Genomic DNA, 69751 nt, shown 5'->3' on the forward strand with positions numbered 1-69751 from the left:
GGTGGCGCTTGGTTGGGTGTCAGTATATGTGTTTTTCTAAAAGGGGTCGGGAGCATCGATTGGCCCGAGTTGACGCCGCACAGTTCGTGTTTGTGTGTGTTTGTGTGCGCTGTTTATATAATAATACATGCTGCGAAGATTGGCGTGGCATGACAGCAGCTGTCGTTCTCGCTTTTTTTTGCTGAACATACATATCGGCCGGTTTCGTAGAGTCCAATGCTTCGCTCAATTCGTATATCTGTACAATTTGTTTCCTTCCAAACAGCCCCTCAGGTATTTTGACAGTAGCTTGGGGGGGTTTGGACGAGGTGCCGTCTGCCGTACATGTTTAATATAGAATGTTCACCAATTGCCACGTCATACATACATACATACATATATGTCAGCATCATGGACGCGTACCTGGACACGCCTCACACTACACACTACCTTCCCCACGCACATACACACACACCGCAGGGGTTCGTCCAGTGTCTATCTACCTCTCCCTCCTGCACACATGCAAACGTATAGAGATGTTCATAGGGCTTTACAGCATCATAGACACTGACTACTTCCGGACCGCCGCCGGCCCCCGCCGAAGAAGAAGAGGGAGAAGAAGAGGGAGAAAAACCGGGAAGAGAAGAGGGGGAAGAAGAGGGAGAAAAAGAGGGAGAAGAAGAGGGAGAAGAAGAGGGGGAAAAGCGGGAGAAGAAGAGGGAGAAAAAGCGGGAGAAGAAGAGGGGGAAGAAGAGGGGGAAGAAGAGGGAGAAAAAGAGGGGGAAGAAGAGGGGGAAAAGCGGGAGAAGAAGAGGGAGAAAAAGAGGGGGAAAAGCGGGAGAAGAAGAGGGGGAAGAAGACGGAGAAAAAGCGGGAAAAGAAGAGGGGGAAGAAGAGGGGGAAAAGCGGGAGAAAAGCGGGAGAAGAAGACGGAGAAAAAGCGGGAGAAGAAGACGGAGAAAAAGAGGGGGAAAAGCAAGAGAAGAAGAGGGGGAAGAAGAGGGAGAAAAAGAGGGAGAAGGGCCGACACGGTGTGTGTGGTCATCGTGGTCCTCATCTCATTACATCGTACGGCATGAAACACGGGGTCGGGGGTTGGCGGCCTCCCTTGGTTGAGAGGGGGAAGTTAATGCGGGGGTGGGAGGGCTTTCAAGTACGGAGGTGTGTGTGCGGGGGGGGGAGGGGCCTGGCGGATAGAGCGGTGAGAGCACGGGCCGATGACCATGGAGTATGATGATGTACCGGGTCCCGCACTTCTTGGGGTCAGCTGAAACGGACAGACAGACAGATAGACAGACGGATGGATGGATGGATGGATGGATGCGACAACACAGGTATCACCGTCATCACCACCTTCACGCCGCTTTTGGGGCGAAAGACTATCGGGCAAGGAGAAGTGTGTATGTGTGTGGGGGGTTGGGAGGGCGGGAAAGAAATTGCTGCAAGTCATAAACTGCCCAAATGCCTATGATATGGGAGTGCGTGTACATTCAAATAACGTCCGGCGCAAGGTCTGGCTAATCTGGTCCGAAAAAATCCATGCGTTTCGCCCGACCATGCCCGTACAGCGGCTTCTGGATTTTCACATCTGTCGTACCGCCGTAGGGAGGAAAGCACTGTGTGGGAGCACTGCAGTCTTATCACGCACGCATTGACTGGTGGATTGGAAAAGCAGGCAAGCTTTGCGGTACGCAGATGTGGCAGGAAGGTGGGTTCATTCCTTTTGCGGCGGTCAGCCAGGTACGGCCAGCCTTGGTGGTAAAGTCAGGTCGGACGTAGGTTCTTAGGAAGCCCGAAAGGAAACATTGGCAATGGGATGAAATCTACAGTGAAAGGCCGTTAAGTTGCCGATGGGTTAAGACCATCCGGTTACGTGAGGGTCTGGCCAGCTTGACTTACGTCCATGTAGAAGTTACTTCAGATTAACATATGATTCTGTTTAAATTAAGCTTATGACAGGAAGGAAAGGTTGCAGTGGACTTGGGACGACATGCGCTTTGATGCACATGAAATTACCGGAAGAAATGGTTACGGGTCGTTGTGATACTTTCACTCCTTCCACAAGTGAGTGAGTACTGCATAAAATAAAGAGATTGTGCCCGGAGACACCTGCCGAGTCTGCCATTTGGCTGCGGCAAATGTGCCGCAATAAATTAACTTGGACGGTGACAAGCATTTCTATCAACGCGTACTAGTGTAATCGGTGAAAATACCTTCTGACATTACGCTGCCAAGAGGCAGGCCAAGGGCAAACATTTCGCTCCGGAATTTTCACTTGACGTCCAACGGACCGAATGTGCCAACATCGGCCATTTTCCAGATTTCTTCCAATACGGTATCATAGTAATTCAGTGGATGCATATCAAGAAGATAACACTCACTAGCAACCTTGCTTAGGTCGATTCGCACATAGCGTAACCATTACGAGTCAAATTCCCGAGATCCCAATTTTACCCAAAATGCTCTCCATCATGCGCCGTTGATGAGCTATTATAACGCGGGTCAAAATGTTTTATCCGAACCAATTATTACTTCGTTCTCGTGTCTAAGCACGATGTATGTCCTCTTGGCAGTACAATTATTACGCAATGAGTCGGCTCAACCTGCCTTCCGGCCACTAATGGGGATGCGCTGACAAATCTTTAACACGCGTTCTAAGCGCCAGAAACTTCTGGCCGTGCGTTGGAGACCTCCCGTAGGGTGAGTCTACACCCCATGACCCGTGAAAGGAACGAACAGAAAAATACCTGGCTGCAAGTTTCTATAGATAGCCCATACACTATACGCTAGCATGGCATTTGCCAGAAGCCCATGTTTCGAGGAGTTGTACGGCTGTACTCACTTCCGGAACCTCCATGCCGGTTACAAAAGCATTGCACGCGCGTGCGTATGAATATTGCATCAAAGGCAATTTGTTTAGAAGAACCCTACACAAAAAAATTCTTTCTTTCAACACCTATTCTTCCAGGACTCGGGTTACATCTTGAAACTGATTGCTTAAGAGATAAATCAAGTCCCAATCTTGACATCTAATTGCATTTGTAAGGACTTCCCATAGGTGAGCGGCTGGCGTAAGCACACAGCATGATGGTGGATGTAGAGACCCAGCAAAGCCTTAAGAATGTCCACGGGCTTACATGTGGAGGATTGACACAGCTGCCCGCCAATTATAGAGAAGATCATGTGTCGAACCTTGCCGACACGCACCATGCAACTTCCGACTTCGCCACTTCTTTGATTCCTTCACCTGCAGGATGTCGGCGAACCTTATTTCCTGCAAGCGGGGTGTCGCGCAGGCTATGAAGCCTGTGGTTATCGCCCCCGTGTCGCTGCGGTTGGCGGGTCGCAGAGCTCCGCGCATTGTATGCGAAGCTACCGCTGCCTCACCTGCGCCAGTTGCGCCAAAGGCCGAGACAACTCCCGCTGCTGCCCCGGTAGGTTGCGGGCCTCTGTATATTGCGGCTGACTATAACGCAGCTTCTTTCGTTTTATCCTTATTGGAGTCCAGCTGTACATAGAAAACGTTGCCCAGGAGCTTTCTATCTTTCCCGTTTACATACTAAATTTATTGTATTTGCAGGTGCCAACAAATGGTTCTCCAGTTGCTCCCGTTAAGAAGGAGCGTCCTCCTGTCGCGGATGATCAGCTTGCGCAGCTGAAGGCACAGCTAAAGCGATCTCAAGAAGCTCAGCACAAGTACGCGACCTTTACTCAGGCCCAGGTAATTATAAACCTAGGCAGCTTGATGAAATTTCAAACTCTGGCAGGACATGTTCATTTTCGGTAGTTTGTCGAAACTTCCTACTCGCCCTCAAGCTGTATTGTACATCCTAGCTAATTGGGTTGGTTGCCTTCGACCTAATTCGTATAGGTGGATGAGATTTTCCGGAGCGCTGCTGAGGCCGCCAACGCTGCCCGTATTCCTCTAGCCAAGATGGCCGTGGAGGAGACTCGGATGGGAGTTGTTGAGGACAAGGTCAGTGAATTGTTTGTGTGTTGATTGCCCTTACCATGCCTAATTTGTTGCTTCTTGTTTGCGTAAGTACTGTATAATAGATTGCTTTCCGCTGCATCCGTTGAAATTAACCACCCCGTTGTACCTGGATATGTCAGGTTGTAAAGAATCACTTCGCGTCGGAGTTCATCTATAACAAGTACAAGAACACGAAGACTTGCGGCGTGATTGAGGAGGATGAGGCTGGTGGCATTCAGAAGGTGGCTGAGCCCGTTGGCGTCATTGCCGGTGAGCAAGGGGCCCTGATGTCCGGTGATGGCCCTGAGGCCGTTGTCTCCTACTGCTTGCCCTAGCCCCAGCGAATGAGGGCACATTCCTTGCCCTCATAATGGTACGTCCCGCTCACAATTTCCCAGTCATATCTCTGGAAATCGAGATAACCGTAGAGCGCACCATTCTACCTGCGGCCCGGTACTCCTTGCTGGCACCTCCTCTTGCTGCTGCAGGTATCGTGCCAACCACCAATCCCACCTCGACCGCCATCTTCAAGGCGCTGTTGTCGCTCAAGACACGCAACGCGCTCGTGCTGTGCCCGCACCCGCGCGCTGCAAGGTGCACCATTGCCGCCGCTAGGATTGTGCGCGATGCCGCCGTTGCTGCTGGTGGGTCGTAACGGAACTGTCACAATCCGTGCAACGTGTTCCATGTGCCTTCAGATTTGTTTGAGCTGTGTTAATCACAGACAAATAGCCGACTTTGAAGGATACAGTGATTGCATCGAACATTCTCATACTGAAGTACCTACATTTAAAATCTTTGGCTTCAATAACTGTTCCTTTCTCCCCTAACCCGCTTTCCTCCCCCCTTCTCTCCTAATCCACCAGGTGCCCCTTCGGACATCATCAGCTGGGTGGAGAGCCCCTCGCTGCCGGTGTCGCAGGCGCTGATGCAGGCTCCGGAGATCAGCCTCATTCTCGCTACTGGCGGACCGGCCATGGTGCGGGCCGCCTACTCCTCCGGACACCCCTCCCTGGGTGTGGGCGCGGGCAACACACCCGCGCTGATCGACGAGACGGCCGACGTCAAGATGGCCGTCAGCTCTATCATGCTGTCCAAGACATTCGACAACGGTGTCATTTGCGCTTCGGAGCAGTCAGTGGTGGTGGTGGGCAAGGTGTACGACGAGGTACGCGCGGAGTTCATCCGGCGCGGCGCCTACTTCCTCAACGAGGAGGAGAAGGCCAAGGTACGCGTTTGTATGACACCGCTCGTTTAGGAACGGGCGGTGGTCATGTCCCAGGTGATAATCAGCGGCGTTTCAGTGGACTACTTCGCTTGGACTAATAAAAGTAAATGAAGTGGGCCTATGTTTCGAATCTCGGGCAGCCCAGCTAGTCCCTGAACAGCCACGGTCACACGCCTGTGCGAACGTGCGAAGTCTACAGGAGCAATGTGTAAGCATGGAGTAGTGTGAAAGGTTAATTCTGACCACGTCTTGCGACCATCCGCCCCATTGAGACTATCCGTGTCTTTGCTGGCCTATACTGAGGCGTTGCACCAAACATGAGGCGTTGCGACGGGTATGAATCTAGGAGGGGGTGTGCAATTCCAAAAACTGGAAAGAGATTGCGGAATACGTAACATCCTGTCCTAATTATTGACTGTTTCCCCACTCACTAAACCCACCCGCACCATGCAGGTCCGTTCTGGCGTCTTGATTGACGGCAAGCTCAATCCCAACATTGTGGGTCAGTCCATTCCCAAGCTTGCTGAGCTGTTTGGCATCAAGGTGCCGGAGGGCACCCGCGTGCTGATCGGCGAGGTGGAGGCTTGGGGCGATACCGAGCCGCTGTCGCAGGTGCGGGTACCGCGGGGAGCCTCTGCATCATTGCAAGTAGATCAGTTGTATGACCACCAGGATTATAACAACAGTGCCTTCGTCGACATGCGGCAAGTAGTAGCAAGTTGGCAGTGAAACATGCGCTGAGCTACGGAGTCCTGGCTGCGGTTCGTAATGTAGTGGAAATGTGCTTTGTTTTGTGCTCCAAATGCTTAGCTCAAGTACTCTCTCCCTGGTTCGATCCACGTTTCGCAGGAGAAGCTGTGCCCCATCCTTGCCATGTACAAGGCGCCATCCTTCGAGCAGGCCGTTCAGCTTTCGCACAGCCTGATCATGTACGGCGGCGCCGGTCACACCAGCGTGCTATACACCAACCCGCTGAATAAGGCTCACATCGAGCTGTTCGAGTCCACGGTCAAGACCGTTCGTATCTTGATCAACACGCCGGCGTCTCAGGGCGCCATCGGCGACCTGTACAACTTCCACCTGGATCCCTCGCTGACCCTGGGATGCGGCACCTGGGGCTCCACCTCGGTCTCCAACAACGTGGGGCCGCAGCACCTGATCAACATCAAGACCGTCACTTCGCGCCGCGAGAACATGCTCTGGTTCCGAGTGCCGCCCAAGGTAGGGCTTGCAATTTGTAGACGCGGTGGCGTCAGCTGGGCGGAGTTGACACCGACAGGACTTATGCCGGAGACTTCGAATTTGCAAGCGTTTCAAACCATCATGCGACAGCTTGCTCCTTGGTCGTCTTCAATAGTGCCCTTTCCTTGCAATGCGTGCAGTAGACTGCCAATAGTTGTGTAAGCAGTTGTATGAGTTACTAATGGTTCCTCCCGTTTGCACACAGATTTACTTCAAGGGCGGTTGTCTGGAGGTCGCCCTGCGCGACCTGGTGGGCAAGAAGCGTGCCTTTGTCGTCACCGACAAGCCGCTGTTCGATTTGGGCTTTGCGGACAAGGTGACTCGAATTCTGGACACGATCAACGTTCACCACCAGGTCTTCTACCACGTGACCCCAGATCCAACGCTGGCCTGCATCAACGCCGGCTTGAGCGAGATCCTGGAGTTCAAGCCCGACGTGATTATCGCTCTGGGTGGTGGCTCGCCCATGGACGCGGCAAAGGTACGCAATGTGGGGATTGACGGCAAATGAAAAAGTGCATTTTGTCTTGGTTAATGAATCCCCACACATTGTGGACTTCCTGCATTATGCAAACAGCTGCTATGACGGATAAAGATCCTCATCCAGTGAGATTCCTGACAGGTTTTGTGTTTCAGACGGTGTTGTGACGGTGTTGTGACGGTGGGTTGTTATGACGGTGATCACCCTTGGATGCGCACGACTAATCTGCTTGTAGATCATGTGGTTGATGTACGAGTGCCCGGAGACCCGGTTCGATGGCCTGGCGATGCGCTTCATGGATATCCGCAAGCGCGTTTACGAGGTTCCGGAGCTGGGCAAGAAGGCCACCATGGTGTGCATCCCCACCACCAGCGGCACCGGCTCCGAGGTGACGCCCTTCTCCGTGGTTACGGATGAGCGATTGGGAGCCAAGTACCCTCTGGCCGGTGAGGAAAAGACTTGCGAGGCCGTTTCCTGCGTAGGAGAGTGTTTATTTGGTTGGATTTTGCGCTCCCTGCATTTTTCGACAAGGGGCCCCGTACGCAACAGCATTAGGTGTATTATTGGCTACTTTCGTTGGCGCGTGCAGAAACAAATCATTCTGTTCTGCCCGGCCGTAATCCCTCGCTTTCCAGATTACGCTCTGACGCCCAACATGGCGATCGTGGACCCTCAGCTGGTTCTCAACATCCCCAAGAAGCTCACCGCCTGGGGCGGCGTTGACGCGCTCACCCACGCCTTGGAGAGCTACGTGTCCATCTGCGCGACAGGTGGGTGACGGTGGTGGTTGTGAGTTGTGGGTGGTTTTGATGGTGATGATGGTCACCGGCCGGTGTGTGTTCAGGAATGTGCAGAGCATGTGCTCCGCCGCGGGGTTTCCGTCTGACGTTGGTGTCCGGTATTGTTGTGTGAGTTTGGCATGTGTCATGTTTCGGATGATGGCCCTACAGCTGGCCAACCAACATTCCTTGGGTTCTTTGCCCCATACACATACAGAGTACACTCGCGGCCTGTCCCGCGAGGCCATCTCGCTGCTGTTCAAGTACCTGCCGCGGGCCTATGCCAACGGTGCGAACGACTACGAGGCGCGTGAGAAGGTGCACTACGCGGCCACCATCGCCGGCATGGCCTTCGCAAACGCGTTCCTGGGCATTTGCCACTCCATGGCGCACAAACTGGGTGAGCCTCCGCTGCTAAGGATTACACTCCTGCTTTTCCTTCGTTGTGTCGTGTCTTAGTCCTCGGGACATAGAAATAGCGGTGCTGTCGTTGTGCATAAGTGTTTTGCCTGGGGGGGGAGGGGCCCGTAGCACAGGAAACCATGTTGAATGCCGGCTTCGGTCCACGCGGTCATTCGCTGCCTAACCCTGCTGTTTCATCATCTTGCTGCTGCAGGCGCCGCCTTCCACGTGCCTCACGGTCTTGCCAACGCGGCCCTCATCAGCCACGTGATTCGCTACAACGCCACCGACATGCCCGCCAAGCAGGCGGCCTTCCCGCAGTACCAGTACCCCAACGCAAAGCACCATTACGCGGAGCTGGCGACCATGCTCAACCTAGGTGGCGAGACGGACGACGAGAAAGTACGTTGCATCAACGTTGCATACTCTATTCCGTAGGCTTTCTCTAGGAATCCCAGGAGAGCTGTTGCCACCGTTCTGATGTGTCTGTTGCATGCTCCTGGCGGCGTGCACCGTATGTACGTGTGATTGTCGAACATGGCATGTCCACATAAATAGTGTATATGAATACATTTTATCCAGACCGCCTTTTGTTTCCATTACACCAGGTAATTAAGTTGATTGAGGCTGTTGAGGATCTCAAGAGGAAAGTTGACATTCCGGCTACCATCAAGGAGATTTTCAACGACCCGGCCAAGGACGATGAGTTCCTGCAGCGGGTGGACATGTAAGTGAACTGTACATCCGTCCGGTGCCCTTTGGTGCCCCGGGGATATCGCTCTTTCCTAGTGACCGATGGCTGGGAAAATATGTATTATACCCGGAAGCGTTGGTTGCTCGTGGCTTCTCTTGATGGAGAAGGGTTTTTTGGCTACGTATGGAAACATGTGCTGCTTTGCGCATCTGTCTGCAGGCTTGCGGAGGACGCTTTCGATGATCAGTGCACGGGCGCGAACCCGCGCTACCCGCTCATTGCCGATCTAAGGCAGATGCTCCTGGACGCTCATCATGCGCCAATTCTGCCCCTGAAGTCTCTGGAGTTCTTCAGCAAGGTTTAATATCATTGAGACACGTGTGAAGCAGCTGTGTGTTCCCGAGTGATGAGGAGAGGAGCGAGAACATGCTCTCGCAGGTTTTACTTGCGGACCTGCATCGGTGTTCTTTGAATGTTAGGAAGAATTTTGTGTGAATTGTAATTGTACCTGTGACTTGGGTTTATGCGTTGTACTGTCGCGTGTCTATCGTTCGGAGTAAAGGTGTCCTATGTCTTAAGCTGCTACTGCAGCAACCGTATCATTACGTGCTGTTCTGTACGTCAGCACGTTAAGCGTTACGAGGTTTGCACTGAATTCTTTAGCGAGCACTTTCGCGTGAGGGAAAATTGGTACATTGCCTCGCCTTCACGCACGTGCGTGTGCTGATAGGGCTCTGCAGTTCACAGGCGATGAGCTATAGCATGTTCAAGGTGACTCAATAACGTGATTGCGGTGTTCACGCACGCTTTGGCTTCCCTAGGCTCCTTGCATTTGCAATTGTAACAAAATCAACAAGCTCACTAATAATAGATGGTCCATATATTCCCTTCAACACCGTCTGCAATTGTAACGAAGCATATGAAGATGTGCAGTCCCTACGGATTGTAATCCCTACGGATGACCATAGGAGGAATGTACCAACACGGTATCACGTGACGCCTTGCCAACAGTTTAACCCCTGGTTGGCTCACATGCGCTGTCGTACATCGGGTGATAGGATGGCAGAATAAACGCTACGGCCACGGCAACGAACACGGTGAGCACGTCGTCACCAGTGAAGAAGAAATTGTGCCGACAGCAACCTTTCTCCTGTACAACACCTTGTACGGTCCTTCTATGTAGAACGACTGCTATCCTTCAACATATAGTAGCTGACCGCTGAAAAGGCCTCCAGAGGTGTTTGGTGAAGCGCGCGCGCTTCTCGACGCGCGTCGCGCGTATTTGTAGATGATATGTGTGCGGTACTGTGTATCAGAGAGTACAGCTCAACATACCGAGGCACGCCGCAGGGTTCCAGCGTGTGCGTTACGGTGAGGTACGGTGCTGCTCATAATCTCCCGCGATTGGTCTTCTATCAACCAGCTAAAGGGCGCCCCGGGAGCCTTACAATATATACTAGACACGCAGAGCAATATACCTCTATATTGCTACTATATATATGCTGCACTTGTACGGCACATGCACGGCAACCGTGCGGCGGCAGCTTGCTACCAAAATACAACATATATCAAACATACTATCACATTACGATGCACATAGCCCTGCTCTGCCCCGGTGCCTCCTAAAAATTCAACGACAACGCCGTTTAGTACCGGATCTTCCGCCGCCCATTATAGCGACGGCAGTGATTGCAGCACGAACACGTCCTGGTCTAGCGACACCTACTGTGGGCGGAGCAGGAGGATAAAGTGATGGAGCTATAGGGAAAACATTCAAGGCTCCTGAAGAGCCTCCCCCCCCGAACCAGCGAACCAGCGAACAAGTCGACAGGAGCACAGGAGCAACTGCAACGTCAACCACCATAGCCACCGCAGCAATCACAACAAACATAACACAGTCCCTAAGGCACTGATTGGGTCAGTAACCCATGGGTTACCCATCTTCAACCCCCGGTAGCCCTTTGGTAACCCCCTTGTAAGTTCCTACCCAGCAGGAGGGGTAACACGGCCCCAGGGTAAACCCCTCCGTTGCCCTGGACTATGGACATATGTATGGGCCTATAGGCTACTCGTCTTATATGCTTCCCACATCGTAAATTCCGCTTAAGGATACTTCTAAAAATGTAAACGTTAGCAACCTACAGTATCGTGGTATCTCGGGAAGCATTTCAACCTTAAGGTCTCTAATGCTAGCATCACACACGCAAGAAATAAGCAATAAGTACCTATGTCTTGGCCTGTTTGGCTTGTAGATGAGTACAGGAGAGGGGCGAATGCTGGCAACACACACGCAAGTCGACGACAGGTCTTCATTAAATGGATGCCTTTGGTTGTCATCCAATGTTATATAATAGTTGTCATTGTGAAACATCAGGCAGTCAGTCCTGAGGTCGGCCGACATATTACCGGCCGGGGGTGGTCGTACGCATATGTGCATGCTGCTTTACCTCCATTGATACTCCTGACAAGCACTTTCAAGCTGAATCACAGCTAATTAGCTTGTAAGCTCATATAGTTTGGTCTTTTAATTAGACGGACATGCTACAATAAGCGATGACCACTATCACGAATTCAGTCAATCATATTCACTGCTGGCATTGTTCCTATTGACCATAGATACAATGCACACATATAATCCACGTTGCAATACTGGTGCGTATGGCGGCAAAAATGGTGGCGTTCTAGCGTTCGCGCGCGCGGACCACCACAACAAGACCGTTGACTGTCTTTCTGCAGCACAGGCCCACACTTATGGTGCACCTCATTTAGCAAGACATCCAGTGACATCCGAGGATTTTTACCTGAGGGTGCCTTACACTTCGCCGGGTGTGACCGTGTTCGGGGTGTCGGATCTCCCGCCCAAGACCTTTGACGCTCTTAGGAGAGCCTGCTCTGAAAATGAGCAGACTCTGGATAGTGTTGCATAGGTCGTGCGTAGAGCTGGAAGTAGCAGGTCGGGACGGGGCACTTAAGCTACTGGCCGACCTTAAGGTAATGTAAGCTTACATTGCCGCCCGTTGGCTGGTCCGCGAGTTTTAGGTCTTGGGTCCGGAGCGGCGGTAAGTGCCTGGACCTTTTGATAGGAATATTTATTGGCTTCACTGGCGGCTTCTCGCTGGCGGCGGTCCCCAATTTGCTCTGCCTACGTACGCCTCTTCGTCCTCCTCCTTGCATCTAGGCTGCAGCTGTGTGCCTTACCCTTAGGTCTAGGTTTCTACACAAGGCATGTTTTGGTGCGTCAATGTTGATAATTGGGCATTCACAAGTGATTGGTGAAGACATGTATGTTTGCGTGTGTAGACAGGCGAGACAGGTGCAGGTGAATGTAAACATGGGTTACCCTGTCTGTTACCCATCAGTAGTGTATTACCCCGACCCCTTTGTTACCCCTCAGTAAGGGGTTACCCCTACCCCGGGGTTAGGTTACCCACCTCCCTTCGTACATAGCCACATGGGTAACCCCTAACCCTACACCCTGGGTTACGCTTAAGGGGGGGTTACCCCCCGTTTTATGCCATAGGGAGTTTGAGACCGCAGATGCAACAGCAGCAAATGCAGCATCAACTGTCGTCGAAGCCATCGCAACAACAGACCACGCAATTGCAGGTAACGAAGCTGCAACAGGGACAGTTGGAGCCAGTGCAGCAATATCCTGCCTCATTACCAGCTGGCCTGCTGGCTCTACTCTTCGTGAGTCTAGAGCCCACTGCAACAACCATACACACATTTTCATCAAAAGCATCGTGGTGCAGAGCAGCGCGTGCGTGCGTGCGTGCGCTGCTATGTAAGCGTCATTAATTGCTGCCATGATGCATGGAGCACACCGGCCTAGTGGCCGCCAGGCCGGTAACGAGCGACCCATAAGGTTCTTTATCGTGCCCGTCTCAAACATTCAACGAACAGAAGAACAGAAAAAAACACATTACCCAAACTTTGCACCTAAATTTCTACCACTTGGTTGGTGCTGCTGGACGCTGTGCCTGGTCGTTCGGCGGCCCCAGGCTGGATCCGCCGCCTTGGACTTACAGTTCGTATGGCGAAGTACAGTGTGGTAGTGGTGGATGGTGCTATAAATCGTAGAACTGACAATGTGATAAAGCGGCCCAGAAGCCTCCCACTCTGTAACATTACAAATACAAATTACATACCTACTAAGCGCGGAAAAGAGCTTATACTTATAACGGCACTTAGCGATAAACGCTACCCCTGCTATCTGTTCCAGACACTTGCAGTTGCCGTACATGCTTTGCGTCGGGTCACCAGCGATACGACCTTCCCTGGCGTATTAGGACAATTCCTTGCTATGGCAAGAACTATAACCCCGCCGCCCGCAAAGTCCATTCAAGAGATGTGTGTCCACGTTCGCAGGACGAGATCTCGGTTTATGATTTCGGTTATAGTTGCGCTTATTCCGCTTACGAGCCTGAGCAGAGCTGACGACCGGCAAACCGAGTCCGACACCAAATAACGAAAAATCGCTCTCCGTCAGGGCTAATTTGCAACCGGAAGACGTTGGGAAGCAAAGCGGCCGTGGATGTTATTAGAACAGTCATAAGGGACGCATCAGCCAATTATAAATCTGTCAAAGTGTAGCACTATAGTCTGAAGTCTAGTCGAACCGTAAAACCGTAAAACTGTAAAACATAAAAACACCTCTGGCTCCACGCGCGCACACACACACATATTTGGCACACGCGCACACCATCTTTTTACCTCATGACAATTTCAATAATAAGCCCGTAAGCCCGTAAAAACCACGATCCTTTATCTTCTTGGGCAGTTGCCGCATCGCGCTGTTTTGGCATGCGTTAATATAAGCATGATGCTCAGGGTCAGATATGTAGGAAATGCTACTGCTGGTACTGCAGCTAATAATACAGTTTTCTGCTGCTGCTGCTGCTGCTGCGGCGGCGGCGGCGGCGGCTGCTGAGTTTTATTGCCGCCTTTTTATTGCTTTTTATTGCAGCGTGCGACTTTATGATGGCAGCAACGCTACCGCTGTCTGGTTCGCGTCACGGGAAAAGGAGGCTTGCGAAATGTATCTGGGCACTTGGGGCAAAAAATAATTTTTTTTGGCCCCCGATTATTCCGCTACCGACGTCTGAAACTGCCGTCTTGAGATGCATCATGCAGTCACAGTCGACAGTCACATCCTTTTCTCTCCCTTACGTAATCGGCGCATGCGCCACCTTATTGTCGCTAAAGATTGAGTTGGCGAGCGGCGCCCATTGCTGCTGCCACCGCTCACGTAAGGAGGCTGAGGACTGCAGTCTCGGCCGGTCCGCACCTCCGTTGCGTGCGCTGCCGCCGCCGCCGCCGCCGCCGCCTTCTTTTCCCCCACCCTCCGACGGCGCCTCAGTCCCCAGCGGCCCCTGCGTCCCTTCCTTCAAATTAGGTTCGCTGCCAGTTGGCCGGTTCTTCAACTGCATCGACCGCCGGAACGACCGTAATGCGGCCGTCAGGCCGCCGGTAGCGGAGCCTATCCTGATCGAGTTGCTTCTCCTGCTCTTAAGGCTGCTACTGCTGGTGCTGCTCCGGGCGACGGCGGCGGAAGCGGCGGCGGCGGAAGCGTCCTCCTGCAGCCCCGCCCGCGTCGGCGACCAAATGTACGGCCACCGCTCCACCTGCCCGTCCGTCGACTTGACCTTCTTCAGCCTCGGGGCGCCGTACGGCACCAGAACCCGCTGGCTGCCGGTTCTCCAGTATTGCTCCATGGCGCTCCGAAGCCGGGCACGCCAGCCCCTTCGTGCGGCGTCAAGCACGAACATGTTACTGCGCCTGCTCCTGTCGCCGTCGGCGGCGGCGGGCGGCGGCGGCTTGGGTGACGGCGGCGCCGGCGCCGGCTTCGGAGGTGGCGGCGGCTTCAGGCCGTCGTTGCTGCTTGCCGACGCATAGTGCATGGCGGCGGCGATGAGGTTTGTCGAGGTACTTGCAGCAGCTCCCGGACTGGGCCGAAACTGTGGATCATCTTCACCGCCGCCGACGCCGCCGACGCCGACGCCGCCCCCGCTGCCGACACTCCTCCTGCGCTGCTCCTCGCCACCTGCCGCCGCTAGCTGGAATGCCTGGATCGGATCCAACGAAACGTCCTTTGAGGTTTGTGATGCCGGTACGTTGCAGGCCGTCGTGCCCCGAAATCCGGCGGTGGCTTCCGCTCCAGCGGCGTCGGCGGCAACACAAGTAACGGTAGCAGCAGCGCCGGCGGCAGCAGTCGAGCGGCCGAGCCGAGGGCCCTTGGACCGGGAAGCCGCCTTCGGCGGCGGCGGCATTATGCCCCTCCCGCTGCTGCCGATATCATCCCCGCTGTACGGCAGGACAGCATTTATGCTGAACCGCGAAGCGGCATTTCGGTTGGCAGGGCCCGGTGTTATTGACGGCGATGGCGGCGACATCGAGCATGCTACTGCGGTGGTGGCGCCGTCACCGGCATCGTTGTGCTGTGGAGTACCCCCGCTGCCGCTGCCGCAACAGTTACCTTCACCTCCTCCTCCTCCTCCTCCTCCTCCTCCGCCGCCGCCGCCGCCGCTGCCGCTGCCACGGCCGCTGTAGCTGCATCTTCCCGCTGCTGACGATACATGGTCCTCAAGGAGTCCGGTTTCGAATCCTTTCCGGTTCACATGATAATTATCTTTTTCCTCAGCTGTGGCTGATGGCCATGGGTGCGGCGGGGGGGCTTCCTGCGCCGGCAACGTCATCGACAGGCTGCACTGGCCTTTGCTGCAACTGCCAACCAAGTGTGGACACCGGTAGTCGGACACCGACCAGCTGCTCAGGTCGTCTGGTCGGAGGTTGTTAGAGGCTATTGGATGTTGGGGTGCCGATGACGATGATCCCGTCCTGCACACTGCTCGATCAGGCACAGCGAAGAGTGAGGAAAAGCCAAGTGAAGGGATCCGAAGGGGTCCGAAGGAGAACGCGGGGTTCCGTCGGGGAGCGAAGAGGATGGCGAAGAGAGCGGTGGGAGATGCGAGGGGGGACGGTGTGTTTTTGACACCAACAGCTATTGTCTACGGATCGCTCGCACGCGTAAGATGTTACAGTACGGCGCCGGACGGCGATGGCAACGCCTTAGCAGGCAGCAACCTCATGACGAGTCCAACCAGCGACACGATATCCCGCCCGTACCCTCCACCCAGCCCAGCCCAGCCCAGCCCAGCCCAGCCCAGCCCAGCCCAGCCCAGCCCAGCCCAGCCCAGCCCAGCCCAGCCCAGCCCAGCCCTATCTTACCAGGGCGCATCTTGTTACTCCGGTGATGTCGCAGCACTGACAGCAACTTGGGCAGTCCCGACGTCGCTGACGTCGCCGCCGCTGCGCCCATGATGGTGGCGGCGGCGGCGTCAGCGGTGCCGGCGGCGTTGCGCCGCGACACCGACGACGACGATGACAACCTCCTTGACTTCGAAGCAGTCAACGAGCGCGCGCGCACGGCAGATTTACGGTTCCTGGGCATGTCGGTATTGCTGCCAGCCGCGTGGCCCTCCGCCGCCAGCGCACTTGGGCCTTTCGGGGGGCCTGGCGGGCGGTGTGCAACTCCGCGAGGCGGGGGCCGGTAGGAGAGGCCATGTATGGTCTGGTACCGCAGACACTACAAAAGCAAAATTAAACGGGTGGGTTGGGCGGGCGTACATACATACCGACATTACTAGGGTTTGGCACCACTGGTAAGGCGCGACCATTGCCCCCGGGAGATCCCGGGATCGATACCCCTTAGGGTCAAAAGTCCTTCCGATGGTGGAAGGCATTGCGCCCCTAGTTGATGGACGGTGGTGACCTGGGATAAAGTTAACCTGCGAGCCGACCAGGAATGGAGTTGCGCCGCTGTCGACCCGGCAGATTCCGTTGGATGCTGGTGGTGGGTGCGGAACCTGAGCGATCCACTGAGAAGTTGACTAGGGTGACTGGATGAGGGTGCCCCGAAATACCGGGGAAGGCAGGGTTTCGCAGGGTAGCTGCCACGGGCGAAGATACACCCCCCTGTTTCACACATCATACCGACCAATTGACTTGGCAATACGGCAGTACGACAGTACAATAGTACGACAATACGGCAGTACGACAGTATGGCAGTACGGGAGCGCATTCATTGAACCCGTAAAAAACGCCGAGCCAGGCGTTTACCTCACCTGTAGGGTTTCCTCCCAGCTTATCGTGCTTTCCTGGCCCCCATTGGGCCGCCGCCGTCTCGGGACGGAATCCGAGGCGGAGGCGGCGACGGCGGCGGCGACGCCAACGCTTCCGTGTTCGCTGTATAAGCTGGTGCTGCTGGCGCTGCTGTGGTTTCCATTGGAGACCGTTACATCACGATGTCGTACGAATGTCGTACGGTACGGCGCGACCATGCCCGTCGCGCCCGGCGCGATACTGTCGGTGCTGGGCCGGTGACCAATGGGACCGTGGAAGGAGCTCTGCACCTTGGGCGGTTCGCGCAGGCGTTTGCGATCCGCGCCGGAGACCGGAACAGATGGCGGCGAAATCCCAAGAACGGCATCGCTACGCCGGTATTCGCGGTCAGCGGCGGCGGCAGCGGCGCCGCCGCCGCCGCCGCCATGAGTAACCACCGTGATGCGGCCTCGGATGCTCATGTCTGGCGTCGGGGCCACAAGCCCGACCCCGGAATGGACGTTTGCCGCCGCCGCCGCCGCCGCCGCAACTGTGGATCGGGGAAGAGGACCTTTAAGGGCAGCGATGGTATCGGAGGTGTTTAAAGGCGACGGCGGTGGCGGCGGCAGCGTGTATGGCACGCCGGCGGGAGCGTAGCCTTGGAGCATCCCCCCGTATTCCCTCAGGTGCGATGCAGCGCCGCCGCCGCCGCCGCTACTGCTCCGCACACCTCGCGACGGCGTCACAGAAGCGCTTGTGCCACCGCCTCGTCGTACACTGCGGTTGGAATCCACCGTCATCGCCTCCGCCGGCCCGCTGGGCCTACCCCTGAGGTGGGTTGATTCACCTTGGCTGTCGTCGGTGACGTCGGCTGCATCAGCCGTGTACGGCGAGCAGGACGAGGAGACAGCCGAAGGGACGGGGTTTCCAGCGGTGACGGCGGCGGCGGCCGCAATGCTAGCGGGCGGGGCTGGCCTCGCCGCCACAAGCGACATCGACATTGGTAAGGGCGCGGCGCCCTTGCGCCGGCGCACCGACGGCGTCGATGCCGCATCTGACTCAGCGCCCGCGCAGGATGCCGTCATGTGGCCGTTACGGCGGTGCAGCGGTGACGCGAGGCGCGCCAGCAACATGGCGTCATGCTTGTCGTACATAGCAGTGTACTTCCAACTGGGGCTGTGCGCCGTCAGCGCGGCGTAACGATCTACGGCTATACTCCCGGATAAGGTATTGCTGGACGTCTTTCCTTCGCCACGATCGCCGCTGCTGTCGCCGACGTCGCTCCCGCCGCCGCCGCTGCCGCCGCTCTGAACCCCTCTGCCCTCTTCATTTCCATCAGTTCCGCTTTCTTCTCGCGCGCCTTCGTCATCGCTTTTCCCCAGCGGACCGGGGCCCTCACCAAAGGGACATTGACGGACGCCAACGCTAATCTCAGCGCTGTCGCCGGACGCCTCCGCCTCCGCCTCCGCCGCCGCCACCGCCGCGATCTCTTCAGTGCCATGGCTTATAACCACATCCAGGCGCGACGGTCGCAGTCGCCAGTACGACGTCCCGAATTCCCCGCCGTCGGAGCCCGCGCTGCGGTGGCTGAAGACGAAGGAGCCGCTGACGCTGCCGCATATGCGGCGGCCGAGGCCCTTGCGGTCCTGGCTGCCAGCCAGGGCGGGAGTCACGGACGGTGTCTCCGGTGCACTGAAACGGGTGCGAGGGGGCGCGATGCCGAAGGAAGGCTCCTCCGCCACCGCGTCGTCCTCCTCCTGGCTTCCACTGGGGTCCCTGGCGCAGAAGGGCGTATGGAGTCCCGTCGTACCGTCGATGCAGCGGCGCCTGGACGCCCACCGCTCCGAAGTTGCCGCCGCCGCTGCTGCCGCTGTGAGTTGTGACGGCGGCGGCGCGGCCGCCGCCGCCGCTGCTGCCGCGGCAATATGCTGTGTCGTGGAAATTCGTGGAGTATTGCTACAGCCGCCGCTGCTGCCGCTGCCGCTGCCGCTGCCGCTGCTGCCGCCGCCAACCGCACCTCCCTGGTTCTTGAAACCTGCATCTGCCTCAACCGCGTCCGAGGTCGCCGCCGCCGCCACCGCCGCCGCCGCTGGGCCCCCGAAGCCAGCATCCTCCTTCTTCGGCGGCGAGCGCAGGCTGCGGTAGGGCGATGATGAGGAGCTGCCGTCTGCTGAGATTGCCTTGGTTTCGGAGCGCAGGCGGTAGTGGCAACTGCTAGTGCCGCTACCGCAGTTAAGGAGGGAAACGCTGCCGCCGCTTGTAATGCCGCCACTGCCGCCACTGCCGCCACTGCCGCCACTGCCGCCACTGCCGCCACTGCCATTACTACTGATACTGCGGCCACTGCCGTAGCCGCGCCCTCGCAACCCCGTCCCCACAGCTCCTTCGTGGACATCCACAGCGCTGCCAGCCGGTGTGGGGGAGGCGGGTACAGCATCGGTAATACAAGCGCTGATGGTACGGGACGGCACGAGGTCGACGGCAACGTCGACGCCGCCGCAGCCTAGCGGTGGCTCATCCCCCCCCAATGCGCCATCGTTTGGTCGCGAGACTCGCGGCTCGCGCCTTGACGGCAAGTCCTCAGGGCGCCAAATATCCACCTGACCCGGCAGGACGGGGTCGCCGTACGCATCGTCGCTGTGGGCGGCAGCGCCTGCTGCTGCTGCTGCTGCGGCGGCGGCGGCGGCGGCGGACTGCCGCGGGCCTCTGCCGCCTCCGCCGCCAGTGTCACTAGCGCGGAGCTGACCCCCAGAGGCTCCGCTGCCTTCGTTACATGTCGTACCTGTCGTAGCGCTGCAACCACCACCTTCCGCGGAATCGTCGCTGTATACCGCGTTGAACCCACCATCATCTGCAACGTTTCGCAATGAGTCAAAGTGCATGCTGCTCTCCTCCCAGATGGTGGAGTGGTGGCTGAACCGGTGCTGGTCACGTGCACAGCCGCCGCCACCGCCGCCATAGGAATCAGCACCACCGCCTCCGCCGCCTCCGCTGGCGGCGACGGTGGCAGCGGCCGCGGGGGACCGTACACGTCCGCAGTGCTGTTCCGGGTCGGCGGCTGATGCCACCGCCTCGCCCGCCAGCCGCCACAACATCTTGGCCGTAATCTGGTCCATGATGCCGCCGGAGAACTCCGCGTCAGGTTCCGCCGTTGCCTCCGCCGTGGCAGCGGTAGCGGGGACGGAGACGGCGGCGGCGGCGCCGCCGCCGCCGCAGCCACCATCGCCGTTAGGCGCGGCGACCCGGCGACATAAGCGAGGAGGCGACGTGTGAGGTGCCGGAATTTCCTTCAGGTCCTCATCAAGCCGCCCTTCGCCCAGCCCAACCGCCGCCAGGCCAAAAACCGTCCCAAAGCGTCCCCCTCCCAAGAAGTCGGTTTGAAAGCCAGTGCCAGCCTGCGGCTCCCCCTCCTCCTCCCCCTCCTCCTCCCCCTCCTTCGCAGCCCCCAACAGGATTAGCTCCTGCTGCTGTAACGCCTGCGCATGGGCCTGCGCTACCGCCAATGCACGTATCAGTGCGTCCTGGCTGCGGTGTCGTTGACGGAACAGAACCGCTTCTTCGACGGCACGCTCCGCCGCTGCGACGGTGTACGGCCCCGGCGGCGTCGCCGCCAGCTGCAGCAGCAGCCGTACAAGTCTACGAACGGCCCCTTCATCCACTGCCTGATCGCCTCCATCAGTGGTAGAAGCGGCGAACATGCAAACGCCGCCAGCGGCACTGCTTCTGCCGCCATAGCTACTGCCGCCAAGGCAAATGCTGCAATCTCCGCCGCCTGCGGCATGGTCGTTGCCATCTTCAACACCCTCGGCGCCGACTGCGACATCATTGCCGCGGGTTTGCTGTACCGGGCACGGAGATGGAGGGGAAGCTGGGAAGGAAGGGGGAGATTGAAGGGGGAAGGGGGATTTGGGGGTTTTGTCTGCGGCTCTGAATGTAACTCTTTCAGTGCTGCGGAGGGCGCCGACTTCCTCGACGGGCCCGGTGCTGGCCACAGCCTCCCTCTGCCCCGCCTGCCCAACCGGGGGTCGGATTACTTCCCCCTCTGATGTGTCCTTATCATCCTCTGCTACAATTACTACTACTGCTGCTGATGCTGCTGATGCAGATGGTGATGATGATCTTGTTGCTACTGCTGCTTCTGGCTCTGTTGCTGCGTCAGCGTACGGTGGTGGCGTTTCATCATCGGCACGTCTTTGGAACGTCAAGCTTGCTGCCACGACGTCTTGCTCCCATGCCAGGAAAGATTGCGGATCACCGGCGGCTGATGATAACAATGATAACTGTAGGACATCGGCATGCAGGTGCCCGGCACCCGTAGCAGCAGTAATCGCAGCGGTGGTATCCACATCCACAGCGGCACCGGCCGTCGCCCCAACAGCATCACCACCAGCATCACTTCTCACCCTCTGCTCGGCGGCACTGCTTTTGTGTGTATCATCGCAGCAGTTGTCGTCAGCGGTAACAACAGTAGCGGTAACAGTAGCAGTAGCCTCTGCTGGTTGTGCAGGAGGAGGTGACGTAAACATCAGCCACTCCGCACCTCCTGGATCTGGAGGGTCCCTTGGGTCACCTTCACCGCTCAGAGCCAACTGGATGGCCACCTCAGCGGGAGGAGCTCCAACGCCGCCGCTGCCCCGTGTCGGCGAGGGAGCCCACGGCGGCGGCGGCTGAGGCGGTGGCGGCACTCCTGCCGGCGGCGACGGTGACGACTGCACCGGCCGCGTCGGCCTCTGATGCTGCGACGCGAGTCCGGCCGCGGCAGCAGCATGCGTCACGACGCTCAGGGGGCCGTTGGCGGCGGCGCTGGGCGCCGCTTGGGCGGCCGCTGCCGCAGGAGCCGCCGCTGCCGCTGCCGCGGTCGGTGGCGAGGCGGGGAAAAAAGCCGGCGGCAGCCCCGCCCTGCAGGAGCTATCACCCTTACACTCCGCTGCGTGCAGCAGGCTGGCCTCCACTCCCACCTCAGCTTCCACTTCCTCGCGCGTCAAGGCAGGGGAAGAAGTTTCCTTGAGTGGCAAGGACGCGGAGCCTGGTGTGCTACGGCCAGAGACGGGGGCCCTCCTGTCCTGGCGCTGGCTCGTCCCCGTTGCCGCCGGCGGCCCCGTCGACCTGGCGGCGCCGGGAGCGGACTGCCTGGGGAAGCAGGCCCTGGATCCAGATCCAATCCATGATGATGATGATGATGATGGCGACGGTTTATCGGCTCCCGGAAGAACCTGGGGCTGATGTGTTGTGGTGTGTGTGTATGTGTATGTGTGTATGTGTGTATGTGTGTATGTGTGTATGTGTGTATGTGTGTATGTGTGTATGTGTGTATGTGTGTACATGGGGACATGGGGACATGGGGACATGGGGACATGGGGACATGGGGACATGGGGACATGGGGACATGGGGACATGGGGACATGGGGACATGGGGACATGGGGACATGGGGACATGGGGACATGGGGACATATGTGCGGAGGGGGCGGTTGTGAGCGGTCCCTTTTCCAACTTCGCACCCAACAACCCCCTTCGCCCCCTCTCAACCGTTTCCCCAGAACAAGCTTTTACGTACGTCCGGTGGTGCTGGCTGGCAGGCCTAGCTTCCTATAATGGCGATTGGCAGTGAGGTTAGGAATCCTAGGGATGCAAAGCCGATTTTTATTTGGAATTCTTAAATAGGTTTACCTTCAGAAAACGTTTTTGGCCCTCTTCCTTGTCACCACTGCCCCCGCCGCCGCCGCCCCCGCCGCCGCCGTCAGCATCGCTGGCTGCTGATGTTGCCGCTACCGTCGCCTGCAGCAGAGCTCGCCGTACATCCAGTTGCAACTTCTCCAACCGCCGCGCTCCATAACCACCCCAAGGCTCCAAAACCTGGATGGGTTCACCGCCGCCGCCGTACTGCAGCAGCAGCTGCTGCTGCTGCTGCTGTCGCTGTGGCGGCGCCGCCACCGTAGATGTCACTGCTGCGCGGTGGGGTTGCAGCTGCACTACCGGCGGCCTCGCCATCGACCCAACAATGTCCTCCTCCTGCTGCTGCTGCTGCTGCCGCTGCTCCACAACGATAAGCTGCCCCTTGCTGCGGAAACCTCCTCCCCGGCTACTTGCCGCTCTTCCTGCTGGTTGTTGTTGTTGTCCCGTAAAGCAGCCCCTCAGCAGCATCCGCACCCTGATGCCCAACGGAGGTAATTCCGCGAGGGAGGAGGACCGCGCGCCGAGAGTTGTATATACATATCTTTAAGGACCGATGTCTCTCTCCTCGAACTAACTGCTTACAATTGCAATGGCCTGGCGGCGGCCCTCCCAGGAGGATGCGCACTAACGCTTGATATTGCGTGGGGAGGTTGAGGGCGAGCGATGCTGCACCGATGTAATATACCAGATAGACCCCCAGCCGTAATGCAGGTGGATGCCGCGATGTGGGATGTTGGGATGGCAGGCTCGTTTAGGCCGGTTGGCAAGTTGTCATCCAGGCTTGCAGCAGGACGGTGATGAACCGGCTGAATCTTGTTTTTATATGTGTGTACATATGATTTAAACGCTTATACTAATGCATGCACGCCAGGGCTCAAGCCCCTGAGTATTTCCTTACGACTTGTATACCTTGGCAATGTACGTAAATAACCCCGGATATAACCTGATGTACGTCCGTAATAGGTATCGATATTTAACCGATATTTAACCGATATTTAACCGATATTTAACCGATATTTAACCGACAAGTAACCCGGCATCTGCAAGCCGGCATATTTCATAAAATAATTGTACACGCGTAAAAAATATATATATGCAGATACATAGGCTAACAGAAGGCCAAACATACAGACAGACAAGGCGAGGCAGCGCTTTGTAACGCCAGCGAGCTGAACAGCTCAAAAGATGTTGAACAGGTCGCGGATCCAAGAAGCCATTACGCATTACTGCTGCTCCTGCTAATTTCGACCCTCTTAATAACAGTTGTTTCCTTATCACCCATCCAACTAACCTGTCACTCAGAGAGACGCGGACAGCATCATCACGAGCAGCAGCAGTGTTAATAGTAGCTGCCGTTGCTGCGGCCGTACTGCCTGTACTGCCTGTACCGCAGCCAGCACCATTAGTACTGCCAGCATCATTAGCATGATGACTAGTACCAGTAACACCAGCACCAAGGAAAGGCGGCTCCAGCAACAACCCCGCCAATCCGTCTTCGATGGCCCCATTGGGTTTCATTCGTCCAGGCGCCCCGGACGAAGGGCTCCAAGCTCCAACAGCTCCACTGCCCGCAGCCAGGACCTTCGCGCCGGCAGCAGCCGCGGCCGTAGGGGCCGCAGCAGCGGCACCAAGCGCGGCAGCCGCTGCAGAAGCAGGATGCAGCACGGGAGGTAGAAGCAGGCGACCTGACATCAGCAGCCCCAGCCACTCACCCTGAACTTCCAGAAGCTTTTTCAATTTAGCTTCTCCTCCATCTCCGTCTTCCTCCTGCTGCTTCTGCCCCTTTTCGTCCTCTTGCTCATCATCATCATCATCATCATCATCATTACCATCATCATTCTCACCATCGTCTTCATCGCCATCGCCACTATCCCCACAATCATGGCCGCCACAGCCGCCACTGCGACCGCTAGCCCGACAGCCACCGCCTTGGCGCGCAGCTGCACACCCGTCACCACCGCCGCCGTCTTCGCCAACAGTATCCGCAGCGTTAGCGACCTCAGCAGTGCTGGCGGTGGCGACAGCGGCGGCGACGGCGCCGCCCCCCCCATTGCCACTTCGCACCGCAAGCGGGGAGCTGGGGGTGCTCTGTCGGCCGCCGCCGCCGCCGCTGGTGTAGGGTCTCCTGGCGGAATTTCCAGCGCTGCACCTGCCATCGCGCCCGCTGACACAACTGCCAAAACCACCGCCGGAATGAAATCCGTTGCGCTGGCGCTGCTGGTGCTGGTACTGATAGCGACCTAGTGTCGTGCAACGTTGAAGGCGCAGGCCGCCCAAGCCACCAGGGCCCTGCGGTGGTGGGGCACCGCCGATGTGTTTTGGTTTCGGAGATGCCACCGGAACAGCCTTTTTGCAGCCCGCGATGGCGACACAGCGCAGGAAGGGCGGCAAGATGCCTCGATGCAGAAGTGGCTGTAGTTCCCGCGAGCAACAACCGCCGTAACGGCTGCCACAACTGCCGCCGATGACGACGTCACAGCTTACGCAGCCGCCGCCGCTGCCGCAACCATTGTCTGACGCAGCTACTGTTCTTGCCGCCGCCGCCGCCGCCGCCGCCGCCTCGTTGCCGCAAGAATCCGGCTGAGGGTGCATTCCAGAGCCGGTACTTTGACGTAGTACGGCCGCCAACGCCGCAGCAGCAGAGGCCCGTCGCCTCGCCTCGCCGCGGAGTGGTGCCACCTGCTCCGCTGCGCAGGGCATCGCAGCCGACGTCGCCGCCGCCGAGGCTTCAGCAGGCGGCAGCGGCAGCGGCTGCGCCGCCGCCGCCAGCCTGATGAGGAGAAGCTGATCCAGGAAGGGAAAGGCAGCGCAACGGTACAACCGGCCCGCGGAGGACGCGAGGGCCGATGATAGCAGCGGCGGCGGCGGCGGCACCGCTGCCGCCGCCGCCGCAAGGGACTGCCCCTTAGCTAGCAGGAGCCCCAGCGGCGACTGTCGTACGGCTCCGTAACCTGAGCCGTCTATGGAGTCGCCTTTAATGGAACGGAAGCTGTTCACGAGCGGGGTGACGGGAAGTCGGAGCAGCAGTGGCGACGACGGTGACGGCGGCGGCAGCGGCGAGGACGGTGACGGCGGCGATTTCGTAAAGCCCGGCGCCACAGCAGCGTGAGCAGACTCTTCATGGGGTTGTGCCGGTGCGCTCTGAAGAGGGGGAGGAGGAGGGGGAGGAGGAGGAGAGGGGGGAGCAAAATTGATGGTAGAACCATGATGGATCAAAACGAAGGAGCTTTTCCAACATGCGGTGGTACGGATGCAGCCGCTTCGTGGACGACCTTCATGCAGGCATCCTTCTTCCCACCCACCCCACGCAACCCCCACCCTACGCATTGGCATGGGACGCGCCACCGTCGCCAGCGGTCAGCCGCTGCCACTGCCACTATCCATCCGTCCGTCCGTCCGTTCGTACGTATGTACGTATGTACGTCCGTTTGTAAGTATGTTCGTATGTACGTACATCCTGCCGCCGCCACCTACCCCACAAAGGCCTGTGCCGCTGTCCGGCAGCAGCCGGCTTTTCTTCGAAGCGCCGCGTGCTGGCGGCTCGCTGTCGTACATGGCCTGCGTTGTCTGCTGCCGCCAGAACCTGACTCTTCCGGGCCTGCTCCCACCGGGCCGCTCTGTCCCAGTCTGGGCCTCCAATCCAGGACCCGACCTAGATGGCGGCGTGCTGCGGCTCATAGGCGGCAACGACAAAAGCACAGCACGGCAAAGCATAGCACGGTCATATCATATCTCAGCACGGCAAGCGCAGCGTATCTCAGAACGGCAAAGCACAGCACGACCAAGCCACATCTCAGCACGGCAAGCACAGCAAGTTACAGCATGGTCACAGCACGGCAATTCACAGCACGGTCACATCATATCTCAGCACGGCAAGGCACAGCACATGAACGTCCTTGTATGCGCGCATACACCCCGAACTGCTCACATCACGGGAACCTCGAGTATGTCGGGGAATGGTGGCAACTGTGATGGCAGCTCCGCTGCTCCAGTGGCCGTCCGCGGAAGGGCCCTATGGACACCTCGTAGACCGCGTTCACCGACCAGCAACTTGAAGGCGCTGGGATCAAGGGAGCAAGAGCGCTGCAGTCGCAGGGGTCTCGCGCCGCCTTTATGCACCTGCGGGTGCACAGACAGTTGTAATGGTGACGCCGCAGCATGCGGCGGCGGTGGCGACTGAGGAGGCGACTGAGGTGGCTGCTGGCCCCATCCGGCGGTGGCGAAAGACCAGCCGCCCCGGGCCGCTGCGCCACCACGCATGACGTTGCTGCTACACTGGGCAGCTGTAGTGGCCTGGCGGCCAAAGAGGCTTGACCTGACGATTTCGGGAGGTCTTTTGAGGTGAAAGTTGAACGGGGAGCCCTGAGCCGATCTTGAAGCCAGTATGCCGGCAGGTGCGGGTTGTAGCTCCTGTGGATGTGATTGACAAATAAGGAAGACGACTTTCCGGAGAAACTACGTACTGGCAGTGCTGAATCATATTGTTTAGTTTAATTTAATAGTTAATGCCATGTTTGTGGCTTAAATCTATGAGTACATGTGGAGATGGGCACCAAGTCCGCGAGTCGGCTTTTCGGCAAGTTGGACACCGCACGCGGTGGGCAATGACCAGCTTTGTAACAACCGTAGTTGCAATCTCACAGCAAAAATATATATTACAGGGATGAAATTTCCAAATAAAACGATGATTATGGTCATCCATTCTCCAACGCTCATCAAGAAAGAGGAAGAGAAGTGGGCGAGACCTGTTTAGTTAGCCCCGAGGTCGGCAGCATAAAGGGCTCCCAGGCCAATTTCATGAGAGCCAGCTGTAGAGCTGCAGATCTGCGATAGATCGGTTTCAGTGGACATGCCCCTCTGGATACCCCCAGATACAAGCTGGGGGTCCCATTTGCCCTAGCAGAAATGTATGGCGAACCCCCGGTGACCCAGCCGCTTATCTTCTTGCACTTCTTCCCACACGCGGCTCTGCACAATACGGTCCTACTCTCACCTGCAGCGTGAATGGCTCGGGGCCGATGTGCAGCAGCACTGCCAGGTCGGCGTGCAGCTGCTGCAGGCCGAAACACTCCCCTTGGAGTGCTTCCAGTCCCAGTGCGCCAGGGCCGGGACGCACCCCCACCGCGATGGTGTTGAAGTGCAGCTGGTCGGCAGCGGCAGGAAGGTACTGGACCTGTCGGGATCGATGCGAATGTTGGAGGGATGTGTGCGTGTGTGAGAGGGTGTGGTGAGAGTTTGAGCGAAGAAGCGAAGATGGGCGTTTTTAGGGATCGACACCGATGTTCCAAAATTTTGAACAGAACAGACCACAAAAGTGGTGTGGCATGTTTGACACTCCGGTCTTCTATAACCAATCTTTTTAGCTGTTTGGACTGTTTGAGGCTTGCGCACAAGTGGCAAAAAAGTGGAATGCATACGCATTGAGGTATCGATATCGCTTTTGCATGTTAAGGGTCGTATAACTGGCTCTGGGAAAGCCATTTCTGATATCTGCCAACGTATCATTCCCCGACGTTTCAGAGCCTGGGCGTTGAGAACCAACCTGGACACCTGCGCGAGGTGCCGCATCTGATATGCGAACCACACGCCCGGCTAGCAGTGTTATACCCGCGAGCAGTTGGCCAGATGAAGCTCCAGTATCGGTTCCTGCGGAGTCTGCTCAGAGTGTCGATGGAAGGCCTCGTCGTTGCAGCGCGTCGTTCGACTTGCCCATGGACATGTGCGAACGAGTGCGCGGTCGATTCTCGTACCTGAAATGACTACACATCGCAGCCCAGGTGCATGTCGCAGAATTGATTGGCCTAATGTGGCGCCGTGCTGTGGGTTCCGGGCAATCACGCAAACCGTCGCTGCCATAGGACGGCCCGTGGACCGGTACTGTAGTACGCTTTACTAGACCGCCAAACAAAGGCTGTGAGGCGTGCTATTTGAGTTTTTCAAGCTCATTCGGAAAGCTTTTCGCGAAAACGTAAGCACGTGTGCGACCTGTCAGTTGATCCTGGCGTACAAACTCTAGCGAAATTCAGCATCCGAGAATGTAAAGGTAGGAAAGCTTACACTTAAATAAATTCATCCGTTGCAATATTATATGTCCTTTGCATATATGGCAAATCTTCGCCCTCTAGGCGAGGAAGACGAGCAGACCCGGATAAAGTACAGCAGTCTGCCTAAAGCGAAGGGCTACACCAAAAATCGGGTTAACGCAATCCTAATATTTCCGAGTTAGCAATATGAAATGTGAGGGCACAATAGGTAAGGCTTCCGTGTTGGCTCACTTGCATCATGTCAACGCGGTAGCGAGCATCTTACCTGACACACCTCGGGTGTCCCATTGCCATCAGTTTAATTGTTCATTCGTTCATTCCACCCTTCTGCCCATGGCATGCCCATATATGCATAACCCGGCCCAATTCACAGTGCCATCCCACGACATCTCTCCAGTCGCCGCAATGGTAAAATCTACCCGATGGAAACCTCGTCCATGGAAAAGAGATCCAAAGTTCCCCAAACCAGGATACTGAAGTGCACAGGCTTGTCCAAGTATGGTGTTCAACACGGGATATGGGACAGCCGCATCCATTCCTGTTGCAGGCCGTCCCCGGCAGTCATAAGAGCCCTATACGTCATCACACATCATACATCATGACAAAAGCCACCGCGGCATTGCATCGGCAACGCACTCACTGCGGCCCTGTGTGTCGCCCACAAGTCAAATGGATAGATAAGGCATGGAGGAGAGGCGCGCGACGAAACGCAGCGCGTACAGAACCTCCTCCTCCACACCTGACCTGTTCTGGCTGTTCTGCAGCCACACCTCAACACACCAGGCCACAATGCCACGGCAGCTCACTGCTCACAGCCATCAGAAGACACCGCCGCGGGGTTTCGAAACTTCACAGACCACACCATCTCCACCCCCCACCCCCCAAGCAATCCGAGCTGTGCATTATACAAACAACAAACTCAATAGCGCAGAATACGAGACACTAGAAGGTCGCCCGCGGCCGCGACACAACAGCTTCGCACCGCCAATTCCACTTCAAAAACGAGGCAAAATGTCAAAAGAAGGGTCTTTCCCTCCTCCTCCATACAAACACCGAGGCTTTCCAAACAAAAGGATTTTTTTCTCTAGGTCAAAAAAACATTCCACTTTTTCCAAAGCGACAGGCCGCCTGGCCGGTCAGGCAAAGCCCTCGTTCCGCCACGATATTATGCATATTCGACGACTCAAAAGACACGTGTTAGTTACCAAACGCCTGGCCCCGGCTGCAGCGTGCGCATCCACCGCAGGCGGAGAGTTGCCTGCTATCGGGACTGTAGACTTCACCCCTTCACATCCCTTCTCCACCCAAAATGCAAGCCTCCTCCCTCCTTCCCCCCGCCCCCGGTCCGAAGTCTGGTCCCGGCCGCACGCTTTTAAGTCGACCAAAAAAGGGCCTTGGTTGGCGGTCGTAAACGATGATATGCTGATGTTGATGCTGATGCTGCCGCCGCCGCCGCCGCAAGAAAAAGGCGACTCAGCCCAAATAGCTTCCGTAACCCTCTTACCTATCCACCTCCACCACGACCTATATGCCCTAATGGCCACTTCCTTCAACACGAAAATGGAAGCGGCTGCCGCGTGCTAGAGCACGGATGCCAGGTGCGCCACCACCGCCACCACCGCAATCATTCGCCACGTTCCCAACTCACCCACAACAGCAAGCAGAAGCACCACACGCACACACACACACACACACACACAACCCCAACACTGTACACATCACAGCACAACTTGCACTGCCGTATTCGTCTTCCTCCGCAAGGGCTCCTCTGCATCACCATTATCATCATGTGCGTGTATTCATCTATTCGTTCGAGCCGTGGCGTGTAGATGCCGTATTGCCACATCGCATGTCATATCCACGTCCCACGCGCCGGCGCACCCACGACACCCCCCTAAACCAACCAAGAGCCCAGCCACCCCGCCCAGCCACCCCGCCCAGCCACCCCGGGATAAACGCCAAAAAGAGTGAAACAGCCCTCACTCACTTCAATGCTCTATGCCGCGGAAGTGTATCTGAATGCATCCGGCACACCTTGGAGCTCCACCCCCCCACACACGCACACACACCACCGGTCGGATTCCGTCAGGTCCGATCCGACCCGGTAGCAAAATGGCGACTAGGGCTGACAGCCCAATGAACCCCCCTACCCCCCCCCAACCCCAAGCACATCAAGAACCGCCAAGAGCGGTGCAGCACAGTCCGCAACCTTTGCCGTGCATTTACCCCCTTCGCTCTCTCTCTCTCTCTCTCTCTCTCTCTCTCTCTCTCTCTCTCTCTCTCTCTCTCTCACTCACACACACACACACACACACACACACTTCTCGCACCCTTAACATATGGAGGAGCAGGAGGGGGAGGGGGAGGAGGAGGAGGAGCAGGAGGAGGAGCAGGGTCGTATCCCCCCCCGGACCCCATTCGCAATTCGGCACCGTCGTTCAACAAGAGTGGGCTTTTCACTTAATTAATCAATCCTCAAATTGCATACAGATGTACATGCAGATGTACATGCAGAGGTCCCAGAGACCCCAGGTCACTCGCTCAAGCGCGCCTTTCGTGAATTGCAAACAGCCGCCACGACAGGAACACGACATGAAACGTTATGTGGTCCTGTACTGAGACACACACGCGTACATACATAATACAGATGTACACTGACATTCACGCACCGCCTCCGCCACTAGCCCGCTCAGCATCGTTCGTCTAGCAGCCCGGCTCCATAAAAAGAAAGGCACACACCGCCGGCGCGCTCGTCCTCGTTCCCATGGATGTATGGATGTATGGATGCATGTATGTATGTATGTCCGAAGCCGTCGCATGCCCGCGTCCGTCTCCGTCGGAGTCAACCTAAGACCCCCTCATTTTCCCCCCTCAAACTCACCACAACGGCAACCCCCTCTCAACACCCTGCCCCCCAACACACCCCACACACCCAACACACGAGATATGTTCACCCTACACCGTCCCCGCTGAGGGCTGAAGCAGCACTTGCCCATGCGGCCCCGAAACCGCTGGCACACTGCCGTACTCCTGCATGCCGCCAGCCAGCTGCGGCTGTAGCGGCTGCAGCACCGGATGCCCCTGCTGTTGCTGTTGTTGTTGCTGCTGCTGCAGTGTTGCTGCTGCTGGACTCGGAACCGCGGACAACGTGCCCTGAGGAGCGGTGGCCGGCGTGACCTGACCCGCGTGAGCTTGGGGCGCCTGCACGTGGGCTTGAGGCGGTGAAGATTTGCTAGGGGCGGAGGCGGGCAAGACCGCTTGCAGCTGAATCTGCAACGGCGGCCGCATCAGTGCCTGTTGTTGCTGTTGGTGCATGATCATCTGGAGCTGCATCATCTGCAACTGCTGCTGCTGCTTAGCGTAAAATTGCTGCTGCAGCAACACCTGTTGTTGCTGTTGGTGCATCGCAGCTGCGGCAGCAGCAGCCGCTGCGGCTTGCTGATATTGCTGGAAGACTTGCTGCTGTTGTGGCTGTTGCTGTTGTTGTTGATGCTGCTGTTGCTGCTGTTGCTGCTGCTGTTGGGGCACCTGCAGAAGCGTATTCATGTGGGTTGGTTGCTGTTGCATTTGCTGCATGTGTTGTAGGATATGTTGTTGCTGCAACGCGTGTTGCTGATGCAGGAGGGCCTGCTGTTGCTGCAACGCTTGCTGCTGCTGCAGTGCTTGCTGCTGCTGCTGTTGTAACGCCTGCTGCTGCTGTTGCTGCTGTTGATGCTGCGGCGGCTGTTGTGAGGGTGATGTCTGTTGTTGTTGTTGTTGTTGCTGCTGTTGTTGTTGCAGCATTTGTTGTTGTTGTTGCTGCTGCTGCTGCAATATTTGCTGTTGGTGATGCAGCGCGTGCTGTTGAAGTTGTTGCTGCTGCATAACATGCTGTTGCAACATCAGCTGCTGCTGCTGTTGTTGCTGCTGTTGAGGTTGCTGTTGAGGTTGCTGTTGAAGCTGCTGCTGCTGCTGCAGCTGCGCCTGAAACGCCAGTTGCTGCTGCTGATGCTGCTGATGTAATTGATGCGCTTGCACATGAGCCTGATGTTGCTGCTGTTGCTGCTGTTGCTGCTGTTGCTGAGGTTGGTGCTGGTATCCAATTAGCGACCTCGCAAGCGCACTCGCCTCCACTTGAGCTGGTGCAGGTCCCGTCCCCGGTCCGGATTGCTGTGGCTGGCCCGCACTGTTCCCCGCCTGGCCCGCAAACCGAGACCCCCCCTCAGCTCCACCCTGCGCGGACAGCCCAGGCTGCCCCTGAGCATCCCCAATGTGTGAACCCGAGGCAGCATTTACCGGGTGCTGCGCCTGTAGCCCCTGCTGCTGCTGCTGTTGGTGATGGTTGTGGTGATGGTGCTGCTGCTGCTGTTGCTGCTGGCCCAGTACAAAACCATGCGTGGTGGTGGCAGCAGCAGCAGCAGCAGCAGCGGTGCTGCCGCCAGCCAACCCCACGCCGCTGGAAGACACCGTCGCTGAGCTGGCCTCCGTGACCGCCTGCTGCAGTGACTCAGGCCTCTGTGAAAGCATCAGCTGCATCGTCGCGGAGGATTGCCTGTCTAGGATCTTCACAGCGTGCTGGGATGGGAGTGGTGGCAGCGGTTGCGGCAGAGATGAAGCGCGACGTGTGCCCGCATCTGCCCCCGTTAACCCCCCTGCGCCGCTACTGTTGCCAGCACCGCCGTAGCTAGCGCTCGCATGACGAGGCGCGACGGCTCCCAGCGGCCCATTCTGAACGGCACTGCCGCTGCCGCCGCCGCCGGCGCCCGTCGCTGTGCCGTGACCCTGCACCCCCTGACCCACCGCCGTTGTTGGTCCATCCACCCCACCCGGTCCTGGCCCTAGCCCGCCGCTGATGCCTAATCCGCTGCTGGCGGCGATGCTATTCCCGGCGCTTTGCATCGTCGTCGTCGTCGCCGCCGCTGCAGCCGCTGCTGGCCCTGACTCCGTACCCGTACCGCCATCTTCTAATACAAGGAAATCGCTGGCGTCGCAACCTGCCGGCGAACTGCCCTTCATGGTGCTGGCCGCCGCCGCCGCAGCTGCCGTCAAGCGGCTGCCCGAGGACGAAGGGCCCTTCCCCGCCGCCGCCGCTGCCGCCGCTGCCTCAGCGCCGACGGTACCGTTAACAGCCCCTAGCCCTACCGCCGACGTCGCCGGCGCAGCGGCGGCGCCGCCTTGCGATGAGCGGTGGTCGCCGTTGGCCATGACTAACCCTCCCCCCCCGCCGCCGCCGCCGCCGCTGCCGTCGCTACCGCCCTTTAATGCAGCCAGCTGCGCACGAGCGCGCTCCAGCTTCTGCCGTAATTCGTTGGCCCGGGTGGCCATAGCCCGGGCGTGTTCAACGTTGCTCTGCCGGGCTCGGAGCGCAGCGCTGAGTCGCTCCGAGTCCTTGACCTTAGTTGACTATTATTAGTGCATATCGTGAAGAGGGGGAAGGGAAAGGAAAGGAAACCACAGGGCCGACGAAGGATTAGAGTAATCCACTAGGCAGGGAACGGTTGCTTTGACGGTGGTAACTGCCGCAACAAGCGGTAACGAGTTGCAGGATTTGGGTTCCCCCTTCCGTCACCCACCCCCTGCACATTTCCTCAAACACCGCCACACACAGAGGCAATCACCCTCGCCCCCACGGCCCTCAAGGGACCTCCACTCGAGAAACATACACACACGCGCAGATGCATGCGCCATAGACATACATACAGACACACACTCTTACCCGCGCCTCCGCTAGCTTCTGCTTGCGCTCCGCGTTCTGCTGCTCCGAAACCACCCAATTTCGATCCATTTCCGCTAACCGTGCTTGCGCAGTCGACAGCGCCGCTTGGGCGGCATGAAGAGCCGCCTGAGCCTGAGCTACCGTCTGAGGCTTTGCTGTCCCCGCCGCCAGCTTGCTGCCGCCGCCGCCGCTGGCAGTTGCCCCGTCACCGTCACTACTACTGCGTCGCTTCGTATGGCCCTGCTGCTGCTGTTGAAGCGGCTGCTGGCCCTGCTGCTGCTGCTGCTGCTGCTGTTGCGGCCCCTGCTGCTGTTGAACTTGCGGGGAAGGCTGCGACGGCTGCAGTGCCGGCGGCTGCAACGACTGGGGCTGTGGCGGCTGTAGCGCCGACGAGAACTCCATGACGTTTGCCCCAAGCAAGGGCCCGTCCAGGATAGCACCCAGGCCTCCAAGGAGGGCGTCGTCAATCATTAAACTACCGGAGCTGCGCCGCCCGCCGCCACCGACAGTACCTGCGGCCGTGGCGGCGGCGGCTGCGCTGTCCCGCGGCGGCGAGTCAAAGATAGCTGCCGCTGCCAGCGCTAGCTCCTCGTCCGGGTCAAGGAAAAGATCCGCCCCCGAATCCATTGGATCCAGAACCAGCGGCTGCTGATGGTGTGCAAGCACGCGATCAGAAGCCGCACCGCCGCCGCCGCTACCGGCTGCAGCAGCGGCGGCGGCAGCGGCGGCTCGCTGCCGGGCCTTGGCTGTGCCGCCGCCGCTGCCGCTGGCACGGCCAACTCCGGCAGCGCCCGCGCCCGCGCCGCTGCCAGCTCTAGGTGTACGGCTACCGCCATGCGAGCCTGCCCGATGCAATGGCGCGCCGCCGTTGGCGGCGGCTGCCGCCTCCCGTGCCGCCGCCGCTCGCGCCCCCGGCTTGGTCCCCGGCCTGCCGCTGTTTGTCCGTACAGGCTTCACGGCGCCGCCGCCGCCAAGCATGGAGCCCAGTACCGTCCCGCCGTCACCGTCTCCCAAGGATGGTGACGAAGACGCCGCCGCCGCCGCCGCCGCGGCGGCCGCGTGTGCAGCAGCCCCGCCGCGGGTGAAGTGCCCGCCGCCTGGGACGCCCGCTGCAGCGCCGCCGGCGGAATGACCCCCGCGGTGGGCCCCGGCCCCGCCGCCGCCGCCACCCGGCCCCGGGTGCGGGTGCGCCGCTGCCGCCGCTTCATCGTCCTCTTCCGAAGAAGCCAAGTAGCCGGGCGGAATGACCCGCTCGCCTGGTGCCATGTTGGAGTGATTGCGCGGGTGTGTATGTATGTATGTATGTATGTATGTATGTATGTATGTATGTATGTATGTATGTATGTATGTATGTATGTATGTATGTATGTATGTATGTATGTATGTATGTATGTATGTATGTATGTATGTGTTGGGGATGGGAGGTGTGGAGCGGGGAGAGTGGCCCCGGGGTTGAGAGGGACCAAGATAACACTGCATACGTACACGCAGTCGGAGAGTAACGCAACTCAAGGTGCAACAACACACACGGCGCCGTGCATTAAGGTTGGTGCAGCAGCAAAGCACGCCGTGCCAAGACACACGCACTCAAGGGACAGGACAGACTTGAAGAATACCAAAGGATGGGGTAGGGTAGGTTAGGATTGGTTTTCCCGCGGCAATTGTCGTATACCGCCCTACCCTTCATGCCTCTGGGGGCCCCTCCCTGCCCAGAGCTTCCGAGCCCCGCTGGCCGCGGCCGCGGTGCGGTCGGCACGTGGTTGGTTGTACGATGGTAAGTGTACGACTCACCCGTGATGGGATCGGCGTACGGCAGGTTGTTAAGGCGGCGGTATTCGCACTTAAGTGAGGAGGTGCTTGTTCCACAGCGTCCCTTCTTCAGCCGCCGACACACGTCACAGCGGCCGCCAGGCATGTGTGTGACGCCGCCACCGCCGCCGCCGCCGGCGCCACCGCCGGCGCCACCCGTGGGTGTGGGCGCCGGCAGGGGCGCCGCCGCTGCGTTGGGCACTGACGAGCAGGAGGAGTGACCCACTGCCGCCACTGGACCCGTAGTGGACTGCAGCAACGTCAACACCCCCGCAAGAAACACAAGCGAGCAACCTCAACGACGCAGCCGCAGAGTACAAGTACAAGGAGGACAGCACTATAAAAGGACAGCAGCAGGGAGGTGGCGGCGGCAGGGAGCAGAGCCATATCCGGGGCTCCCATTCCCACAACCTCATGAGATTGCTATAGCTGCAGAACAAGAAGCTCAAGCTCACGCCTGTGGGGCTGTGGGGCTGGAAAACACGGCGCTTGTGTCGATGGTGATATGTCGATGACGCAGCCGTGAGGCAACATGACTGCCAAGGCCCTTCCGAGCACAGGCTCTTCCGCCCGCCACGATAACTGCCACTCCAACTGCCACTCCAACTGCCACTCCAACTGCCACTCCAACTGCCACTCCAACTGCCACTCCCCCACATGATATCGCCTGCTTAGCTACGATGATCTTTTACTCTTCCCACGGGCCACCGAGCCTCCTCCTTTCCCCCCCTCCTCCAAGCCGCACAGGGGTGGGTGGGGTTTGGGGTCAGTACTTCCCAAAGGTGAGTAAAACACACCCATCTCACACGACACGGCGACAAGGGACACAGACATAGATGCGCGGGTCCACCTCACCGGTCGCAGCAGGCCCCTACAACCTGGAGCAGCCCAGCCCCAGCCGGGCTCTCCAAGCTCCCTTCTTTTCCCAAATGGGAGACATACACACGCTTGCTGCTACCGGCTCCACGTCGTACGTCCGTCGTACGCCGCAATATTATACCCGCGGCCTCCGAAACCGCGGGAACCCCGCCGGCACAGGCCCAAACCAGGCTGCGTGGGGACCGCCGTGACCTTCGCCCCCCCATGACGCGTCAAGCAACCCCCTTGCACTGCTGTCCTGCACTACCCGCAGTCGCCCCCCCCATCTCTCTCTCTCTCCCCCCTGCCTGCCCCTTTACCCCTTATCCCAAACCTTCCCCAGCGCCCTCTCCCCTCTCTACCCTGGCATTGCCCCTGCCCACCCGACCCACTTTGCTGAGGACTCCCCACCCGACAAACCCTCCCCTCGTAACCCCTCGAAACCCCTCATAACCCCTCGTAACCCTCTCACCCGAAATCGCAGTTTCATAACACGCCAGGTCGTTCCTTTGAATGCTTTGCACATGACACAAAGTCCCACCCTCCCCTCTCTTTCCTTCCCCTCTCCCCGCTTTTCACACAAACCGCAGACGGCCACACACATACCCACCGATTGGGTCGTTTCCTCCTTCTTCACAACCCCAAAGGCGCCTCCGGACATGCCACGAGCTCTCTTAGATGGTGAGGGGCCATGCGCGCTGCCCGTCGCGACGTGGGAAGCCGCGTCCCCCCCCCCAGCGGCCCCTCCTCCGCCTCCTGCTGGTCCCACCGCGGCCCGTTTGCGCGTGGGGGTATCAGAAAGGGCGCCAGGTGGCCCTGTACGGAAAGGCATTTGAAATGGCAATTGCAGGAGGCGGGCGGCCACGCAGCACAGCAAAATTCACCAAAGCAGGTGGCCGGTTTGCGGGAGATACAGCGCGTGGGGGAAGGACGAACAGCGCGTGGGGGGACTTAAGACGAGCCACGGACGCGTGAGGGGGGTTGGGTTTCCTAATAAAAGGTGGCATGGGTGAAGGGTGGATTATGCTGCCTTGCGCCCATCTATGCACGTTAATGCGAGCGCCTCCCGTTTCCCCCCTCCCCCCCGTGTCACATAGCTGCCCTCCTGCCCGCCGTGCCTCCCACGACACCACCACCTATTCATGACTCCTACCTGACTCCTAACAGATTTCCAACCAACTCGGTATAGCTCCCTCCTCTTTCACCCCGTTCCCCCCTACCTACCCCATCACCCCTTACCTCCTGGCGGCCCTGCCCCTGCCGCTGCCCCTGCGCCGCAATCGCTTCCACCATTGACAGTCGCTGCAGCCACCGCTGCAGCGCTCCCCTCCGCGCCATCACCACCACCACCATCACCACCTGCTGCTGCTGCTACTGCTTGCTGTCCCCCTCCGCCAGGGGCCTCACTACCTCCTCCACATCCCGGCTGAGAGGAGTGCGGCGGACCGGCTCCCTGCGCTGACCCCGGGCCCGCGCCTGCTCCCGCAACCCCCTGTTGCTGCTGCTGCTGTTGCTGCGGCAGCGAGATCTTCAGCTTGGGACCCCCGGCAGGATGTAAGATGCGCGCTACTGAAGGCTCGCTGGCGGCCTGCAGCGGCCCCGCGTTGCCTGGCACTGCTGCTTGTCCGACCGTTGCCGCTGTTGCTCCTGAATGCCCGGGTGGCCCAGGCGCCGCCGTTGCCGCCGCCGACGGTGTGCTTGCTAGGAGAGGTGTCGGACAGGCCGTGGGCAGTGAGTGCCCGGAAGTGCCTAGCTGCGTCGGCGGTCCGTTGTCCACCGGCACAAACATGAACGTCTGTGGCGGCTGGGGGCAGTGCTGGAAGGGCTGGAGGGGGGAATGGTGGTGGTGGTGGACGACCAAACCTGAATGGTGCTGTTGGTGTTGCTGTTGATGCGGGTGGGCCAACACGTGCTGTTGTTGTTGGTGCTGCTGGTGCTGGAACGCTGGTAGCTGCTGCTGCGGTTGTTGTTGTTGTTGTTGCTGCTGCTGCGGCGGCTGAAAAGTCTGCAGCTGTTGCTGTGGTTGCTGTGGTTGCTGTGGTTGCTGTGGTTGCTGTGGTTGCTGCTCATGCTGGGTTGGGTTTTTTTTGTGGCCAATGGCGGACTGGTACATTTGGGTCCAGGCTCTGGAAAGCGCCTCTGCGGCGATGCGCGCCTCGTGACCTGCAGGGTGGTAGGCCGCGCAGCTATCCCAGACCTGCAACGTGACCCGGGGGACGGAGAGCAGCCGAGCAGCCGAGCAGCATTTAAAAGGAAAAAATCACACCAATTACCACCAAAGCCATAAAAACACCACGACAAGCAGCATTGCCGTCAATCGCAGAAGCGCCATCAACGGTGCCAGTCGACACCGCGGCATTAGCGGCACAGCCGCCGCCACGGCGGGGCTTATAATAAAAATCAAGGAGTGCAAGGCCCCCACAGGCGCCCAGGGAAGACGTCGTGCACACGGCAAGAATTTTTTCGGGATTCAACAAACGCAGCTAAGAAACCGAATACCGATGGACACCCGCGATATGTATCATGAAGGGATATAGACAGGATTGGGCTAAGGGGGGGCCCTCCTGGCTTCCCGCACGCCATCATGGAGCCGATGGCCCACCCACCAGCTGTACATCCTGTAGTACGGCAGCTGCCGAAGTGTACGGCGATTCCCCTGGCGGCAGCTGCAGGTTATGTCGTATAGTCCTCAGGTCCATTGGCCGCTGGCAACACATGACGGACAACATGACGGACAACATGACGGACAACAAGGAGGGCAACGAGACGGAGGGAGAGAAAGGAAGGTGAGGTGAGGGGAAAGACGATGAACCACAGATGAAGGGGGTTGCGGGCAAAAGAAGAGGGGCTGGGTGTTAGGAGGAGGACATCCACAACCCAACTGGTGAGATACATAATCACAGTCTGTGTCATTCCGGTACTACCGGTTCTATGTGCAAGGTGTATGGAAAAGCGTGGGGGGTATCATCTGCAAGCAACCCTAACCATGTAAAGCGGTCGTGGCCATGCGTTACGCGTTATGAGTTAAGGGTTTCGGTTGTCGACTGGAAGGTGTGGGCGGTACGGCTGCGCATTGCAGTTGCAGGTTGTCGCCGTAATTATGGTTACAAGCAGGGATTCGACTACCGGGATGCGTAAGAGAGGGTTAAGAGAGCTGATGGGTCAGCAGCAGCTACGATGGTGGGCCCGTCGGCTGACGGTAGTTCGTTCACAGCATGCGGGAATAGTACCATGTAGCAACAAAAGTATCATATGCATGAAATGTGGACCAGTGCGCTAGCCTGGGTCCAATTGGGCACTTTGCATGTAACGGTGGGGGAGTTCGTGACTGCGGCTGCACCGCGGTTAAGGACAAGGACCCTTGATTGTTTGCACAAGTGAGACAGCGCGGAGCGAGATGCAGCGGAGGATACGGAAAAGGATGGCAGAGGTGCTGAGGGCACCGACAGGCGCAGACCCAAGCCTGGGCCCCTCCTGTCAACAAGAGTCGTCCCTGGCCTGTTGATGCTGGCGGTTGGTGGAGACAGCGCGATCGTACAAATCGTTGAAGGAGCGTTAAAACGTTATGATTGCTTATAATGGCAGTGCCGATCGCTCTGCGCAGCGGAACAAAACGAGGCTAGGCAGAAGGCGTAGGGAAAGCGGCTGCGCAGACAGGAAATCAGCACGCCGTGGAAGATAAGTTTCTCCGGGACGCAGACTCGCCGGAGGACGGGCAACGCGTCGAGCGCTGAGCGAGTCCAACCGCTTGAAGCTTCTAGACTAGAGGCCTAAGCACACGTCATAGCTTGCCCTCAACGGGCATAAACGTGCGGTGGCCGGCTCCTAGCTGTTCTGCAAGCCCCCAAAACCCGCCCAGGGCTCCTTACTAACCTGCACGCATATCGCATAGCCAGGATGTTCTGATGGGTCAACTGGCTTGCAAAAGTATTTCTGTGCTTCCTCCCTCTGCATCAGCGCCGTGATAACCTGAAATTGCAAGGAACGTGTGGCATTGCCCAACATTCCATGGGCATCGCTGCTGGCTATGCCTGAGAATTAAGGTAACTAAAACCAGTCGAATTCTGTACAAGACTTGCCCGTAACAGGGTAGAGCGTGTATCCTCGTCCATTTCCGAGTCCGGTTGGCTAATCGTTCGCAACGCCCAGTCTCATGACCAGTTAAAGCCCTATCAATTTGCTCTAAGGTGGGCGATTTTCCCAAGGGTGCGGCCACATTGAGGGCACATAACTGGCACGAATTCCCAATCTAGAGCTAAAGAATACGCTTGATGGCGTTACCAGATAGAACCAGCTAGTGTTCCCTCGCAATTTCGAGCCCCTTAGTGGGTGGAGCACCAGGACCTTACTGTACGACAGTTGAAATTGGGATGGTTTGATGAACTTCATTCCGGGTGTTCTTTTTGTGAAGAGTACATCATGCAGTTTCACTGTTGTCACATGCATTTTGGTCAAAATGAACTTGAGCTTGTAATTTTTGCCTCGGGACTACCTTTCACATTTACACTTTATTCTATTTATAGTGCTTAAAGATGGCGTCACGGATCAACTGTGGAGGCCCTGCGGGTTATGCCCCATCACGAGGTGGGAAGCGCGTTCAGGAGCAGGTCAAGGTTGAGGTAGCGATGGTCAGCTTTACCGTATATGTCTCACACTTTCTTCAACACATGGTTCTCTTTTAACTCAGGACCAGTGCTTCTTTCTTCGACCAGACGAAGACTTGTCTTGAGGCAGGGGGGCACGCCGGGAGCTCGACGTGTCGAGGCGGCGGCCATCGGTGATGAAGGTGGTCTATTATTCCTCGATAACGGGTACGGAGCAGTCATTTAAACCGTTTGCGCATGCCTTACTGTCTCTGACTTCTCGACTTCTCTTCAGCGAATGCCTGACTTTTCCCAAGAAACGAGCACAGCTGGGACCCTGCTTTGAGTTCTCGTGGGAGGAGGCCTTGCGTGTGCAGCTCGAGGTTAGTTGGAGCGTTGTGGTAACCTGTGTGGTCCACGTCCCAGGGCCGTTTTGAGGCATCAAACATAGGACAAGCCATTCTCCGGCTTAACAGCGTTATAATCCCCATCAGCTATGGTTGCGCAGCACCCTTGTGTCGTCGAAATAACCCGAAACACGCTAGGAGCGGAGTGCATCCTATCAGAATGCCACTTGTTCTGCCGCTCCTCGGCTTGCATCTCTCGGCTGGCCCTTCGGGCCCGAACACTGCCCTTGAGCCCCAGTAACATGCTGCGGGGTCACAGCGGCCGTCGCCGTCATCACGACCGCCCCATTTCTGAACCCTGTCATGCTGTTCATCATCGCAGGCCCTCCGACAAAACAATGTCCCCTACCCGGATCACGGCGTCGAAGTATTGTACCGGTTCGCGAACTTTGACCCCTTCGTTCGGGCCAAGTACTTTGGGTACGTACTATAGTACTATAGCCCTAGGCTTAATCGCTGACTTGCATGAGTAGAAAGGAAAGGTCGAATTTGATCCTTTTTGTCTTGTGTGGCCTGCGCTGCATGTTCCTAACGCTGGAATTCGAACTACCAATCTTAAGTGCGTGCGCATAATTGCATCTTTATCCATCCCCCCCAATCGTGGAAACGTGCGACACCCAAAATCCTAACGACATCAAAGGTTGACCAAAATTGGCTCTCAGAAGTAGCTGTGTCCTTGTACTCACTCTCCATTGCCCACTGCTTCGCGCTACTGCTCCTGCTGCCACCGCGTCTCTCGTTCGCAGGCGCAGCCTGGACCTCGGGTGAGTCACCGAGCAGCCATTAGCCACTTAGGAAAGAGCCACTCGGCTTGCTAGCTGCAGATAGGACAGGGAACCGCAGGTGGTGGAGACCCGCAGGTGGTGGAGACAAACACACGCACGGGGGCATCCACCTTGATGGATTGGAGTAGTTGGCTTTGTCTGAGGACCCCTCCTCGCTTCCTTTGCAACCATCGAGCGTACACACGCATGCATGCCACCTGCGGCATTGCCCATGAAACCGCTCGACAGAGGATGTATATTCTCTTGGTGGCTCGGTGCAGAGGTTGTTGTGCCAAACAAATGTCGTGTTGCGCTTATTTGATTGGGTATGTGTGCGTGTGTGCACTCACGCCCGGTCCTTGACATTTGCTGCTTGTAGGCAGTTTGAGCGTTTTCGCCGCGTAATGCACTCGCCGTATTATGCGACCTTGCTGGACAACTCGGGATGGGAGGTGTTGAGCACACTGCAGGTGCGCACATTGGAGTCGTCCGTGCCATCCGTGCGCGCGGTTCCATGCCTCCATACCGCAAGACCTGTGTGCCGTGTTTCATATCTGCTGATGGGCCGATCCCCTCCGCTTTTCTGTAATGTTGCACTAGCACTTCTTCCTCTGCCTGGAGTGTTGTTTTGGCCATATGGCGCCTGTCACGTTTTGGTTGTCTGACCCCCCCCGTCTGTCTGTTTGAGCTGTTCCCGAGGATATTCTGTCCGAAGGTTTGCTGTCTGTTCTGCTCCCTTAACTGTCTCTGGGCCCGGTGAACAGGTGGAGGAGGGCATGTGGTGCGTCCGGCTGCTGGTCCACGACACGCACCGATTGGAGCAGCGAACTTACTCTATCACCATGCTGCAGGTCCGGGCGGGGGGGGGGTTTAGGGGGGAGCAGCGCCGACTCATAAGACAAGAAGGCATATAGGATTCTGCAGCTGAGGGATGGGAGGAAAGGGACCGGAGCCAAGGCAAACACGAGCCGGGCACAAACTGTTTTGGGGTCCTGTGTGGGCAAACGCTGTACCGTCATCACCCTAAGTTGCCCGGGAGGGTGCCATACATGATTACCGTAATCTGGTCGACAGAAAGGTGACGGGCATATTTGGTTGCCAATTTGAGGAATTCGGTAAACGTTTGAAGGGGCTTTTTGCAGGAGTCGTGATAGGGGAAGACGAACGAAAAAAGGCGTTTTTTCCCTTTTCTCTGAGTGGCAAGCCGACTAGGGAGAGTGTGGGGATCAGTCGTGTCATTTTCGACAACCTATTACAATCGAGGGACAATTACAATATAGCTGTAGCTATGGATGGCTTGCGTTGTCAACAGTCGCAGCAACAGCCACTTGATATCAGAAAGTAATACATGGTGGTATTAACCGTCCCCACCGCGCAGAGGCTTGGCGGCTGCTACGACGGCTACTGGTACACGGATCGTTGGGTGTGCGAGAATCAAGACGTACGGAAGCTGTGGGCTGACTAAGCAGCGCAAGATGTGAGAATTAGGAGTGATGAAGTAACAAGTAAAGCTGTGGTCCATCTAAACAGCTGGAGTTAAGGAACCGCGATGCATATCGACAACAAAAAAACCTGAAGAAGACTTATGCAGCTGGCACGTGAAGCACACTTGAAGCCTATGTATCATTATTTCCTATGCTACCATCCTACGAGATGATGATGTATTTGTTCCCATCCGTAAAGGAATGTATACTAAGTGGCTGTTTGCATGCGTTGAACGTTGTAGTTGAATTCGTATTTTGTGCGCGCATCTGATATAGAGCTAAGTTTTATTTTTTGGCCGGGCGCAACTGTTGTATATTAATTCCTAACCCTTTGGCACCTTTACGCACCGGTTCCGGTATGAATGGTTTATTCACCTCTTGAGCCCGTTCGAATCGTGCAGCGCCCTTTGAACTTTAGCAGCGGCAATGTGGCTGCCTCAAAATAGCTAAGACCGCGTTTGTTGCGCTGTCGCACCTATTGATCAATTGCTATCGATTAGGTAGCTAACAATCGGGTGCTGTCGTAATGGTTTTGGCGGTTAAGCCGTAGATACATTAAATCAGGCGCAGTTTACCTGTTGATGATGCAATGGATTGTGCTCTTCTGTCGTTAGAGTGCTTGAGGGCTGTCTACCGAGCCTCCATAAATCGGATTAGTTGAGTTGGGATTGCGTACGTGTATCCGCGGCTCTGGGTGGCTCGTATGCCAGCGAAACGGTTCCATGCAGGGCCGCACATCGTTTCTGAGACGCCTCATAGAACCTGAAAAACTCAAGATGTATACAGTCCATGGCCTCCCGCCTCCGAGCTTTGACGGACACCCCCGCATTCATATCATGCGGAACGCGTAACTTGTAAGATGCTGATATCCCGAAATGCCCGCAAGTCTGCATGTGCTGATCGGACCTCGAGTCTTGGACAAAGCATTAAAATGAAAATTCTGTAATTGTGGAACTCGAATGCGGATCTTGCGGATGGATTCTCTGCAGCTGGCGGCCCGTTCGCAAAAGAGAGCTGTTTTTTCGTGGACGGGATGCACACGTTCGTGACCATCCATCCGATCAATCTACCGATCAGGCCCACAACTGGATCCGAACAGTTAAGTTACAAGTAATAGCTCGCTCTGAGCAGCTGACAGTCCCATAACAATAATCCATGTTGCTGCTATGCTACGTACGACACGTACCGACAGCATTTGGAGAAACGAATGGACTGGGCTGACTAAAGCCCTAGCTAGGACTTCGGCTGCAATTTAGGCATACAGATACCGGGTGAGCTTACTAATTATCTTACACACACAGACAGGAAAGAAAGGATGTGCATGCTATAGTCCATACCGCCAAAGAACGCGGCCCAGAAGCCTCCCACTCTGTAACATTACAAATACCGCCAAACAATCCGTTTCCTTTGAGGATGTCACAAACTAGTTTGCCAAGGACCCGACAATCAGCAACTACAAGTTCGACATTCTTTTCTTGCTTCAACTGTGTGCTGCTGGGTAGTTGAGGCTATGTCCCCGGGGAAGCTCTTGGCCGATTAAGGCCTACAATGTTGTGCGGTGGGCGCCTGCTTGCACCCGCTGGGCTCGTCAGGGTGTTGCCCACGAGAGCAACTCTGGCTCCTCCAAGTGCAAGCGAGTAGCCCATTGAACTGCTGCCCCCTGCAGCACGTCCCATAGCACCGAGGCGCAGGGCACACGACATGACACACGATACACACTTCGGTGCAGCACGAGTTTCCACGCAAAGCAGCTGTACTTGTATCCGTTAGCGAGAGGGGGTGGGGAGGGGCCGGAGGAAATGAGAACATGAATGAATGGAATGTGCTGAACGGCCACACAACATCGGTCTTCAGTCTCTCCCACAGTGTTTCCTGTTCCTCTTGATAATTACGATGTGCGCACCTGCAGTCAATCGGTCGTCATCGGCATCCTCGCCATCAGTGCCGTACAAGTCTGCTTGGTTGATGTATGTCACCAGTTGCACCACCGGTGATGCTGCTGCTGGTAAGGATGGTGTCGGGGCATTGCACTCTCGTATTGTGCTATTGCGGACGGGCACTGAACCTTTTGCCCAAAAGGTGCATGCAGTCCGCACCCCTATGGCACCTTTCCTACAGCATGGGTGATGATGATGATGGCCCACACGTTTCCCGGGCGAGGCGAGGCGCAGTGGAACGCAGGTTTTAAGTGAGCAGGGCCTACACCTGCAGTTCAAAGATATGCACATGCATCATCTGGTTACCTTGTGCATCTTATGCACTATCAGCACATCCACAGCGGTGACCCACCTGTGCACTGCCCTTGTCGATTGTCGCAAAAATGCTGGCGTCGCACGGGAAGTGTGTGTTGGTGGCAGCTGTGGCAGTGTCGTCACGCGCCTGTGATGGATGGAGAATAAACACGGTTCAACAGACCTGTGCGCTTTTGTGGGCCACGGATCTAACATTAGGCATGAATGCGCGGGCTGCCTGACCACACGCTGCTGCTTTGCTGCTGGAAAGAAAAAGCTCCGACCACCGGATCTCGACCGGATTAGCTGGGTGAAGGCAGTGCGCAGAAACTCCTGCACCAGCAACATCCCAAAGACGCGCACGAGTAAGAACTCGTCTGCACGTCGCCACAGCTGGATAACGTACTCAGAGAACCGGCTCGACAGCCGGCGCTCATATCGCAGTTGACCAGAACCAGCAAGCATCAAGTCAGACTGGATGGGTGACTGACTACAGAAAATGCGTGTGGAGGCATGTCCTTTCTAATAAGCATCATAACGATTCACCTTCTCCCGGAGGCAAGTACTGTCATGCATGAACTTCACGGCAAGAATGGCCGCGTTGCACGAGATGATGACATCCTGGCGGGTTTCGTTCGACAGGAAGTGTCCCTTGACGCCTAACTTCTGATAGGCAGTTGCCCAATAAGGCGATGAACACCAGCACGAGATGGAGAGATGATGCAGCGTGTGTGTGTGTGTGTGTGTCTCTGGGGAGCGGGAATTCGGACTTGCTGTGTGTGTGCGGTGTTTTATGTTGGGGGGTACAGGAAGGGATGTACCTGGGGGTTAAGGGCAGGAATGTAGTTATTATACCACATGGGGGAGGAGGCGGGGGGGAGGGTGTGCCGGGCTGCGGGGAGGAGGGGTTACAGAAGGGGGGACAGATGTCCACGTACGGAAAGACAGATATACATAAAGACAGACAAACAGACAGTGATGGACCCGGTATTACAATGACACCTGCCTCCAGGAGAGGAGTTGACGCCGCCGTTGATCCGACAGACTCCACCGGATGCCGGTGGTGGTGGGTACTGAACACGACGAAGTCATTCACTTGGCAGAAGTCGGCGCAGATGGGGGAAGAGAATGATGACGGTGCCCGCCCGCGAACTTTGGGGAACCGTAGTAGGGACTACCAGGATAGGGGGAACGGGTGGAGTTATACAACCCTTCTTCGCAAAGTCATACAGCTATTCCCCCTTTTTCCTCCCCTCCCCCCAAACCCCCCCAAGCTGCCTCCGCCAATTTGCTGCTTCCGGAAGGAGCTCCCCCCCTCTCCACGCGGCCCCGGATGGTGGCGGACCGAGTGATAGTGGTATGTGGGGATAGGTGTTGGGGGTTGTGGATGTGCGGGGTTACGTATATTAATCAAAAGCAGTAGCAGCAGCAGTAGCCCATATTATGGTGAGGAGAAGAGAATGAGCTGGACATTGTATCTATGTATGTACTACGTTGATTACACTGTGGGCTGAAACCGCAAACAAGGTGTCACGCCAAAACATCTGGAGCGCACAAATTACGTGCCACGACCGAGTTAGTCGCTATCCGCAGGTGGCTAAGCCAACCGAAGGTAGTAAGGCGAACCGCGTATTGATTTATTTGAGACTTTGGGTAGCGTATAAGGCGCTTTCTGTTGTGATTTGAGGATGTTAGGTTGTCGTTCATCTGTCGTTAGCTGGATGAGCGTTAAGTATCCAGGATAGGGCCTCGTGTGATAAGGCCCGGCGTGGATCGGTCGATACTTCGCCATAAATGCGAGTGCGAAAAGGTCACACATTTGTCGTTTGGCTCTCGAAGCAACTCTTCGTGAGCGTATAGACCATTATATTATTGAAGATAATATAATCATAGGAGGGTTGATAGGCCTGTTTTGGTGTAACAAGACTGTGATCCTACCCTACCTCGAGACGCGCATCAGAGCAGGATAGACAGAGAGTGTACACACAGCATTCCATAAGGTCCGCCCTTAGTGCTCATACCTCTAGGCTCGACAGGGATCCGTTCCCAGCCCGTCCTCGCTTACTGCGATCGCGCTAATCAAGTTAACGAAGCTGGAGTGAGCCAGCCAAGTCAAGCCGGAGCTTTAAGGAGAGCTCCTATCGTATTGTATAATAATCATCATTTACCCACAGCCAAACAACTGAGAAGGTCGGCGAGTCGTCCTGAAGTAGGCGGCCGTGAGAAGTAAAGGATCGGGCGCCAGTACCCCGAGTTTATTGTGCAGCTATTGTTGAAAGCGATCCGTCGCTGTATATTCTCCAAGTGGTGTCACCCATCTATTGAGCTAGGCTTTTCGCGTCCGCGCACTAAGCCAACACAGATCGTCAGCCTTCCGAGGCACATCGAATACGCAGTGTTAATCGGCCTCAGGTTACTTCTTCGCCTGGTTCCGACCAGCGCGAGGAGCGCAGGCGCGTCAACCCTCCGGCGGCAGCCATCCGTGGCATCAGTGCTTACTTGTCGCGTTCTTATTTTCTTTTGATTTGCCGCAAGACTGCTGTTATTATCCAGCTTGTGAGCTTTTGGCGTGGTTGATCTGGCTAGCAGTGAGTCAGGATTCGTAGCCGTAGCACCCCTTTCAGTGTGGAGCTTCCGAGCTCCTGGGGGTTGTCTGGCACTCCACGCGCCCATCGGGCACATTTGTGTGATTATATTAAGTGTAGAACCAGCTAGTGGTGGCTCTATTGGTGCATCCGTGTGCCGAGCCCTAGCTGTTGGAGAACTATTAATCTTTGCCGTACTCAGCCACCAAGCGCTCCGAGCGTTGGTGTGTGTCCCAGGACTATCGTACGTGCACACAGGCTCCGGTCATACAGACTCATCAGTGAGATAGTGTCCCCGGACATCACTGAACACTGCGCTCTCACTAGAGCCTTGTAAGAGTCTCATTATCTTTAGAGCGCTGGCGGACTCTCTACGTCGCGTCAATCCCCACCGCTCAGCTCGGCCCCCAGGGTCCATCGAGCATTCAACTGCACCAGCGCGCCCTAGGAAAGGTCACGCAAAGCAACAAAAGGGAGTGAAGAAGGGTCCGCCCCTCCCTGCTCAGCAGCAGCAGCAGCCTCACCCAGGACTGGAACCCGTCAGTGAGCAGCACGAGCAGGAGCAGGAGGTGCTGTGGCTTGAGAACCCTGAGTACTCCGGTACTGCATCAGGGTTGAGCAACAGCCTCGTGTCAGAAGCACGCGTCGAGCACACAGGCAGCAGTGGTGATTTGGAGCAAGCGGACGCAGCCGAAGTAGCAGAGTGTGAACACAGCCACTCGCCTGATTCAGAGCTAGGACCAACCTTTCGGCTACACAGCCGAGCCTCCTCAGCAGTAACTTCGGTACCTCAGCAGTTTCCGCTTCCCAGCAAACCCTCAGGAGGATCTGTACAGTCTTCACCTTCTATCAGCCCTTGGTACAGCGATACCGAAATGGAGAATACAGACTCTTCGTGGTCGGGGCCCACCATGCTCCGTTTTCGACACGAGGAGTTCCCTGCCTTCAAGTGCAGGGTGTTGCGTGCAATGCAAACTCTGCGCGCACGCTTCCGACTCAACAAAGGACAGGTGCCCGTTGATGAAGCTCTCGACTTGATCAACACCTTTCCTACACCAGGTACTATGTACGACATCTGGCATAAGCAGCAACTACATACGTTAGTTAAGGATGCTCGTGCATGGTTCAGCCGCCGCTGCACGGCAGCTGCCCAGGCAGCTAGTGCGGAGGGAGAGAACGTGTCAGCAGCAGTGCACAATGCTATTGAGCCAGCATTGGATGGTGAGAGCCTTCTCGAGTATTATCTCAAAAAATTAGACGAATCTTTTGCTCATCAGTGTAAGACAGCCAAGGTTCTGGAGTATTTGCAGACTAGGCAGGACAACGGCTCGCCACAGCTGTACCTGCAGCAAATACGGGAGCTCGAGCCGTACATTTGAGACTCATGCTCCAGTGCAGTTATCGTGGAGCGCTACATTGAAGGCCTAGATCCAGCAGTAAGGGAGCGCATCAGAACCAAGTACGAGCTCACCCCACGTGAGGGATGGTATGCTCAACTCAACAGCATTGCAACGGATGCTGAAACAATCTGGATCAACCTGCAGCAATCCCAGGCCGAGCGGGAACGACATGCCAGCAGCGACCACGCCTCCGGGTCCAAGCAAGCTATTACGAGTGAGAGGGAGAAACGGCTGCGCAAGCAGCCAAGCAAAAGCAAAGACAGCGGCTCCGGCCAGTCTAAGTTCTATTGCAAGCACCACGACACCAACAGCTCCCACGACAGCAAGGATTGCCGGATTCTAAACGGTCGCACAACAGGAAGTGGCAAGAGCGCCGCAGCTACGGGTTCCCATCAACCTGATGAATTGGCGGCGATGATCACCGCAGCAGTACAGACTGCATTAGGTGCGGGTCGTACTGCTATGGTTTCTACATCTGAGCAGCATGCCCCAGCCACGAAGTATGCTGCCGATCAGCAATGATGGCAGAACCGAGGTGGCGGTGGCAATAACAACAATGGAGGTGCTTCCAATAGGCGTCCCCGCATGTATGATGGTCCGCCCTGCGAGTATTGTGGGCGGTATGGTCATGATGAGCCAAACTGCCGGGTGCTCCACCCACAATTGGCGCCACCCGGCTGGGAGCCGCCTCTTAAGGTGCTTCAGGTACTGTTCCAAGCTAACAAAGAGCAGGCACAGCAGAATCGTGAGCGTGGCGCCGCACCACGCCAGCACCGAGCAGTGGCTGTCGGTGCCGTGCAGCATGATGAGGAGGACACCGAGGATGATGAAGAGGTGTACGTGCCGCACCGGTGCAACGCCAACGCGTCCTTCAACCACTGCACCCAGCCTCCTGGTGCAGCCTCTGAGACAATCAATGAGGTGGCGGCATCCATGCACGCCACTCTCACTCATCAAGCTACTCCGGTGTCCTTCCAACCCATGGAAATCAGCAATAATGTCTACCCACCACCTAAGGTGTCTTCAAAGCCGTGTCCTGCCGCTGCGACACTCCAAGGGTCAACGGCAACAGCAGCATACCAACCCAGTGAGTTGGTGCTCCGTTTGAACGTGGATGGGCCTGTGCTAAAAAGGGTTATTGCGGCAATTAGTGAGGTCGATGAAGCGACCTGTGAGAATACGTCTCCCTCCAAGGAGGGCTTGCCTGGGGTGCCTCAGCCAGCTCCAGTCCCTCAGCAGCAGCATCCAGCAGCTGCCCAGGTTCCAGCCCTGTCGCAGCCTATTGTTCAAACCGCAGCACTCAGCATGCAGGCCCCCGGGCCGCTGAGTGTTGCTGGCTGCACCTCTCAGCCAGTGCTGCGTGAGATGCCTTCTGGAGTGCCATACTGTGTTTCAGGGGTAACTGGAGCACCACCCAGAAGTATACAGGAGATAACTAGCGTCGAGCTGAAGCAACTGCTTCTCAGCAACTGCCCTGCAGCCGACTACTTCACACGTAAGCAGCTCATATTTTATTTTCCACAAGGTGCACTACAGCTCAATGGTCATGAACATCCCGAGTTCCAGAGCCTCCGTGACCACTGCGTGGACGTAAATCTCATAACGCAGCACGCCATGCAGCGGCTGGGTTTGGTACTCATGCCCACACGCACACATCTAGACACGTCCGCCAGTGTTGATGCCAAGCTTCTGGGGGAAATTGACACGAGGGGAGTTCAAGTGACAATGCTTCCAGGCACGATACACGAGTTCAAGCTCAACCTCACTCAGACACTGGTGGTTGACAACATGCCTCTGTTCGATTTCTTGGTAGGAAATGAGCAAATGCTACCTGTCATGGACGCCATCACCCAATACCCGACAGCGCAGCTCCACCTGTTTCCCAATGTCATTGAGAGTCCGGACTACGCAATTAGCATCCCCATGACACCTGCTCTGCGGTCCGCCGCACGAGGGGTCACAGCTAGCCTGCGTTCAACAGCTTTCTGTACCAGGGCCAGCTCTCTTCCCAGCGATATGTCAACAGAGCTGGGGGGGGGGATGTGTTAGCAACGACAGTCAGCAACGTGTTCAATCATCCAGCACAACTGTGCAGCGCTCATGTGTTAGCACCCCCACGGCTGCCTCTACCCAAGCGTCAGAGCACCGGTTGGGAATGGATGCAGGTCAGCACAACACAACACATGTAGCACCTCAGTCTGCCAGCACACCCAGGTCAGCCCTGGTGCAGGCAGCGTCAGTGATCATCACTACGGTCACTGGCTTTACATCAGCAGCTACCAGTACCTTAGCAGCTACGATTGGAGCCGTAGCAACTGCGGCCACTCCCGTGGTCGTAACACACCAGGAGCCCTTGCCACCACCCCGGCGAAGCGGCAAGAGGAAACGGGCTAAGGCCCTACGCACAAAAAACATCAGTGTCACCAACCGCACATGGACAAGCCTTGCAGCGCTCAGCATGCTGGCAACGCTCCTGCTCTCTCTCGCTGCAGGCACAGGCGCCATGCAGGGCAAGTCGCTCGGCACCTCAGGGGTAAAAATCGCCACACATGCCCTTTCCACAGGGGGGCTGCTCCTGAGCGCAGCCAGCTGGGTGCCTGAATCCGTTGGTACGCCTACAACGCGCTCAGGCGCACGAGACCACGGCGGGTTTGACTACAACGGCTTGGGAAGGGCAAGCTACAGCCCAGCCGCTTCACTTGACAGTGTATCCTCCTTTACGCCTGAAGGCAACATGGCAGCAACAGCCTATGAGCGCTACCAAAAGGATCCTGATGGAGGATGGATCTGGGACAATAGCATCAGCATGAACAATGAAACCAATGATGCTCTCAGGGCCGTCGTGCGTGCCCGCAAGCGCACGGCATTCGCCTACAGCTGTAGCATGGAGGACCTGCCTGGCTATCACGGTGATTTGGGGCCCTTTCAGCTGGATCTGGACACCGACAAGCCGATTGTCCAGCCTCCCCGACGCTACAGCCCCAAGGAGCGTGAGGTCATCGCCGAAAAGACAGCCGAGCTTGTTAAAGCGGGCATTGTCAAGGAATACCAGGGACCGACAGCCTGCGCCATCAACCCAGTCGTCGCCACCAAGAAGGATCCTGACACTGGCCTGTGGACCGACTACCGCATGGCACAGGACTATCACCCTGTCAACACTCACACACTACAGGACAAGTATGGGCTGCATCATCCCGAGGAGATTTTCCAGCGCGTCGGCAAAGCTACTGTTTTCTCCAAGTGGGACCTGCGGCAGGGGTTTTTGCAGATCCCCATAGCGCCTGAGCATCAGGCTCGTACCTCGTACTGGGTCTCCAACAAGCTCATGGCCTACACATGAATGCCGTATGGACTCAAAAATGCCAGCGCCTACTTTCAGTGCGTCATGGATTATGAGCTGGGCAAGGCAGGCCTGGCCGATGTCAGTGTAGCATTCATTGACGACGTACTTATTTGGTCACAGACGCCTGAGGAGCACGTCAAGCATGTGGCCGCCGTACTCGACGTGTTGGCAGCCTGTGGGCTCCGTGCCCATCCTGACAAGTCAATTTTCGGCGCTGACGTCATTGAGTACCTGGGTCACAACTTCAGTGCCTTTGGGATCAGTCCTCACCAGGCCAAGGTCGCCGCAATCATGGCTCTTCAGCCTCCCCGCAACGTGTCTGAGCTCCGTACACAGCTGGGTTTCATCAACTACTACCGCTGCTACATCCCGCAAATGAGCCAGCTCGCAGCGGATTTGAACAAGCTCCTCAAGAAAGGTGAACCGTGGGTCTGGGGTCCCAAGCAGCAAGAGGCGTTTGAAGCCATCAAGACTGCATTCACCAAGGAGGGACTCATCCTGCATCGCATCGACTACTCCCGCCCGCTAATATTGCACACGGATTTCTCCAATAAGGGCATAGGAGCCATCCTCGGGCAAGTCGATGATGATGGAAATGAATATATGTGTGCTTGTATCAGCCGTTCACTTAACAAGCACGAGACAAACTACAGCAGCTACAAGGGAGAGATGCTCGCCGCCGTGTGGGCTGTGAAGATGTTCCGTCACCACCTGATTGGCGGCCCTCCGTTTAGGCTGATTACAGACCATCAACCACTGCTGTACCTTATGAGCTCGGAAGGGCTTACAGGACAATATGCACGCTTTGCACTAGCGTTGCAAGAATATAATTTTGTCATCGAGCATCGGCTGGGAATTAAACATCAGAACGCGGACACCCTGTCCCGCAACCCCGCGCCAAGCAAGGCTGACAACACTGGCGCCCGGCTTGATGAGGATGAGGAAGTCGGGGAGTCCGCACTTCTCACCCCGGCCTTCACTGCTGCATCCGTGCGGGCAGTGTGGGCTGACCATCAGCTGGCATGCACCACTATCCATACAGCGGCATCCGTTGCCCCATTCAGTGACACCTTCTGCCCCAGCCCGGAGGAGAATCTCTGCGGATGGAACGATTGGTGTTTTGAGTCGCTTGAGCCGCCTCCCGAGGCCAAAGATGCTCAGCGAGCTGCAGCCCGGACCCAGCTGCAAAGCCTCACAACTGAGTGGCTGTCCGCTGCAAAACGTTCCGGTGGGATCAGTCCCTTGGTGCCTACAGACCGTGACACCCTGAAGGTTTCAGTGGGAGCCCAGTTCTTCCCACTGGCCACACAGAAAGGAGTCACACTTTATGAGCCGCTAGGCGGCATGTGCACGGGCCTTGAGGCCTGTCTGCACAATGGAATTAGGGTCAACAAGTATCTGTACTCGGACATAGACCAGCATGCAAGGATGGTGGCCACCGCACGATTGCCAGCACTCAGCGCTGCCTATCCCCAGTTATTTCCGCTCTCAGCATGGAGCGATACATTTATAGCACTGTCTCAGGACGTCCGGCAAGTTACAGGTCCGGAGCTTAGGCTGGCAGGAGCTCAGGAGGGTAGCCTGTGGTTGGTCATCGCATTCTGGAATGCTCAGTCAGCTGACACAGTGCCAAAGGTTCTCAGCGTGATAAACGAGCTTCAGGTGCTCGTTCCTTCACCTCGACCGGCCTGCATACTGGGTTGCACATCCCTACCGCTTTCTGACCAAACACCCGAGTCCGAAACAGCCGAGAAGAATGCTGACAAGATGTTTGGGAAAGCCACCCTTACCGATGCTGCACACTTTGGCTCGTATTCACACTGTCTTTACCAGTGTTGGAGTAACCTCGCGTTGCCCGAGGAGTTCACCTGTGTCGTGCAATCTGCAATCCGGCCCGCCGGCAGACAACTCCAAGACGTGCTTAGCAGTGAGCATTCAGCACCCATCTCTGCGCGTCAGATGCACAATCCGTACTACCCCTGTGACCATGCTGGGAAGCCCGTCCGCACGCTTTATCCAGGCTCAGTGGGGCAGCGTGGCTCGGATGTTGTGGGGAGTATCGCCACTCCGTTGTACAACAGTGTTACCACTCAGTACGATTCCCTGTATCCCGGGGAGTGTGACATCGTGTTGGGTTATGAGGCAGGGGTGTCAGCCGCTCCTGGCCTAACAGATCATGCTCGTCTCTCGGTGCTGGTCAACGCAACTGACCAGGCACTCATATCCAGTGTTGTTGCAATCCTGCGCACCCTGGCGCAAGATGCCAAGGTGCAAGCCTTTTCCGCAGCATCATGCCGATCCGTCATGCACAAGCTTGCTTACCTCTCACAAGGGCTTGCCGTGAGCGTGGCCTCTCACCCTCTTAGTGACATGGGTGGGGCCTCTATGGCGCTGGCCGCGCATGCTCAAGATCAGACTCTCAGTCCCGATGCCCGACGCCAGGATATTTGGGACGACGAAATCACGATTTGTCTTCTTCACTTAGGCGAATGTCCACCTGGCACCGACCTGGCGGAGCAAAAGCGTTGTGCTCAGCGCGCACGCAAGTACCGTTTCCAAGGAGAGAATGACTTCACCAGGAGAGCAGCGCGAACGAAGTCGCCACTGCGAACCAGTTGTACGACAGTACCACAGAACCAGCCTTAGAAGCTCCGGTCGCTTCACTCCGTCGCGTCTAAGCCAACAATTAGTGCGCGGACGCGAAAAGCCTAGCTCAATAGATGGGTGACACCACTTTGAGAATATACAGCGACGGATCGCTTTCAACAATAGCTGCACAATAAACTCGGGGTACTGGCGCCCGATCCTTTACTTCTCACGGCCGCCTACTTCAGGACGACTCGCCGACCTTCTCAGTCGTTTGGCTGTGGGTAATGAATATACAATAGGAGCTTTCCTCAAAGCTCCGGCTTGACTTGGCTGACTTACTCCAGCTTACTTAACTTGATGAGCGCGATCGCGGTAGGCGAGGACGGGCTGGGAACGGATCCCTGTCGAGCCTAGAGGTATAAGTCCTGCTCTGATACGCGTCTCGAGGTAGGGTAGGATCACAGTCTTCTTACATAAAACAGGCCTATCAACCCTCCTGTGAATATATTATCCGTAATAATTGATGGTCTGTACGCTCACGAAGAGTTGCTTCGAGAGCCAAACGACAAATGTTTGGCCTCTTCGCACTCGCATTTATGGCGAAGTATCGACTGATCCACGCCGGGCCTTATCACACGAGGCCCTATCCTGGATACGTAACGCTCATCCGACTAACGACAGATGAAACGACAACTGAACATCCTCAAACCACAACGGAAAGCGCCTTATACGCTAGTCAGGCAACACCCAAAGTCTCAACTAAATCAATACGCGGTTCGCCTAACTACCTTCGGTTGGCTTAACCACCTGCGGATAGCGACTAACTCGGTCGTGGCACGTAATTTGTGCGCTCCAGATGTTTTGGCGTGACATGGTGGTGGTGGTGGTGACGGTGTCAAGCCCCACACCGTCTGCCTAGTCCAGTCTTCTAACCTTCAGCTTGACGAGAGGCCCCCCCCCCGTGTGTACACCACCCCCCACCCGCGTTATGAATTACCCGCTCGCCTGTGGGGGAGAGAAAACGAGGGAGGGCATTACTCTGTGCATTACTTACGTTTACCTGGCTCACCTGACGTATCAGGCTTACCTCTTACTTCAGCTACACACCACACCCACGCTCGAGCTCTCTGCTGCAGTGGCTGTGCGGCGGCGGTGGCAGCAACCTCGGCCGACCCCCAACCTGCGCAGTAATCCCCGAAACCCCCACATGCAACCCCTCACAAGGGCGGGCGGGCGGGGGGTTGTTCCAGGCCCTCATCAGCAGCGAACGGTTGTGAGCCCACACGCGCCGGCTTTGCACATCGGCCCCCCCCCCCCCCCACACACACACACACACCACACACACACACACACACACCTTCCGCCGCCTTGGCATCTGCGCATGCGGTGGATGTCCGCAAGGCTGCCTCGCGGAGCCACATGCAGGACACGCAGCCGGGGAGGAACCATATTGCTGTACAGAATTAGGGAACATATCCAACGTATCCGACATATCCAGATCAAGATCAAGATCCAGAATGGCAAATTTGAAAAGTTTCCGATCGGATGGATGGCAGCGAAGCGTTATATGGCGCTGGAGCCGGTGAGAGCTAGGATGGCCGCGGCAGCGGCACTGACGCCGTCGTCGTCGTCGCCGCCGCCGCCGCCGCGTCTAGGCCGGGCCGCCAGGTGCTTTCACCGCCGATGAGGCGCTAAGAGGTTTCCAGTTGAGGCAGAGGCCGGCGGGTATATGAGGCGCTGCGGTCTGCAGGTAGGGGGAGAGGTATGGCCGAGGAGCCGCCGCCACCGTCGCCACCACCGCCAAGCGGTGTGGAACTTTGGACACCCCCGTTTGCTTTATCCACGGTCGGCGGCGGCGGCGGATGAGGAGGGCCGGTTCGGCATCGGCATCGGCATCGACACAACGGCGGCGGCGGCGGCGACGCCACCACGTCCAGTATCATATGTCGTACAGCCTGCCGCCGCTGCGTGACGTCATGTGTGCGAGTAGTCGCCGGGGTGAAAAGAGGCAGGCGCAGAACCCGCAGCTGCCAGGCTCCGCTCCAGGGGGGCCGCTCTGGCCGCTGCGACATCTCGGGGCTGCTCCTGGCGCTCTGGCCGCTGAACAATATCCAACGCCTCCAGGATGTCAGCAGCATCCAACCAACCAAATTCGCAATTCGTGTCCTAAAGGCTCGGCAACGTGATGTCAAATTATGCCGCCAATTATTTATTGCCTCATATCCCTTTGCCGTTTCTATTAGATCAAAAAGCCCTGTCACGAGTACTTGTGGCAAGCTGAACCAACTTCAACTCTTTTGCACTGAGCGGTACTAATGAGGGGTAAATGCTCCAAGGAATCACCCCTCGGGTTTGATCTATGCGCCTCTTTCCTCCTTTTGACCTTAGCAATCTCCCACAGGCTTTAGCGCTTTACCACGGCCATATATCCGGGCCGCACTCGCACGTCTATGAGTGAACGCGCCGCTATACTTGTTTTTCAACAGGATGCCTGATGATACTCAGGCGGTGATTTAAATGCAGCACCCGCAGAGGGAGGCTACTATCCCTATGGGAATCTTCAAGGCGATATATGGTTCACACGTGTGTATGGGGGAAAGGGGAAAGGAGAAATCTACCGAAGTCTACCTCACGTTTAAAAACACACATCGCACGCATTTCAGCTGATAGCAATAGCACGGTGCAAACAGCTTGGGTTTTTGACACCTCCTTTTCCCTTGCTTTCCCAACTTTATCGTCCCCCGCCTTTTTACCGGTTACTGTTACTCTTAGTAGTGGATACCCCTCGATGGAAGCTTATGGGCGAAGGTTATGGTGGTCAAGACACTGTGCAAGGTGGTCACGTGAGATATCGTACATGGGTGATTAAGACGCCGTACAGTAAGTTCGATTGTACGACGGTTACAGGGCCACCAGGCCACAGGGCTCGATTCTTTTCGGAAAGGAACATTACCGCGAGGCAATAGCGACCGAGGACGGCACGACACAGGAGAGCGCACACGAGCACACACACCACCACAGAGCAATTATCATGCTTGCCAGCCAGGCGGCCGGCAGCTTTGATGACGTGTGGATTTCTAGCTGCAGGCTAGAAACCTTTCCTGAAGTCTTTGCTGCGCTGCTGCTGTTGCATTGAAGTGCGACAACCCACACTCGCCGCAATGCCTTTAGAAGCCGCCGCGGCAGGCAATCCTCGTGTGACATGACGTCGCCCTCCAGTTTTTAATTCTTTTTCCAGCATCATCGGCTGATGACCTGATGACGACTGTTACTGAGCTTAACAAGGCCGCGGATGCGCCCCGGGGGGAGGGGAAGAACCCTAGGTCCTCAGGTATTTACACTGCCAGCATCAATACCCCCGTGGTGGTGGTACGATGGCTGAATGGCTGAAAACCTCTTTTTCACTGTTCTGAAGTTAAAAGAATTTACATCGTTCGTCATTTAGATAGGGAGCGTCGAACGCCGCGTGAATTTAACACGCAGAGGAGATAATCCCCATGCGAGCATTGCATGCACGTACAATGCACAGGCATGCTTGCTTCTAACGTAGCCAAGGCCCCAAAGGCCGCTGGGCCTCGCGACCATCCCCGCTGGCACCCCATATCCGGACCCTCCACCCTGCCGCAAATGCTGCTGCATGCGCTTTCTTCGCCCTTAAGCAACGCAGTAGAACCACCATCTTTTAGACACCATCCTAAGCTAAAACTTTCATGTGCTATCCATCCTATGAAACCTCTGGAAACTCTTACCCTTCAAATCTAAAATGCGACATAATTTTCTATCAAGACGTTGCCGTACACCCAGCCGTAAATCCATACCGCAATCGGATCCAACTAATTTTAAAAAATGCGCGCGAACAGGGTTTTTGCCTTTGTAATGTGAAAATACGGTATGCACCCTTCAGAGCAGGGATGCGTCCTGCAGCGAACAATTATAAAACCCGATAACAGTCTCACCGATGCGTTGCATCGTCCTCAGTCATTGGTATGTATGTCGTCATATGTCGTTCGTGTGCGTGTGTTTCTTGTGTCATCCCAGCACGTGACGCTTCTCCGTGTGCATTCACGTATTGAGCCAAGCAACCACCATCACCCAACTAACCAACGAACAACGTCCTATCGGTTAGGCGGCACAACCTCTCCCCAACTAAACGCAAGAAGGCTGCATTGAGGTTGTCCCTGCATGTGCAAGGTTGCATGCAGGCATGCAGGCAGGCACGCGCGCGCACAATTCATGCATAGAATTGAAGACGCACCAGGCGGGGGAGCCCCAGATGATCGCCGTGCTGCAAATTCAAATTTTCTAAGCGAGGGGAAGTGGCGGGAGTCAGCTGGAGAGCAGCTGGTGGTGGCAAATGCGCGCACGACACGCACTGCACCGCGTGCTGATAGCCAGCCCATGCAAGGGCTAACATGCCGTATGGATGGATGGATGGTTAGATGGTTAGATGGATGGATGGATGGATGGTTAGATGGATGGATGGTTAGATGGCAAGATGGCAATAAGCTGGAAGCGTGTTGGATTTTTGGCAATAAGATAAGGCTGGGTGGGTGGGTGGGTGGGTGGATGATGAATCCCAACAGTTCCGACCAAGTCAACACACAGCCCGCAATGGGACTCCGCTCCCTCCAAACTTAACTCTCTCCGCCCCCCCCCCAATGGGCAAATCCCCCGCAATACCACTTCGCCCAATTTCCGACCAAGTCGGGGCATCAGCATCAGCAATAGCAGCAGCAGCATCACCACCGCGAATAGGAACAAAATAGCGCAATGGCTGCCAAGCCAGGTTAGCCCAAGGTACGCTGCGCACGCAACGACACACCTCACTACTTACGCAACTTGACTCCCCCCCCCCAACCACTCCCGAAAACTCTCAAGTCAAAAAACCCTTCATAAAAAGCTCCACTAGAACTGCCTAAAGAACAAATCTTCATCTAGATCAGCATGAGCCCGGCCAGCAGCAGCAGTAGCAGCAGCAACAGCTGCGGCGATGGCGCCACCATCACGGCTGCGCCACCGGCTGTCTGCCGACTGCTAGCCGGGTTAAGAACCTGCAGAGTGAAGCCCCCCGGGGGTTCAGGGTGTGGTGTGTCTCCAACAAAAGTGAAAATGGCGTCGAGTAGTGCCGGGCGTCACTTAGCGGGGGGGGGGAATATCAGTGTGTTTTAGGGTTCAAATTTGGGTTCAAAAACAACAGAACACCCTTTTAGGGGGAAGAGGAGGAGAGGAGGATGTGCACTATAGGTAGAGCGGGACCAAGGAAGCCCGACAGCCCGCCCAGACGGAGCGAAGATGGACACAAAAGGTGTTTCTCCTCCTCCCGGGTTCCCTCTGCTGTATGTATAATGTATATGTATGGGTTTTACGCACCCGCACAGGATTTCTCGTACTGTGCCGTACACTTCCGTACACTTACCCCATTAATCACTTGGACGATCACTTGTGGCTCGATGCCGACTTGGAATGTATTTAGGATGGAGAAGACTGGGGATCCGGGTACGGCAGCTGAGGCGACGGTGGGCTTGACGCCAGCATCGGCCTTGTCGTTCGATGGAACCACAACCGTCACGTTGTTCGAACTTGGCATATGTATTTTATGTGCGCGCGAGCGAACGTGTGTGTGTGTATATTGCGTGGGGATGTTGCGCGTGGATGTTGAGGGCAAGGCGAAAGAAAGTTCAAAAGAAGAGTTCAAAAAAGGGGGGCAATCCTAGATGGGGAATATTACTTGGGAGGTGCAATAATTGCCGCGTCTGGTTCCCTCAGTGGTCGTGGTTTGTCTTACTAAGGGTTTAGGGTTTGTCTTGCTCTTACATTGGTAAAAGGAAATTCTTAAAGCCGTGTGATGATGTGTGTTTAATGAGCTATTAGGCCTCCTAGCCCAATAGAATCCTGGCATAACAAACACAGGTTTTTTTATTACAAATAAGACAAAACAGAAAAGCCGAAGCGGAGGATACACAGCGGCAACAACGCTAACGAACAACCGTTGTCCCTTTCATCGCCGTACAACTTACACAGCCGTTTAGTTCAGGGGCATACAAAAAGTCTAGTTGCGAGGGTTGTATGGTATGGTTCAATGTTAATAATGTATACGATGTAGTAGAACCCCTGCTAACGAAATAAACTTACTTCAGAGTTATGTACGATGTACGAACGTATTCTTCTGAGGTTGTGTCCGTAACCACCCAGCCGTATGCCACATGGTGACGTAGCAAGCTTTCGTACGACCTTAGATTGGCGAGGATGGTGGTAGCGGCGGAGGCACCGAAGGCGCTGACGAAGGCCTGCAATATACCCAAAGACGGCGATTATGGGGACGGAGGTGGATTACCAGACGTGGAGAAGAAGCAATAAAGAGTGCAATTACATGTTCTCCGTGCCAACATACCTCCCGAGCGATGCTGCCAAAACTCCGGACAGGACAGGACAGGGATGAAGTAGAGGACATGGCAGTTGGTGGTTGAAGGAGGCGAGGGAAACCTCACATTCGCACAGACATACATACTTACACACGGGCAGACATGCATATGTATTGGCATGTATCAACAATTAATTGGGCGTTACAACTGATTCGGCAACAACTACGACACTCACCTCGTCGGTTGGTACGAATATGGTGTACGGGCTCGTCACATTCGCTGGCTTGAGAAGTTGGGCGGTCTTGAGCGCCTGGTACATGGTCGAGGCGCCGCTGATGGAGGCGAAGACCTGGGGCGAAACGGCGAAGGTGGACCGTATGGAGGAATGGCGGTGGAATGAATTTATTTTGTTGGATGTGTAAAAGAGGTGAGGGTGACCGATTTGAGATGGAGATGCCAGATGTCCTCGGGCAGATCAAAACATCCAAATTCAGGAAAAAAATATGACTTAAATTTCTATAAATCACCCACACGGGAAAGCTGGCGACCCCAGAGGCGAACACAGACACACATATATACGAGCGCGCGTGCTAAAAAACGCGTCAAACTATTCATCTTTAAGAAATATCTTTACTGCGAGCTGATCATTGCTACACAGAGAGACAGACAGAAGGACGGACAGATGCCGTTTTGGAGAATGTGACCTCAGATCTTTTAGCATAAGACAGCGGAATAAACAAAATATCTTTTTAAAAATAATATATAATAATATTATATAATATAACAGTGTCACCACGGCCGCCTCGACCCTTACATCCCCATTTCCATACGCACATACATACACACACACTCACTCACACACACTCACCTCATCAACTGAGTTGTACCAATACTGCAAAACGGTATCCACGACATTAATGCACGACGCGCCTGCCGCGACATCAGCCTGCAGTACTTTAGCGGTTGAGCTAACCCCCAGAATGAATATCTCCGGGGATGTCGCCGGGGGGCTCGAGGGAGGCGAAACCCGCACGCCGATGCTTGAGGACTGTCCCATCGTACTGCCCGTGACGGTGTACGACAAAAACAAAAAAATGATATTCATAGCCGTAGCCGTGCAGCCACGACATTGAAGGCGCGTGATGTTGGCGACGGGCATTACAGAGGGGAGGGGATGGCCAGGTGAGTTTGTCAGGTGGCGGGGGCTAGGGGGATGTCAGGTGGTGGTGGGTCAGGGGGGATTTCAAGGGGGAAGAGGAAGCAACGGGAGTTGGTGGTTGCAGTTGCCGTACGTCTCAGAGACGTGTTAAAGAAGAGAACCTCAACGAAGAGAAGGGGTCCGTTGTAAAAAACACAGAAAACACACGCACACGCACACGACCCGTCCCATGACGACGAACCCCCATTATTCCAAAACACGGATAGAGACCGTAGAAAAAAAAGACCGCAACCTGGAATTTATATATTTCACATTTACATATCCTAAAGCACAGGTAAAATTCCGTATTTTCGTTACATTCGTTACAACCGAGCCTCCGCCGCTGTAGTACTCCGCGTCCCATCACAACCCAATGCCGTACGAGTTGTACACAGTCCGTACTCACAGCGTGGTGTTGTAGTACTCCGTACCGCCGACTGATTGATTCGCAACACTCTGAAGGCTAATTCTGGTCGGTAGCACGTGATAGCTTAGGGCTCTTTTGATAACCGGCAAGTACGGCAACAAACCCGCACGGTTGCTCCTGGCAACGCCCAGCGCGTCCGACAACTTGTCAAAAGCCCTGCGGATTGGTGCAGACAAGGTACGGCATTGAGTCTATTGTCGCACATTGCAAATTCGTACAGTACGACACGGCAAATCTGTCACTCGGGATGCATGTTCCGAACCTAGAAGGGAAAGCCGAACCAGCTTCGTGTAATGATGAATAATAGGCCATCGCGGGACGTGTCCGGACTCACGTCTCAGTGGGCAGGAAGAAGGTCACCTCCTGGCTGGAGTCGTTGAAGGTTGCGACTTCATTTGCGGTCGACAAGGCAAGACTGATCGTTGGGAAGCTGTTGTTCTTGACAAGGAAATCCCAGATGGAAGAGTAGCTGACAGGAGGGGTGGGAGGGGTAGACGGTGGCGGCGAGGGAGGTGGTATTGCCGGCTGGCTGGATGCGGGACTTGTTGGCGTGTTGTCCTTAACCAGGGGCGGCCGGTCGACATCCTCGTTAGGCGGCGGCGGAGGAGGACTTGCTAGGGCCGGCAGTAGTGGTGGTGGAGGTGATGGCGTAGATGGTAACGGAGGCGATGTGAAGGACGACGGCGAGGCTATCAGAGGCGGATACGTAAAAGCAAGAACATTGCTTTTCCATGCAGGCGTAAGGAAAAGAAGCAGACCTGGACCGGTGAGGGCGAGACGAAAAGGAAGGATGTCAGAGGGGCATCATGATGTCACGGGAAAGAGTGAGGCTCGAGCCGAGTCGAGAAACGAGACGCTGAATTAAGAGACCTGGACAATTCATTTGACGTCGTTTATAAAGAATCCCTCGCTGCCAGGCTTCTTCACTGTTTCCCGCCCGTCTGAGCGAAGCACGACGTTACAAAACCATGAACGAATATGGGAAGTTCCATGCGCAGCTTGCGCTTCGCGATTGCATGGTTCAATAACAACCGACCTGCGCACGCGAGAAGGTAGTTCATGAAGGCAGCGATTGCCATCCGCATAGTTCTCTGTTGGAATCCAATACTGTGTCTTTTAAAATAAGGCCTGTAAGTTGATGCTGGGGGCTCTCATTTCCAGCAATTATGGAAAGCCATTTAGCGCCACTTTGCATGTGATGGCGCCACTGCATCAAGTATTGCGCCATGTACGGATTTGCTCGCGCAATAACTTACCCCGTGTCTTCAACTGGAAGTAGTCACCTCCACATATCTCTTTTAAATGTTACTGTATGTTGGCATAACAAATGGTTCTCCTGTTTGGGGCCGATTAGATGTCGATAACGGCGAAAACAAACTGGCAAGAAGAAGACAAGTTATAATAAAAGGCTTGGCAAGAGTCTAACTCCAGAATTAAAGACTCCAGGGGAACATGATTTATATAGCTGTGGATTCTCAACCGCTACGAGCTACTGCCGCTTCTCATGCTCTTGTACGGCGTGGTTCGATGCGTTTTGCGTTCTGTGGTAACTGCGAGACGAGGTCTTTCGACATTTTCTATTGTGTCTTGCGAGGCATTGCTGTGTGATGGATGTATTGTGGTGTACTTTGGCTGTTCGTGACCACGGGCCACAGTCAGACTTTGCTAACTGGCGCACAATGAGATCACGTACATTCCACATTCTCAGGACGCACGAATCTACTCACTTAGGAAAGGAAGCATTTCCATTGTTCATCCCTTTGTTAAAAAGGGCAGCAAAAAGGTATGAGGTCGAGTTCAACCATGATGTCCGTCGCATCACAGGCAGTCTCAGGCAGTCACACCCAAGCACGGCAAATGCATTAATTTTATATGACGAAGGAAGGAGCAAAGGCCACTTTGGTTCTAAAGCCTCTCCTGCAAAATGGGCGCCATGTTTCATGCTTGGACATAGGAGCCACTGCTCTGAAGCGAGGTGTGACATATGCGCTGTTTAAAATCTTGACCTTTGGAGTAAGGAAGAGCTTTATATATTACGCCGTTAGTCTGTAAGTGGTAACCCCAACACAGTATCTATCGCACAGAACCCAAATAATACATTTATACGATACAAAAGCAGGAACTGCGCAAGGAAATTCTCTTGAAAAGGTTCTAGATCTGACCTGGAGTTCGTTCCCGACTTAACCGTACTTCGATCGTTTGCGATACATTTCGCTTTTTTAGAGCCGTAACTTGTCGCATGGCGGCATTTCTTTGCTGGCGTCTTAAATCGTAAGCGTAGGCACAGAATACAGTACTTTTCGCGACGGTGGAAACACGCGGGGCCAACCAACCAAGCAGCTTTGGGGCCCAAACAACTCGTTGAAGGCGGCCTGCACGCTGCGAACAGTCAAGTGCGCAGCTCAACTACCTGTACCTGAAGCACGGCAGCAGCTGGCAGCAACAGCAGCAGCTAGAAGCGAGAAGCGAGAGGTTTGCTGAGCGACCAAATCTAAGACCGCTAGAACATCACGACGTCTTGCTTGCACTAATGACCTTACACGCTTTATTGCAAGTACTCGCGACGACCATTTACGGGCAGACCTACGGCAACATTCGGAGCTTATATTGCGACAGCTTGATATCAATTCAAATCCAACAGCTAAAATGCATGCAGGTTATCATAAACTTGCAGCGACACAAGGGTCTTCGCAGGCCTTCATACCTCTGCTGGCTGCGGTTGATTTAACTGCAACGTCATCTAGTTACGTTATACCACTTTGAAAGGTAAACACATCGTTTCTAACCAATCTCGGAGCAAAAACATGAAAACTCATGCCATCATGACAGCCGTGACGTCTGGTTCTCTCTCTCACCTTCTCCACAGAATTACATAACGATTGTTCTAACTGCTTTTCTCCTCAAAAGTGCTGCTTAGAAACGGTTTGAATTTTTTACCTAGGTTTGGACGTTACGGGTGAAGTTCTTGAAGCTAGAGACGAGACCGCGGCATCGCACGATTAAAACATCGATCGGTTAATGAAGGAGATCCGGGCGCGGCTTGATGATGTGTGAGAGGCTGCAGCTGGCTCTCACACAGCTGGCGGTGATTGTTTCTGACATAAGGGGGGTCAGATGTGGGTTTTCAGATGTGCCGCGATACCTGCGATGGATGGGCCAATCCAAGCCCTACGAAGGCTATATTTTGCCGAAACAGCACATCACACTGATGTGCATTACGATGCTTGTTTGGCCGCTGGCTGGCAACCGACCGCAGGGCAGGGAGCGTGCATCGCGGTGGTGTCGGGTTTGTGACGGTCGATCGTCAGGCAATCGATTGAAGACGAGCGATACGTGTTGTTGCTCGAATGTCACTGAAATGAAAAAAGCAAACATACGTCCTGACCTTTGGAGCTTAGGCCCTGTGCCAGGGTTCTGCCATGGATGCTGCGGAGATGGGTGTTGAGGACCAACGCGCGCGGGCTAGCGCACGTCCTGGATTGCATACGGAGACGTAAGTTGGAGTACATGAACGGCTAATGCGGCTCATGAGACCTTTTTCTATTACTATATATTTTATCTTTTCTCCTTATTTTGCTCAAGAAGCTTGTAATAAAAAGCGTCAAACGTCAAATGAATGTACAGCTGTGCAAAGTAAGGACATCGTCGAACAGAATCAGAGGGGGCCCTAATTTTCCTCGGTAAATAATATTTTTACGTGCCAAGCCCAAAGCACAGAAATATGGCATAACATAGCGTAACAAAAGGGATATGAGTGTGCGTTGAGAACCGAATTTCGACATCATCATCTTCCGCACGAACTAAGCAATCCGTGGCTTCCTGCTGTATGAATCCTCTGTTATAAACAATTCACAACAATTTCGATTGTTTTTCGCTACCTGCCTCTGCCCCGCCGCTGGCCTAACCGCAGCGAATTGGCACAACAACCACACAACTCCCACACACCCCAAAACTACAACTCTCTAGATTCTGTTACGTTCAGCGCAGAGTAGGTCAGGCGAAGTGAAGGCTGGAGCCAGCCCCGCAGCCTCCAACATTTAAGAAACCCACGTAAACAAAACTAAGGAAGGGTAAAATCAACTAATTCGCCAGTATTGTCATCGCGCGCCCGTACCACCACGCGCGCTACCTGCCGCAAATGTCCATACGGCTCCAGCGCCGCCACCACCGCCGGCACAAGCCGCCGCTGCCGCTGCCGCCGCCGCCGCTCCACTGCATTACCCGGCGGCGCCGCCTCCAGCTCCTCCACCTCCTCTATCAGCACCTCAGAGGGCAGCAAGTCCGCCGGAAGCTCACCTAGATGCCGTACGGCCGCCGTCAACACCTCGCCTTCCCCTGCCGGCACCCGTACCTCCAGTCGTACACAGCGACTCGCCGACAGCGCCAGAGATCGTCCCAGGAGCCCACTTCCGCCTCGCGGTCGTCGGCTGTTGCTAATAATGACGCCGCCGCCAGCCCCGTCGCCGTCACCATCGCCGTCACCCCCGTCGCCGTCACCCCCGTCGCCGCATTCTGGATATGTAATGCAAAGCTCCCGCACCATCATGGAGCATCCTGGTTGGTCTGCGAAACCCTCCAGTAGCCGCCAATCGTCTTCCACTGCGGCGCGGTTTAGCAGCAACTTGGTGACCGCCACACGCCTAAGACCACCACCACCACCACCACCACCACCACCAGCTACGGCGGCGGCGGCGGCGGCGTTTTTTGCCGCCGCGCCGAAGAGCCGCATGCAATCCGCCAACCTGCGCACGTTAACCGCCGTAGCGCGCAGTAACAACCAGCCAAGCCAGGGATCGTACATCAGCGCATCGGCCGACAGCGGCTCTTGAAGAAAGGCCAGGTGCTCGTACAGCGTCAGCCGCAGCGGCCGAGCGGCAGCGCCGCCGCCGCCGCCATCCATACCCGGCAGTAGCACCTGAGCCACTCGGCTGTAGCCTCCGACCAGCGTCAGCCCGCGCAGCTGCGGTAGCGCCGCCAGCAGCGCTCGAGGCCACCCGAGCTGTGTGCGCTGTCGGAGCGAGTGGTGGATGGCGTCAGTGTGCACCACGAGGTCCTCCAGGGAAGGACAACCGCCGGCCCCCCTGCTGGCGCCGCCGCCGCCGCTGCTGGCACCCAGGTGCGCAACTCCCGACGCCGCGACGGCACTCGGGTCGTACACGAAAGCCGCCGGCAGCTCCAACCGACGTAGAAACCGCATGGCCGCTAGGGCTGCTAAGGGCGGAGCCGGATCGTGAGGAGCAGTTGCTCCGAAACCCGCAGCGTCAGGCTGTTCCGCAGGATCAAGCTGATATGGACGTGGATGTGGACATGAAGGAGCAGGGGCGTACCTGCCCGTGGCCTCGCCGTATGATGGGTCTCTGCCGCAAGTGTCGCCGGTGCCAGCACCTGGCAGCAATGGCGGTGACGGCGGCGGCGGCGGC

General features: G+C 56.3%; 5 protein-coding genes across 7 annotated transcripts in view; 2 read left to right on the forward strand and 3 right to left on the reverse strand.

Moving 5' to 3' along the window:
* VOLCADRAFT_119931 (uncharacterized protein) overlaps positions 1–9142 on the forward strand; it is a gene marked incomplete at both ends in the record, with an annotated part of 28056 nt that extends 18914 nt beyond the window's left edge. The window contains 18 exons of the mRNA XM_002958302.1: positions 460–461; positions 3233–3413; positions 3560–3700; positions 3851–3955; positions 4093–4222; positions 4441–4596; positions 4819–5180; positions 5634–5792; positions 6030–6197; positions 6231–6401; positions 6628–6738; positions 6778–6903; positions 7139–7349; positions 7539–7673; positions 7900–8082; positions 8299–8486; positions 8693–8811; positions 8998–9142. Coding sequence (XP_002958348.1) covers positions 460–461; positions 3233–3413; positions 3560–3700; positions 3851–3955; positions 4093–4222; positions 4441–4596; positions 4819–5180; positions 5634–5792; positions 6030–6197; positions 6231–6401; positions 6628–6738; positions 6778–6903; positions 7139–7349; positions 7539–7673; positions 7900–8082; positions 8299–8486; positions 8693–8811; positions 8998–9142 — 2793 coding nt within the window. The remainder of the gene's footprint in view (positions 1–459; positions 462–3232; positions 3414–3559; positions 3701–3850; positions 3956–4092; positions 4223–4440; positions 4597–4818; positions 5181–5633; positions 5793–6029; positions 6198–6230; positions 6402–6627; positions 6739–6777; positions 6904–7138; positions 7350–7538; positions 7674–7899; positions 8083–8298; positions 8487–8692; positions 8812–8997) is intronic.
* Positions 9143–13943: 4801 nt separating this feature from the next.
* VOLCADRAFT_99623 (uncharacterized protein) lies at positions 13944–38747 on the reverse strand (the record flags this gene model as incomplete). The annotated part of the gene is made up of 20 exons (XM_002958316.1): positions 13944–15181; positions 16006–16363; positions 16902–18748; positions 18896–19014; positions 19479–19671; positions 19724–20717; positions 21282–21373; positions 21419–21984; positions 23844–24195; positions 24265–24841; positions 25232–25693; positions 26027–26219; positions 26481–26671; positions 27546–27725; positions 32872–33978; positions 34292–34374; positions 34804–35547; positions 36083–36350; positions 37569–37774; positions 38198–38747. 20 exons carry the CDS (start codon positions 38745–38747, stop codon positions 13944–13946), a joined length of 10320 nt encoding a protein of 3439 aa, XP_002958362.1.
* A 926-nt stretch (positions 38748–39673) lies between these two features.
* VOLCADRAFT_99624 (uncharacterized protein) lies at positions 39674–44177 on the forward strand (the record flags this gene model as incomplete). The annotated part of the gene is made up of 7 exons (XM_002958303.1): positions 39674–39744; positions 41837–41924; positions 42271–42368; positions 42695–42712; positions 43092–43182; positions 43477–43563; positions 44091–44177. The coding sequence occupies 7 exons, from the start codon at positions 39674–39676 to the stop codon at positions 44175–44177; spliced, it is 540 nt and encodes a 179-aa protein (XP_002958349.1).
* Positions 44178–59665: 15488 nt separating this feature from the next.
* cam1 lies at positions 59666–65499 on the reverse strand (the record flags this gene model as incomplete). Of its 3 annotated transcripts, none has more annotated exons than XM_002958317.1 (8): positions 65368–65499; positions 64666–65089; positions 64311–64487; positions 63575–63767; positions 62942–63055; positions 62477–62631; positions 61761–61923; positions 59666–61395 (listed from the first exon to the last, which is right to left on the reverse strand). In XM_002958317.1, exons 1-8 carry the CDS (start codon positions 65414–65416, stop codon positions 61279–61281), a joined length of 1392 nt encoding a protein of 463 aa, XP_002958363.1. In that variant the 5' UTR covers positions 65417–65499. The 3 variants fall into 3 exon arrangements, with proteins under 3 accessions (XP_002958363.1, XP_002958364.1, XP_002958365.1); XM_002958318.1 differs by having other exon boundaries at positions 60442–60522; XM_002958319.1 differs by lacking the exons at positions 59666–61395; positions 61761–61923; positions 62477–62631; positions 62942–63055; positions 63575–63767 and having other exon boundaries at positions 64307–64487.
* A 2892-nt stretch (positions 65500–68391) lies between these two features.
* VOLCADRAFT_99627 (uncharacterized protein) overlaps positions 68392–69751 on the reverse strand; it is a gene marked incomplete at both ends in the record, with an annotated part of 2421 nt that continues 1061 nt past the window's right edge. Inside the window, one exon of the mRNA XM_002958320.1 lies at positions 68392–69751. This exon is cut by the window's right edge and continues 1061 nt beyond it. Within this exon, the coding sequence (XP_002958366.1) occupies positions 68392–69751 (1360 nt within the window).

This window comes from Volvox carteri (genome assembly GCF_000143455.1).
Source record: "Volvox carteri f. nagariensis unplaced genomic scaffold VOLCAscaffold_91, whole genome shotgun sequence".
Classification (NCBI taxonomy): Eukaryota; Viridiplantae; Chlorophyta; class Chlorophyceae; order Chlamydomonadales; family Volvocaceae; genus Volvox; species Volvox carteri.